General features: G+C 40.8%; 3 protein-coding genes across 4 annotated transcripts; 1 reads left to right on the forward strand and 2 right to left on the reverse strand.

The window, feature by feature from the left end:
• The first annotated feature begins 21,291 nt into the window (after positions 1 to 21,291).
• LOC128616590 (histidine-rich glycoprotein-like) lies at positions 21,292 to 26,751 on the forward strand. The gene is made up of 3 exons (XM_053639196.1): positions 21,292 to 21,410; positions 23,614 to 23,728; positions 25,693 to 26,751. Exons 1-3 carry the CDS (start codon positions 21,292 to 21,294, stop codon positions 26,749 to 26,751), a joined length of 1,293 nt encoding a protein of 430 aa, XP_053495171.1.
• LOC128617010 (serine-rich adhesin for platelets-like) lies at positions 24,216 to 25,906 on the reverse strand. Of its 2 annotated transcripts, none has more exons than XM_053639944.1 (2): positions 25,842 to 25,906; positions 24,216 to 25,755 (listed from the first exon to the last, which is right to left on the reverse strand). In XM_053639944.1, the coding sequence occupies exon 2, from the start codon at positions 25,172 to 25,174 to the stop codon at positions 24,353 to 24,355; it is 822 nt and encodes a 273-aa protein (XP_053495919.1). In that variant the 5' UTR covers positions 25,175 to 25,755; positions 25,842 to 25,906; the 3' UTR covers positions 24,216 to 24,352. The 2 variants fall into 2 exon arrangements, with proteins under 2 accessions (XP_053495919.1, XP_053495918.1); XM_053639943.1 differs by having other exon boundaries at positions 25,799 to 25,871.
• Positions 26,752 to 36,166: 9,415 nt separating the features above from the next.
• Positions 36,167 to 59,131, reverse strand: si:zfos-911d5.4 (uncharacterized). The gene is made up of 7 exons (XM_053639941.1): positions 59,064 to 59,131; positions 57,643 to 57,828; positions 56,826 to 56,926; positions 56,517 to 56,668; positions 54,044 to 54,272; positions 52,737 to 52,957; positions 36,167 to 37,569 (listed from the first exon to the last, which is right to left on the reverse strand). Exons 2-7 carry the CDS (start codon positions 57,807 to 57,809, stop codon positions 37,387 to 37,389), a joined length of 1,053 nt encoding a protein of 350 aa, XP_053495916.1. The 5' UTR covers positions 57,810 to 57,828; positions 59,064 to 59,131; the 3' UTR covers positions 36,167 to 37,386.
• Positions 59,132 to 72,089: the final 12,958 nt, after the last annotated feature.

Consider the following 72,089-nt stretch of genomic DNA (forward strand, 5'->3'; position numbering starts at 1 on the left):
GAGTCACAGTTCTAAGGACTGGGACTAATGAAGAGTCACAACACTAAAGACTGGGACTAATGAAGAGTCACAACACTAAAGACTGGGACTAATGAAGAGTCACAACACTAAAGACTGGGACTAATGAAGAGTCACAACACTAAAGAACTGGACTAATGAAGAGTCACAACACTAAAGACTGGGACTAATGAAGAGTCACAACACTAAAGACTGGGACTAATGAAGAGTCACAGTTCTAAGGACTGGGACTAATGAAGAGTCACAACACTAAAGACTGGGACTAATGAAGAGTCACAACACTAAAGACTGGGACTAATGAAGAGTCACAACACTAAAGACTATGATTAATGAAGCGTTACAACACTAAAGACTGGGACTAATGAAGAGTCACAACACTAAAGACTGGGACTAATGAAGAGTCACAACACTAAAGACTGGGACTAATGAAGAGTCACAACACTAAAGACTGGGACTAATGAAGAGTCACAACACTAAAGACTGGGACTAATGAAGAGTCACAACACTAAAGACTATGATTAATGAAGCGTTACAACACTAAAGACTGGGACTAATGAAGAGTCACAACACTAAAGACTGGGACTAATGAAGAGTCACAACACTAAAGACTGGGACTAATGAAGAGTCACAACACTAAAGACTGGGACTAAGGAAGAGTCACAGTTCTAAGGACTGGGACTAATGAAGAGTCACAACACTAAAGACTGGGACTAATGAAGAGTCACAACACTAAAGACCGGGACTAATGAAGAATTATCACAAAATATTGATGGTTATTTTATAAAATAATGTATTATATTTTTTATATTACTGATTATATATGTATATATATTTAAGTTTCTCTTCTCCCCATAGAAATCCATTGCACTAAGCACACACACTCCACATACACACGCTATCACCTGACAGGTAATTACAGGCTCAGGTAATAACTCCATTTAACCGTAATAGATCAGTGCAGAGGGAAGGAAGCAGCTGGAGGCCGACCCGTGGGTCAAACTCAATAAACACTTCAAAACACCCTTACTGAAGTGCGCACTTTCTGTTTGACACTTTCCCAAAACAGTTCTAAAGTGAAATGTTTACTGAGAACCGGATTTTCTGCACAGAGTTTTGCTCTTTAAATAATTTTCACTCACTCATTAAACTGCAGATTCCGATCGGTCAGGAGCTGTTGATTCATGTTCTATAACAGCAGCTCGTTCTACCACGTTATTGTTTCCATAGAAACAGCTCATTCACAGGGACGTGTATGCCGGACGTTTTCTGTAAGTAGAAACGTGTTTATGTAACATTTAATGGAAGGAGTCTCCAGTGTCGGTGCGTTGTACCGGTCAGAGGCGAAGCTGTAACTTTAAATTCACCCACATCTTCAGCACAGACGAGTTTACACGGTCTTCAATGCAGTTCGTCAGTAACAAAAGACGACAAGCTGAGAGGGAATAAAGAGAGGGCTGGTGAGGGAACGAGTGTTTATAGCTGCTGTAACTTAAGTGAGAACAGGAACCAACTCGTTACACAGTTTCACAAATGAAATGTAACTATAAATGGATAAAATATATGAGCTGTCATTCTTTAATAAACAACAAAAAAAGTCATTGTTGGCAAATTGCTGTGGTATAAAATGTATAAACTACTTTGACGAATAAATTGGCTGGTACTGGGGTGGTAAGTAACTATAACACACACACACACACACACACACACACTCATCAGGTCCATGAATCCCCTCAGGCAGGTTTTTAAGAGATTTAGGGAGCGACACAACACCTCTTCAAAAGAGCAGTGCTAACATTAGAGAGTCATTAGGTGGCTGCCTCGAGGCTCGGGGTCTAAACACACACACACACACACACACACACACCTTTCACACCTGCAATGAATACATCAGACACCTCACACCGACAGCCAGAACGATCCAGTGGGAAAAACCTGCGAGCCCCGCCCAGTCACCTGATCCACTCACCGCTCTCACTAACTTATCTACTTAGTTTTTTATTTACTATTTTACTTATCCAATAAAAGCACTCTGAGCACGATTCAGATGTAGGCCTCATCAGCTGCAGCACTATTAGGTGTTCTGCTCAATTATTAAAGAACCGCTGCCATGGCAACAAATTACAGTGATGTCATCACGACCACCTTTTCCCTGTTAAAGCAACACATTTCCCTCCTGTGATGTGCTTTCGTACTGTAGTGAGAAACCGGGTTTGGATTTGACAGACAAATAAATAAGTAAACAAATCTATAAATTAATACATCGAAGGCAAAAAGAAAAAAAAAAGAAATAAACAAAGCTGAAAATAAAAATGAAAACAAGAAAAGAAAGGGCAGAGTGTAGGAAAGAGACACGTTTATACATTTAAATGAAATGAACGGGACAAAATGCAAAGGGAGGAAAACAAAAAGTAGTAAATTACTAAATAAATAAATAAATAATATTTAGTATGTTCATAATCAATATCTAATATAGAAAGAAAGAAAAATAAATAAATAAATAAATAAATAAATAAATAAATAAATAAAGGGGAAAAGAAGTGTAGAAGTTAGAAAAGACGTCTCTCTCTCTCTCTCTCTCTCCTGCTCTGTGATCTCAGCTCAGATGTCTCAGGTTGTAAAAGTCTCTAATCTATCACCCACAGGTGAGAAAGTGCAAAGTGATGCTCAGGTGTGTGTGTGACCACCTGCAGAGACAGATACACATGTTAATCCCACCCTGACCTCACACACACACACACACACACACTCTCCCACTGACCAATTTGCCCAATTAGAAAAGCAACACTATCAAATTCAGAGCCAAAGGGGCAGAGGGCATGGATCAAACACGCACAGCATTGTGGGAAGGCAACAGGACCACTCAGTGATGGTATCTGTAAAACACGAGCGACGTGATTGGCTGGTTTGTGGGAAGCTCGGTGGCATCAGCGCTCAAGGGGAAGACAGAAATTAAGAAAGACGACATGATGAGCAAATTCTCCCGACATGGTATTCGTTGAGGTCAAAGTTCAGGAGAGATCAGGTGATGACAGGTCAGTGACCTGAGGGGGAAAAGCCACGGCTTAGTGACCTTGAGAGGCTCAGTGACTCTGGTTCACATGCGTCTTTAACAAATGTCCAATTAGGTCAAGAGAAGACACTCTTCTGTGTAGACACAGAGAAAGTCAATAAACTACTACTACTACCACTACTACTACAACTACTACTAATGCTACCACTACAACTACTACCATTACCAATACCACTACTACCACTACTACTACTAATAATGCTACTACTACTACTACTGCTACCACTACAACTACTACCATTACCAACACCACTACTACCACTACTACTACTAATAATGCTACTACTACTACTACTACTACTACTACTACTACTACTATTAATAATAATAATAATAATAATAATAATAATAATAATAATACCATTACAACTACTACCACTACTAATACTGCTACTACTACTACTACTACTACTACTACTACTAATAATAATACTACCACTACAACTACTACCACTACTAATACTGCTACTACTACTACTACTACTACTACTACTACTACCACTACTAATACTACTACTAATAATAATAATACTACCACTACAACTACTACCACTACTAATACTGCTACTACTACTACTACTACTACTACTACTACTAATAATAATAATACTACCACTACAACTACTACCACTACTAATACTGCTACTACTACTACTACTACTACTACTACTACTACCACTACTAATACTACTACTACTAATAATAATACTACCACTACAACTACTACCACTACTAATACTGCTACTACTACTACTACTACTACTACTACTACCACTACTAATACTACTACTAATAATAATAATACTACCACTACAACTACTACCACTACTAATACTGCTACTACTACTACTACTACTACTACTACTAATAATAATAATAATACCACAACTGCTACCATTACAACTACTACCACTACTACTAGTAATACTGCTACTACTACTACTACTACTACTAATAATAATACTAGCACTACAACTACTACCATTACTACTACTACCACTACTACTATTACTACTAATAATAAAAGTATAAAATGTTCACTCTGTTAACTCTGCATGTTAAAGTCTTTTACTTTAATACACTTTATTTCTTTCTTTATAATGGCATCACTAGTTATTTATAGAAAGGCAATTTTTCAAATACTGCAATAAAGTAAATGATTAAGTAGTAAAGGAAAGAAAAAATGGAGACAGGAAATGAAAAATATGAAAGAAAAATAAAAGCTGGAAAAATAAAGGAAGAGAAAAAAATAAAGAAAACAAAGAAACTGGAAAAGAATAAAAAAAAAACCCCAAAACAAATAAGCAGTTTACACAGGATGATCAAGAGAAACAAATTAAAAGAAGGAAAAGGAGAATAAAAAGGACAGAGGAAGAAAATAAATGAATAAAAAACAAAAGAACAAAGGAAAAAAATAATGAATGATTAATGGATTAATAAATAGAGAAATGGGAGAAATAATTGAATTAAAAAAGAGAAGGAGAGAAAGGAAGGGATAAAGAAAAAACAGATTAAATAAAATATATATATATGAAAATATGGCAAAAAATAATAAATAATTGAATAACAAAATAATATTTGTATATATTTCATGAGGAAGAAAGCAGGAAAGAAGCAAAAGCAGGAGATGAATAAATATACTAGAGAACGAAGAAGGAAAGAACAGGTGTAGACTAGATGGTTTGGATCTATGCAAGGAGACCAGCTTCTGGTTAATTCTCTGATCATAAACGCAGAGAAAGTTCAGGAAGCTCTTCAGGAAAGAAAACATGGTGTGACTCCCGAACTGATCTGTTTCTGATCGCCTGTCCGTGCGAGAAGTGTAGCACAGTAACCGCTGACATTCATCTTCGATTCATGCGAGAAAACATTTAACATCTCAGATTGTCCATGATTGCTTTTAAATAGGCCCAAAACCCACAGGACTGCGTTTGTGTCCTGCGGAGTCCACCTGATGCTCCGGTTCCTCTGGGAAACACTTGTGAGGAACACCTGAGAAGCACCGGCGGCCTTTTCTGCACCGCTTGAGATGGCTAATTCAGATTGAAAACTCTATAACTGCGCATTGTTCTGACGATTCAGGCCGAGTTCGTGAATGGCAGCTGGTTTCTATGTGCTGTCATTCGATGTCACGGCACATACCGAGGGGTGGGCGGGGGCGCGCTGGCGGGCGGGGATGAGGGGGGTTTGGTAAAACATTCGTTTGTTAGCCTCCTTTAAACTGTACTCAGATTGCAACCCTTTATAGGACAAGCCGCTTTTTGTGCCCGAGTCCACGGCTGCAAAACTGCCCCGGTGTTAATTCAATGGGTTCATGACCACAGGGCAAGGGTTGTCACTCGTTCCTTCCTGCAATTAGCTGTCATGGTTAGCTTAGCAGAACTAATGCTACTCGTCTCTGAGGCTCAGGTTGCGCAGTTTGGTGACTGCGGGCTAGAAAGTGCTGAGGCTTCGTATCAATTACGCACTACATTATGAGCCTGTTATTGGTAAATCCCCTCCAAGCACACATACACATCACACACACACACACACACACACGTGTTACTACAGCACTACTACATCACACACCTGTTACTACAGCGCTACTACATCCCACACGTGTTAGTACAGTGCTACCACATTACAAACACACGTGTTACTACAGCATTACTATGATAAAGGGTACTGTAGTATGAATGTATAATAAAGGCCTGGAATGCAAAAACTGAGATTGTAGAGTTTCTGAAATGTAGATTCTGCATTTCTGTTGTTCAGATTTGCACCTCTTCACTTCTCCCAGTCTGATACTGCAAAGCAGAAATCTGAATAGTTTTTCAGGTCAGAACACCAATGATATCATGGACCATTTCAGAAGAAAAGGTAGAAAATGGTGGTCCTGCTTTTGTCGGATCGGAAGAAAGCAAAGATGATCTCATGGGTCTAAAGTGACAGCGCAGGACCGAATACCTTCCAGCAATACTTTCATGACTTTCAGAACGTAGTGCGATCTGAGGTATGACCCTGCTCGGAACACGAGGTTCAGCAGTGGCAGCTTCACCTGAATCACTGTTCGGTCTCTGTTGATGAAGACATGATGTAGATAAAATTTCCACCCTGTTTATATTCCCAGGAAAGTCTGGGCCATAGGGGGCGCTAATTCAAAATATACTACAGTGCTGTGGAATTCTGGACTCTGATTGGTCAGAAGGTGTTGATTAGTTTTTATTTTTTTTATAACAGCAGCTCTGACAGTAGTGCAGCTGTAAATCACAGGTTTATACCAATGTTGTTAATATACAGTTGTGCCAAAAGTTTGCACACCCCTTGCAGAATCTGCTAAATCTGAATACTGTTACCAAAATGAGACGGATCATAAAAATCCCATGTTGTTCTTTATTAGTTCTCTCCCGAATAAACTATATCAATAACAGATGTTTACATATAGTCCACAAGACAAGATAATAGCTGAATTTATAAAAACTACCTCATTCAAAAGTTTACACACCCTTGATTCTTAATACCGTGTGTCGTTACCTGGATGATCCGCGACATGATGTGTTTATGTTCTGTGAGAGTTCTTCACGAGTCCCTCGTTCGTCCTGAGCAGTTAAACTGCCCACGGTTCTTCAGAAAAATCCTCCAGATCCTGCACATTCTTTACTTTTCCAGCATCTTCTACATATTTGAGCTCTTTCTAACAGCGGCTATATGATGTTCAGATCCGTCTTTTCACACCGAGGACGACTGAGGGACTCGTACACGACTATTACACAAGCTGCAAACGCTCACTGATGCTCAAGAGGACAAGATACATTAAGATCCAGGGGGGTGTAAACTTTTAAACAGGATGATCGGTGTATATTCTTATTATTTTGTTTAAAGGTCTTTTTTTTTTCATTTAGTACCGCCCTTCAGACGCTAAATAAGATAGTTGCATGTCTCCCAGAACACAAAATGCTAACAATTTACACCAATCATCCTGGTCAAAAGTTTACACCCCCACCCTCCCCTCCCTTGGCTCTTAATATATCGTGTTACCTTCTTGAGCATCAGTGAATGTTTGCACCTTATGTAATAATTGTGTACGAGCCCATCATTTTTATGATCCGTCTTATTTTGTTAACAGTATTAAGATTTAGTGGATTCTGCAATGGGTATGCAAACTTTTGAGCACAACAGTATATATGATGTTAATCATATTACAAAACATGTGAAATCATTTATCTGTGAGAAAACATTTATTATGAGTCTCCAGTGTCAGCACTGCGTAACAGTCAGAGGTAAATCTTTACGTTTTCCGACATCTTCAGGACAGAGTTTTTATTTTATTTTGTTTTATTAACTTTAAGAGAGAGAGAAAAATGGGGGCTAGAGATTGAACGGCTATAACATGAAAGCTAACTTGTTTTACGTACGTTCTACAGCATTAAATGTAAGTATAAATGGATAAAAACGACCACATCGTTCTGTTATTAATAAATAAACTTCCTAACTTTGATTATTTTCCTCTAACAGCGTGACACATCCCTATAAATCCATGACCCTCCGTAGAGGAGGTCGTCCACCAAAATTAAATCAGCGAGTAAAGAAAGGATTAGTCAGAAAAGCAACAAATGCTCCATACGAATCTACCACCACCATGCTTCACAGTGGGGAAGATTGTCTCAGGGCAATGAGCAGGGTTATATTTTCCTCTAAACTTAGCGCTTTGTGCCTTTTGGTCTCATCCGACCGGAGAACCTTTCTCTACTGAGTCTCCTACATGGCTTTTAGCAAACCCCAAACAGTGCATCAATAGAGCTCTTCTATACAGCCCAGATCTGTGGAGTGTGCAGGCTACAGTAGATCTCTTCAGGTCCTTCAGAGTTACCCTTGGTTGCTTCTCTGAACAATATTTAAAATTTTTTAACAATGGATTGAATGTCGCTATGCTAGACGTTCAGAATTTGGGATATTTGTGGTCACAAAATCGTCACTGATACTTTCCCAGAACTTTTTCAAGGACATGTTTTGATAGCTCCTTGTTTTTCATCACGCACATAAAACTCTAGCTTCTTCCAGGAACAGGTGAGTCTATACTGACCTGATATTTACGCCAACGCCAACCGGGTAGTCCACTTACACACGGATGATGTGAGAAGAGATCAACTTCATTCCGTTTGTGTTTTCATCAGAATGAAGTTGATCTCTTCTCACATCATATCTCTCACGGCCAGCACCTACGTTCGCGTCACTCCAGTGAAGAACTTCGAGAAACAAAATCCCGGCGGTAACCTATACAGGGTATTACGTGCGTTTAAGAATGAAACAATCGATCTTTTATCACTTATTCTAACACAGAAAATCATCCACAACACGCTAGAGAATGAGTCAGTGATCTGAGCGTAGATGCGTTTTGAATTTCTGTGTTTCTGGAGTCCATCATGATTACACACCGTTCATTCATTCTGAATGTGAAACACTCTGAAGTCTGGCACATAACAGCGAGCGAGGGGCCATAACTCATTACCCAGCTCTCTCTGTGTTATTATTGAGCCTTTTGGCCTTGGGCTGATCCATTTATCGGGCCGGGTGTATGTGTGTGTGTGTGTGTGTGTGTGTGTGAAACAGCCTCCAGTGTGTGTTTTCTGACCGGCAGAGCCGGAAGCGCTGCCTGCTTTTTATTTATCGATCTTCATACGTTGCAATCGTCTGACGTGTGTCACATTTTGAAACATTATGCGTGGTTAATGAAGCTGCTGTAAAGATGGATGCTGCCTGCTCTCGGGTTTTTTTTTTTTTTTTGGTAAATGGTCTGCTTTGAAAAAGACCTGTCCTTACAGCACAGATCCTATTATGATGTATCGTCAAGTTTAACCGGAGTTGTTTGGAGTTCTTAGTCACATATCTAGACAATTAATGCTTCACCTTCTGCCACACCTGACTCATAATCTTCATAATTAATTGATGAAATAATACTAATATTTATTCATGATGCACATTCCCACGTCCCCATCAGATACAGATGGGAGCACGCTGTATATGCATCACATATATACTCTATTTAAAAACATATTCAGGGACCCAAAGGCCACACCCCCTTCACTGGGACTGACAGGTATAGAGTTCTCCAGCTAAAATTATGGGAACACTGTTGCTAACGGTAAACTATGCACGCTGAGCACAAACTAGCTAATGACTAAAGGTTAACGATTTATCTATCATGCTCATATCTATCAAGTCTATATTATACGAACAAAAATTGCCCAGAACATCAACACTTCCCTCAGACGTGTTGCTGAAATACTAAGAAAAGCCTCTATATGACTTTTAATGTTGTGAATACCATGAAAGCAGTCTGTTCATGTGGAAGCGTTGTGTTAACACGGCTAACAGTTAATCAAGCTAGCACCTAATGTTTTAAATACTGTATGTCTTTATAAAGATATTATAAAATTACAGTGATGGTGGAAATGAGTGGGAAAAAACAATCCAAAATATCAACGTTTACCTCAGACGTGTTGGTAAATGACTAAGAAAAGCCTCAGTATAACTCAAATTACACTGTAATTACACTTAGCATCAATTGCTAACTTAAATTAAACTCTTTCAGTGGTGTTTTTTTAATAAAATTTTTTATTTTTACGAGTTTTTCAAACACCACAAGAGAAGACCATTCCTGTGGAAACTTCATGTTAATACAGGAAACACGTAATTGCATTTGACTATGCAGCTAGCTCGAGGATAAACCTATTAAGCTAATAAGCTAGCTAGCATCTAAAGTTTTTAAATGTCTTAAAAAACTTACATACATCTAAAGCACAGTGACTGTGGACATGAGAACAAAGCAACTCAGAATAATCAACATTTACCTCAGAGGTGTTTGTAAATGACTAAATTGGCGAGTACATAAAATTATACCATAATTACATTTAGAACTCAAATTACAACTCTTTCACTGCTGTTCGTGCGAACCACCGTATTTCACTGTACTGCTAAGTCTAGACTGAAACGAATAGCTAACCTAGCTAGCACATAAGACAGTATACAACTACAGTGACCGTGGAAATGAGAAAAAACAGACCAGGATATCAACATTTACCTCAGATGTGTTGATAAATTACTAAGAAAAGCCTCCATACAACTAAAATTACCCTGCAATAACACTTAGCATTGAATGCTAACGGGGATTACTCGGATAACTCTGTCAGTGCTGACGGAAATGTTTTAGTTACTCTAAAAGTGAAACGTTTATGAAGAAGCTTCATGTAAACACAATTAGCACAATGATATTTGACTGTGCGCTAAAATAAAGCTAATAATTTACCTCAGGTGTGTTGATAAATTACTAAGAAAAGCTTCTATACAGCTAAAATTACACTGTAATTACAGTTAGCATGGAATGCTTGGTTGGGTTTGGCCATGTTGAACTGATATGTAGTTCCTTGAGGTAATTTATTTCACACTGACTGTGTTCTCTGTTCAAATGAAGACTACGTAGAGCGGGATAATAGGACTCCATCACTAAGTCTCTCTGTGACTGTACTTGACCTGTTTACCAGGCTGAGCGATCGCTTCGTGACCCGCTGCCTCAATTAACGGCTCACTCTGTGTGAGCCACAATGAGAAGGAGGTGATCGCAAAAATGAAACGGCAAATAAAGAGCAGTGAAAAATGGCCGAGCGTGAAGAGCGCGTCTCGCTGTGAGGCGCTGGGGGGGAGGAGGAGGGTTGGGGGGGAAGGAGGGGGGTGCTGAATAGAGCTGTGAAAGAGGCTTTCAACAACGGCCACGAAATGAGCTTCATAAACGAGGCCTCTTCTGATCCATAATGCACTGCACTCGAGAGAGGGAGTGAGAGAGAGAGAGAGAGAGAGAGAGAGAGAGAGAGAGAGAGAGGTTAAATGAGGAAAATGGAAAGAGGGAGGAAAAGAGTGAGAGACAGAGAGGCAGATAATGAGAGAGATAAAAAGAGAGATAAATGGAAACAGATTAAGAGGAAGACAGACCGAGAGAAAAATTAAGTAAGAGAAGGAGATAACGTGAGAGAGACAGGTGGAGACAGATAAAGAGACAGACAGATGAAGAGTAAGAAAAACAGTGAGGCACAGAGAGAGAGAGAGAGAGAGAGAGAGAGAGAGAGAGAGAGAGAGAGGTTGAATGGGAAATTGAAAAGAGGGAGGGGAAAAAAGAGTGACCATGAGAGAGAAGGAGAGAGAGAGACACACAGATAAAGTGGAAGACAGACAGATAGACAAAAAAAAGTAAGACACTGAGACATACAGACAAAGATAGAGATAAAGCAAGTGAGATGGATAGAGACAGATAAAGTGCAACAGATAAATAGAAAGATGAAAAGAAAGACAGCAAGACAGAGAGAGGAGGTTGAGAGAGAGCTAGAAAAGAGGGGATGAATGGGGAAAATGGAAAGAGGGAGAAAAGGAAAGTGGCAGTCAGAGAGAGAGAGAGAGATAAGGAGGAAGACAAATAGTGGGACAACTAATGTAAGACGGCAAGACATACCAAGAGAGAACGATAAAGAGAGGAGGTGGAGAGACAGATAAAGACAGTTAAAGTGTGAGATAGAGGGACAGATGGAAAGAGTGACAGACAGAGATTGGCAGACAGAAAATAGAAGAAAATAGAGGACAGACAGATAGACAGATAGCTATCTAGACAGACAGACAGGTACATAGACAGTTAGAGAGACAGACAGATAAACAAAGGTAGAAAGACAGAAATTCTGACAGACAGAAACAGAAATCGATACGTGTGTGAGAGAGGGATAGACACAAGAGAAAGAAGGAGTGAAAGAAAGAGGGGTGGAAAGAGGTAGAAAGATAGAACAGAAATGAAACGGAATGGGATGGGAGAGGATTAAACAGTGATGAAAGAAAGAAATGAAAGAGGGGGGGAGGCAGTGAGGTAAAGAAAAAGCACAGAGAGAAGGATAGATAGACAGAGTGACAGAGGGAGATATAGAGAAACAGATAAAGTAAGACTGATATAGAGAGAGACAGTAAAGTGAGACAAATAAGGATGGAAACAGAGAGAGACAGGCAGAGACAGATAAAGTGAGAGAGACTGATCAAGAGAGAGAAAGACAGACAGATGGAGACAGATGCAGGGAGCTAGACAAAGAGTGAGACAGAGAGAAAGACAGATAAAGTAAAGGCAGGCAGCAGATATAGCAGCAGATGGAGAGAGAGAGAAAGAGAGAGAGAGACTGATAAATAGAGGGAAAAAGTGAGAGAGATAAAGAAAGACAGATAAAGCAAAAAGCAGGCAGCAGATATAGCAGCAGATGGAGAGAAAGAGAGAGACAGACAGATAAATAGAGAGAGACAGACAGATACAGTATATAGACAGATAAAGACAGAGCGACAGATAAACAGAGATAAAATGAGATAGAGATAAAGACAGATAAAGACAGATAAAGTAAAAGGCAAACAGCAGATATTGCAGCAGATGGAGAGAGAGACAAAGAGAGAGAGAGGAAGAGAGAGAGACAGATACAGTATATAGACAGATAAAGAGAGAGCGACAGATAAACAGAGAGAAAATGAGATCGCGACAAAGAGAGGTAGAGAAAGACAGATAAAGAGAGAGACAGAAAAACAGAGATAAAGTAAAATAAATAGGCAGAGAAAGTGAACCAGAGAGAGACAGGTAGTGAGACAGAGAGCGTGAGACAGTGAGAGAGTGAGACAGAGAGAGAGTGAGACAGGCTGGTGGGGAGGAACACAATAGCGGTGAACACTAGGCCTCATTCAGTGCAGTAATTGGCAGAGTGGCTTCATTTCACACACTGATTTGCTGCCTCTTGTCCTGCGAAGGCTTTAACAAGTTTGATGCGTGTAATAGAGGATGGAAGGGCATCTATTCTTCCCCTGAGCGCCCGCTCTCTTCCCCTCATTCTCTCCTCTTCTCCCTCTTCTCTCCTTTTTAATGCTGCATTAACCGGATTCTCTACTCTTCTTTGTAAACACGCAAAAAAAGCGCCCAGCTCCTTTAATCATTTGTCTGCTGGATGAACAAGTTCGTGCTTTTTTCCTCTCGCACAATGGGAGAAAAGGTGGAGGTGAGACAAAATTTAGTCACATCTGTATCTAAAAGCCCCTCTGAATGCTTTTGTCGGCTTTAATGAAATGGCAGCGGTGTGCGATGGACGATGGGGTGGTGGTGGTGGTGGTGTAGGGCGAGGGGGGGTGGGGGGGGGGAGAGAAAGGCTCGTCATCTTTCATCAACCCGGCGCTAGATGGATCAGAAGGAGGGCGTAAAAAGCCTCCGCCAAAATCACTGCATTTCCCAACAATAGCGCGTCCGTGCAGGGAAAATACATGAAAAGATGTTTTTGAAAAGGAAGGCACATTGTAATCATGCATTACTTAGCCCATAACCTTTTAATAAATCCATTTAGGAGTGAGAGAGCTGTGCACTTAGCAATGGTGTCGATTTATTTGGAGCCGTTTGGTGGAAACCTGTCAGGACTTAGCGTTGATTAGCCCAAGTGAGGTTTTTTACTTTTAATAAATCTAGTCGGGGTTTTTAGGATGGTGTAACCTACTTACTGCACTAACTTAATACTCAGATAGGGTTTGGGTTTGGGTTTTAAAGGAATTAAATTTATACCGTTATAGCCTTTATACAAATATAGACAACCTGACAACCTGCTATTCTCTGAGGAGATGTTTATTTAATATTTACGGAAGGAGTGTCCAATGTCAGTGCTTTGTAACAGTCAGAGGTAAAGGGTCTGCACTTATATAGTGCTTTTTAAACCTTAGCGGTTCTACAAAGCACTTTACACTGGTTCTCATTCACCCATTCTCACACACACACACTCACACACCAATGGTAGCAGAGCTGCCATGCAAGGCGCTAGCTTGCCATCAGGAGCAACTCGGGGTTCAGTGTCTTGCCAAAGTACACTTCGGCATGTGGAGTCATGTGGAGTCATGTGGAGTCATCGAGCCACCAACCCTACGATTAGTGGACAACCCGCTCTACCACCTGAGCCACAACCGCCCAGGTAAAGCTGTAACTACATTTTCTGACATCTTCAGGACAGAGGAGTTTACGTTTTAGGGTTTCTGCAGTTTTCAGAGTCTGTTGAGAGAACAACTGTTTATAGCTGACAACGCTTTAATGTTAATACAAGATTAAAAATATGCTAGCTACAATATTACAGGAGGGTTTTTTTTGGTTGAAATAAAACTAGCCACAGATGCCCACGTTCTTCCCAGAGGAACCCATAGACCATCGAGCCAGTTGTATTTGACCGACTGTCGAGATCTCTGAAAGGTCATGACACTGAGCAGAACGAGTGTGGATAAAATCGCAGAAGGTCATCTGCACAGGTTACCTGCGAACTCTGAAGTGATCCGTTTTGTCCACTCTTTCCCTCGTTCACATCTGGCACCTGAGGAAGACTCCAGACCAGATTCAGATTCAAACCTTCTGTGGTTCAAGTGCCAGGTCTTCGCTGGGCAGGTCAAGGTAGTGACCTTTGACCTTTAATTCAAGAGTGACCATTTGCACCGTGCCAGACCGGGTTCAGGCTTCCGAGGTCATAAAACGGGTCATGAAGGGGTCACTGATTTGGGATGGGACCGAAAGATAGGAGAACCTTTCTCACCTGGATGTGTCTCCAATGACTGAGTCATTGAAGTAGCACTATCTTGATTTTATTTTGTTATTCATCAAGCACAAAATTCAGAAAATGTTCAGTTCCATGGTTAAAGAGGAGCATTAAAATACAGAGATGTACTGGCTAAATATCAGGAACTCAGGAGATCTTTTTGAAGCAGAGATGATTTAGAGAAGCAGGTTTTTCTGTTGACCATCATTTTAGAAAATGCATCCACAAATACAAACCATGAAGAGATCTCTTTCCAATAATGGTAGCGGACTAAGAGTTTTGGAGTGGACTGTGTTCACTGATGCAAACCGGTGCACGTGTAACAACATGCCTCAAAGAAAGAAAGCAGAAAATGAGCCTTTGTAGCTTTGAAGTTCCATCGACACGCACTGAGAGTCACGTTTGGGACAAAACCGTGTGCAGGGGTCAGATAGGGTCACGGAGGGACGCTGATTGAACCTATTTTAGCTCAATATCCTGTCTGAGTTCCTCCATGAACAGAGGCAGCCTTGATCCAAACTCCGGAATCAGATTGATCCTTGGTCTGAATGTGGATCAGATTTCAGCTTCGCTTGTTGCTCCTGCGTTTGCTTCTGATCTCAGGTGACATTTCGTCCCCTTACCAACGTCCTGCGCTGGACCCTACAGAGTCGCCTTTGTCCCTGAAATCACTCAGCCCTTAAAATTTGGGTTAATAGAAATATGGCTTATTTAAGAAGCAGACATTCCCCGAGCAGGACAGAGCTGCTGATGGACAGCCTGGATTCCTCTCAGCTAGGCATATGCTGATAACAAATTCATTTCACAAATACTATTGTGACAAACCATTTATCAAGGGTTATGATATTATTACAAAATAATAATATGTTTACTTAGAACAGTTTGGATGTACTCCTTAGTCAGGGGCAAGTTTCCCAGCAAACAGAATGAAATAATTCCCTTCGTTGGGAAGAATATGGGTGGCGTTGCCTTCAAATACGGTCAAATTTGGTCAAAACAAGAACCTTTAGAAGACAGATGCCCTCAAGCATCTTTCTAAATGACACACATAAGTAGACCCTAAGGATGGACAAGAGTACTTGAGCACTCACTATAGACAAGAACGATCAATTATGACATCCCGACAAACAAGTGAATGAACATTTATCTTTCAAATTTATTCTTTACATTTTATTGCCAGATTCATTGCAAGATCAACCAGCCACCACTTCCTCCAGGAATTCGGGGAATTCACACATTTTCTCTGAGAAATATTTGAGCGGTTGTAATCACCAAAATGCACACCCCAATCTTTGATGGTCAAGTTCCTCAGATCACAGTTTATCCTTGGTGTTTATGTATAAAAGTCCAATTTTAATTGGACACACAGGGATTGGAATATGAGTCACTGACTGACATTTATCACTTAAACTCTGGGGTCCCCGAATTCCTGACCTGTCGTCCTCTGAGAAATGTCCCGCTCTTACAGAGTCGCCTTTGTCCCCCAGCACATTCAGTCCTCACAATTTAGTCTGACAGAAGCAGACGCTCTCACAGCTCAAGAAACCTGCTGATGGACAGTCTGGATTCCTCTCGACATTCATCGGCTCCTTCATAACACAGTCTTTATCCACAAGGATTACGGAGAGCAAGGGGGTACGATTCAATTCTTCTTGATTCTTTCCTCGCTGCATTGTGGCAATGTGAGCAACTCTTGTTGAGTCACGGGAGTGAATCTTTCATGTTTGAGGTATAGCAGGGTAATAAAGCTGCAGGTCTTCAACACTGGTGAGAAACCTGGAAGGTTGATGGGCAGCTTGTAGGTCTTTTCCTAATGAGACATGGTTTCAAGTCAGCAGAACATAAGGATGGATCTTAGGCACTTGTTAATGTAGATCTACTGCTTCTGGGTGAGAAGGTTGGTGACCTTTGCTGTTTCTCTCTGTGTTGGACGTATAGTGATTAGGTGGTAGGTATGGACTATCTGCAAGTGCCTAAGGTCCATCCGCAACATCTGCTGGCCTCAAATCACCACAAACACCAATCTTAAGGAGAAGATCTACAAACTGTCCATCAACCAGCAAACTGGCAAAGTGACGGAAACATTCTGTCAGGGCTGCTATGAGGCTCATCCTAAAATCCACTAATATCAGCGAGGCGTAGGAATTCACCAAACTCACGGAGGTGGTACAAATACAGCAGTGGTGACGGTGAAACATGAACAAAACATGCTAACGGACAGAAACAAATCTCCTTATTACCTCAAGTTCACTTTGAAGAATGTGTTTATGCAAGAATGTGTTTTCTACACGAGCAAATCTACGCACTGATTGATGACGTGAGCAGAGCGTCGTAATGTTCTTTAAACACAGGTCTATCGGAAGAGGATCTTCATCGTATAACCTGAAATGGAGAACCCACGTTAACACACAGTCAGTTAGAGGGGGCAGCTGAGACTTTTATGGATATTATTGGCTGTTGTTGTTCTGGTGGATCAATGATGTGAGGTAACGCAGGTGACGCAGATTCATTTATTGTAATATGCAGTGTTCAGTTAGTTAATAGTATAGTCGCACACTTCTATACACAAACAAATCCTGTGCGAAAACTGAACCTCTTCTGGGAAAAATAGGTGGAGGAAAGTGTGAGATTAAATTGGATCCGTCCACCTGTTTCAACTTCTCACAAGCACTTCACAAGCGTGTTAAAACTGAACATCCCATAACTGTGCACAATGTTTTAATGCAAATTCATTCCGGACTATTTTCCACAACAATTATCGATTTATTTATTTGTTTATTTTATTGTCATGCACATACACTTCTCAACCGCATGCTGTCATTTTGTTGTAATTCAGTGAAAAGTCACACACACACACAAGCATATAAACTTCAGTCATATATTAGCAAACCATAGAAAATACGGCAGAAATGGCACCCAAAGTTTAATACAGTAATATCTGTTTAAATATAACACAACCGTTTTCAAAAGGTTTAACCATTGAGAATTGAAAGCTTTGTCGACTGATCTAATAAAAATGGACTGCATTGGATCATCAGATACACGCAGTTCTTATGTCTGTAAACTTTTATTAAAGTCATTGCTAAATCTAAAAAAAAAAAAAAAGAAAAAAAAGAAGAGAGAATTCAAAGCCAGGTATTTTTTTTTTATGTCCAATGTTTTACCTGAAAATATAATAATTTTATTGCATAGTAACACCATATTGTGGGGGGAAAAACATTTATATGTAAATACAAACACATAAGTGTTTGCACCCAGGCCCAAAAGTCTGAGACCACTTTACATTGAATGAGGTATTAAAAACAAATACACATACTAATTATATTTTACAAATTAGATTTAGATTTTTTCCATCAGCCATTGATCCAGTATCCAGTGTTCCAGCTGTATTATTATTAATATATTTTTAGTTCGGCACCAAAAAAAAAAAACAGCGGTACTTCGGGGGCGTGGCGAGCAGTCCTATTTGCTGCTGATTGGTTGCGTATAATACATAACACAATGTGGTACAAACTAGGGCTGTCAAAATGAAATTTTTACTATATTACTATTCTATTCTAGTGTTCTACTATTTTACTATAACACTATTCTAATTTAGGTAATATTTATGCATTCACAGGTGAAAGTTCAGATTCGAATTTTTAAGATCCCATATTTTACTATTACTCACCTACCACAACTATATAGAAATACAGTTTAGCTAAATGACCTCGTCACATGACTTAGGAACAGTGGAAATGTTCATTTTGGCAACCGAAATGTTTCCACGTCTGTAACACGGCTGCTACTAAATCATTCGAACGCCCTAAATGTACGACGAGTAACTTCAAATAATAAACGTGACGCCATCATAACACCTGAACACCTGAAAAATCCTGTATGGAAACAGTTTAGATTTGATCGTATAAATGGCGTTTTCACCTCCCATGTTTTACGCAATACAAACGTAAATGTTTGTTCATTTTTTACCGAACAGCACTGTTCTCAAATCTGATTGGTCAAAAGTTCTTGATGATCAGAAGGTTGATATGGTACGAATGCTCAGCTTTCTGTAAGGAGATGTTTATGTGACACGTCTGGAAGGAGTCTCCAGTGTCAGCGCTTTTGTGACGGTCAGAAGTAATATTTTCAGACAATATGAACCAATGAGCCAAACAATTTTAATCTGAACTCTTTGTGTCCAAGCTCCAGTGTGTTCTTACGAACTGAAAACAACAGCGACGTAAATATTTAAATGAGATATAAAGTATAACGAAGGTTGATGTTAATTTTTTGACGCCTGATGGAAGATCAGAGGAGTCAGGCTTCTAGATCCTTCTTTGCAGTGCACACAGTTTCCAATTTAAACAAGAGTTGTAGAGCAATATATACACTATTTTCAAATTCATTACATTATAATATATATGTATCATTTACGCCGTGCTCTAATAAGGTACACAAGGTGAGACTGTACAAAACCATTTACTCTTCCATAAAGATTTCCACCACAGCTCACATTCGCATTACTGCTCCGAAAAGTCAAATAAATAACCTTTATTCAGGTATTTTGAACTCGCTATACATAAAAAAGGAGAACCTGAGCCCTTATCGTATGCAGTCACACCTCGGTAAAGAAACCGTTAGGTTTCCGTCACCCCATGGCTATGCGATGCTTTTCACTGATAACACGATGTCAAACCTCAGAGCTCACACGGACACGAAATGTCCTCCAGGGTAAATTCATAAACAGCCATTTGTGAAACTTGAGTGCAACATAATGCAGTTTGAGCTGCAAGAGCTGCCATTCACAAAGATCTGAATCTCCGTGTTAGCTTAAGGCACTCGCGCCACATCTATAACAACTCCATTAGAGCCAATACCAGAGACGCTAAATGGGACTGTTAGCTGTTAGCGCTGGCGGTAAGAAAGAAGGACAATGCACTGAGTGAAAAAAAACCCTGTGAATGGGTCAACGAATAAGGCCAATTATTTCTCTGTAATGATAAATCCTGAATAATAAACTAGCTAGCATAACATAGCTGTTAGCACTGACAGGAAAATATAATGGATTAAGCGGTGGAAAAATCTCAGAGGCATGAAATGAGCCTGCTAGCTGTTAGCAGTAAGGGCACAATTCACAAGAATATAACGACCAATTATTTAAAAGATAAACGTAAACAATACTCCTTGCTAAACTAGCATAACACACAAGTTAGCCATTAGCACTGACATCAATTTCATCTCTTTCTCGATTCATCTGCTGGTGAAACCTAGTATAATATCGCTCGGATGCTAAACAGTGTGGAGAAAGTAAAATGGAGCCAGCTGTATACATTGTAAAAAAAAAAACTTTCCCAACTGTAAACTTGTCAGGGTTAAAAGAGTTCCAGAGAAATCTGAGTGAAACTCCACCGAGCCGAAACGAATCCAATTCAACTTTAGAGAGAGAAAAAAACAACTTCTAGACCGTTCTACAGCCCAACACAACTCTTCGTGCGGCATCAATCAGTCCCGGTTCCACACCTGCATCAAATTAGCATTAGCGCTCACTCCTTAAAAGAGTTCAGCGACACGATGGCTAATTAATTTGCCGCTTCAAAGCATGGGCTGACACTAGACTCGTCATCCAAAACAAGAGAAAATGAGCCGCGATAATTAGCATAAACGTCGCCATTTCCATAAAACGCCAGCGATTTCCCATTGTGCTTGGGTGAAGGAGTGCAGTCGTGTCACGAGTCGAGTTTAGCGCAGTTTACGTAGCTTGTGCTCCAGCCGCTGCTCTTGGAGGGCTTTAACAATGCGCGAGGTCGCAAATGGATTCGGTGTTGAAAAACGTGTCAAGATGAGCGGCCGCTGTTTTGTCGAGTGAGCAATTACAGCCGGCGTAAATCGCGTAGCTGTTAAACAAGCCGACACGCAGATACGCGGATGATCCAAACCCAATCCCACACAAAAATTTGTGATGTAGATGTATTTCGGACACGCTGTACATGCTGTACGGTAAAATAAATATACATATACATAAATAAATAAATAAATAAATGTGCCTTTAGGAGTAAAAGTTCTTTAGAGCGATGCTATAGAAGAACCATCGCCAACATCACAGTAACTAAAAAATGTACGTGAACATAAAAGGTTTATATTACAGATTTAACGTCCAGATCATTTCACCCTTAAAGCATGAAGTTTCCATCAGGCACAAATTCAAATCCAGAATGATCCTGGTGTCCTGTCACGGAGAACTACTGAGCACGGTTCTCATAATGGAAGATGAGGGTGCCAATACTTTAATACAAGGATTGTTCTTATGAAGGTGGCGTCAAAAACAAATGTTGGACTGAAGGGTTCTGAACGGAGACAAAATGGATGCTCTGTGATGTTGCTCTGAAGGCAATTTTTATGTTTATGGGTCTTAAGAGAGTGTTAAGTCGCTAACATTTACCTGGAGATACCTCTCTCTCTCTCTCTCTCTCTCACTCTATCTATCTCACTCTCTCTCTCTCCCTCACTCTCTCTCTCTCTCTCTCTCTCTCTCTCTCTCTCTCACTCTCTCTCTCTCTCTCTCACTCTATCTATCTCGCTCTCTTTCTCTCTTTCTCTCTCTCTCTCTAGATGCTAAGCGTGATGGTGTGGATGCTGTTAGACGGGATCTTGGCGTCTTTGTCGTCGCCGCTGATGCGAAACACGACGTGTGTGCTGGATGGGATGGTGGACGTCCCGCTGAGAGGTTTTCCCAGCCAGCTGTGAGCTCCACGCTTGTACATCCTCACCGTCACCTACAACGACCAGAAATAATCATGTTCAGCACGCTAACATCAACACGCTAACATCAGCACGCTAACATCAGTATGCTAACATCAGTATGCTAACATCAGGATGCTAATGTCAGCACGCTCACATCAGCATGCTAACTTCATAACAGCTTATTAACATTCAACTCAAATCCCTAGTACCTGTGAGAGAATATGATTCAGATTCTAATTCAGATCCAAATTCTGATTCTAATTCCGATTTTGATTCAGATTTAAACTCGATTTTTAGTTCTGATTTTGACTCGTTTAATTTTAGAATCTGATTTAAAATCTACTTCAAACTCAGATTCTAATTCTGCTTCAGATTAAAATGCTGTTTCTGACTTTGATTCTGAGTCTAATTCACATTTAAATTCTGATTCGTATTCATATATATTTATATCTGATTCTAATTCTTATTAAATTTCACATTCAAATTTGAATTAGATTCAAATTCTAACACAAATTCTCATTCTGATTCAGATTAAAATCCTGTTTCTGAGTCAGATTTTGATTCTGATTTTGATTCTTACTTCAATTTAGATTATGATTTAAAATCCAATACAAATTCCCATTCTAATTCTGCTTCAGAATAAAATCCTGTTTCTGAATCTGAGTGTAATTCAGATTTGCATTCTGATTCATATTCTAATTCAAATTCTATTTTATATTTGAATTCAGATTCACGTTCTGATTCCAATTAAGATTCTATTCTGAGTCTAATCCTTATTTCACATTACTATTAGATTCAAATTCTAATACAAATTCTGATTCCAATTAAAATCCTGTTTCTGATTCATATTTGGATTCCAATTCAGATTCAGATTTTGATTCAGATTTCGATTCTTATTTCAATTTAGATTCTGATTTAAAATCCAATACAAATTCCCGTTCTAATTCTGCTTCAGATTAAAATCCTGATTCTGAATCAGATTCTGATTCTAATTCTGAATTAGATTCTAATTTATTCCGATTCATATCCGAAATCGGGTTCCAATTCAGATTATATTCCGAGTCTAATTCAGATTTAAATGCTGATTCTTATTCTAATTATGTTTCAAATCTTGAGGGAGTCTGATTCCATTTCGGATATAGATTCAAATTCTAAATCAGACTTCAATTCAGATTTTGATTCAGATTTAAAATATGCCTCTGGTTCAGATTCAAATCCTCACTCATGCTGTAATTCACATTCTGGTTTTGAATCTGATTCATTTATGCTTCTAATTCAGATTCTGACTCTGATTTACCAACATTAGTCATTTAGTCACACTTATTTCATCTTGATGCCATTAACACATGTCCTTCACATGACCTTCAGCTGTCGTGTCACGGATTTCTCCCAGCATCTTCAGATGAAAACATCAGGATTACGTCGTAGAATTTAATGCTTCAGAGTCGTTCTTATTCACTTTGACAGATATCGTATGTAATAAGTGATAAGCATTAGATTCACAGATAAAGAACAGGTTTTAGTGACCTCTAGAGGTCACACAGGTCACGACCCTGACTGAGACCTTGTCATATCTGTCTAGCCCTCTCCGGACATCCGTGACCTTCCTGTTTGACCTTTGCAGGCCAAGCTGTTGCTCACAGCCTGACCAGGAGAATCGATTCAGACTCGATTCAGTTAGACGCCACCTGGACACAAGCATCATCAGAATGACATACCAGAACTGGAACGTCCACGAGACAAAGTCTTTCCCTCACCTCTCTTTTCCCTCTCTCTCTCTTGAAGAATAAGATCGTCATGTTACGGAGAAACCTCAAAGAATTGTGAACTCCGCTGTCCTGAAGATTCACCTCTGACACTGGAGACTCCTTCCATAAACGATAAATAAACTTCCCCTTACAGAAAACTCTACCACATCGATGCTTACGTGGAGCGTCCGCCGTACGAGTCCCTGTTAATGAGCCGTTACTATAGAAACGATGACGTATCGTAAACCTGCCATCTGAACCGGACTCGTTAATCAACACCTTCAGATTCGAGAGCTCAACAATAACGCTTGAGTCTGATTACACACTCAGGAAGGATGTTATATGAATCACTTTGAAGTCTGCGATTAAATGAAATACGACGTGAATAAGCTGTGATGTGCGTCAGTGTGTGTGTGTGTGTGTGTGTGTGTTAACATCCCGATGTGTGACTCAGTGATTCAGTGTATCAGCAGGACACACACTTCAGCTTCAAACAGAAAAGCAGTGCATCTTTGAACCAAGCCAAGATTGGACTCGGATTTCTCTCGCTCTCCATCCAGCTTAACGAAGTGTGTACTCAGCATAACACACACACACACACACACACACACAAACACACACACACACACACACACACACACACACACACACACACACACACGGTTATCCGGCTGGACAATGGCCGCCTTAATGAAATTTGCGTGGCCGGATAATTGAACTCTGTTCCATTTCAAAGGAAAAATCTGCAGCACTTCTGCTGTTTGACGCGCCTTATACACGAGATTAAAGTGTACAACTGTGTCCACCTCCACAACACACACACACACACACACACACACACACACACACACACTGGGTGAGATGTTTTTTTGTTATAAACATGGACAATTTTTTTCAATTATGGTTTGTGTGAGAGCGGCGTGTGCCGGCGTTGGTGTTTGGCTAATGGCCGCAGGTCGAGGTTCAGCGAGTGGAGCTTATTGCAGACGCGCGCCGAGGCTTTTATGAGCGACACATCAAAAGGTAGATAAACTACCGAAAAGAGGAAAGATGGAATTGAAATTTTCATCTCCAGTTCTGTAAAAATGTGTTTTAGTCTCTTTTTTGTAACAAAAAATGTTATTTAAACAGCAAAAAAGCATGTGTGTGTGTGTGTGTGTGTGTGTGTGTGTGTGTGTGTGGTACAGGAGATACTACTGCATAATATGATGTGGCTTAAAGTTTTTGCTGAACATTTTTCCAATATAAAAAATACTTGTTGTCTCAGTGAAGGAGGCGTGGCATCTGTGTGTCAGTCTTAGTGAAGGGGGCGTGGCCTGTCTGTATCTGTCAGTCTCAGCGAAGGAGGCGTGGCATCTGTGTGTCAGTCTTAGTGAAGGGGGCGTGGCCTGCCGGTATCTGTCAGTCTCAGCGAAGGAGGCGTGGTCTTGGTAAATGTGGGTCTCAGTGAAGGAGGCATGGCATCTGTGTCTGTCAGTCTCAGCGAAGGAGGCGTGGCCTCTGTGTCTGTCAGTCTCAGTGAAGGAGGTGTGGCCTTTGTACCTGTCAGTCTCAGCGAAAGAGGCGTAGCCATGGCACCTGTCAGTTTCAGTGAAGGATATGTGGCCTTGGTACCTGTCAGTTTCAGGAGGCGTGGCCTCTGTGTCTGTCAGTCTCAGAGAAGGAGGCATGGCCTCAGTACCTGTCAGTTTAAGTGAAGGAGGTGTGGCCTCTGTGTCTGTCAGTTTCAGTGAAGGAGGTGTGGCCTTTGTGTCTGTCAGTTTCAGTGAAGGAGGTGTGGCCTTGGTACCTGTCAGTCTCAGTGAAGGAGGTGTGGTCTTTGTGTCTGTCAGTCTCAGTGAAGGAGGCGTGGCCTCTGTGTCTGTCAGTCTCAGAGAATGAGGCGTGGCCTCTGTGTCTGTAGTCTCAGTGAAGGAGGCGTGATCTCTGTGTCTGTCAGTCTCAGTGAAGGAGGCGTGATCTCTGTGTCTGTCAGTCTCAGTGAAGGAGGCGTGATCTCTGTGGCTCTGTTCCATCAATACAGTTTAAATTGCTAACTGAAACACAGACAGAAGAAAGACACACTGTCTGTTTTTAATCTAAATCTGTAGCCTGGAATATTTATTACTAAGTAGTGAAGACAGCATGAGTGTTAAAAAGGGTTTATTACAGATTATGTACTCATGTAAACACCTCCCACAATGCCTGCACTCTACACTACAATACACCTTTAATATTCCTCGATGGCAGAACACACAGTTGTGGTTTAGAGCTGGATTCTTCTGGATCTCACTTTACACTGACACCTGACACACTGGAATGAAACATAGCTTCATTAATTCTGGCATGCTGAAACAAAAGCACCTTGAGCATAGCTTTTAGAAGGCAGACGTCTGTCTGTGTGCAGGGGGGGATGTGGGACTGACACGACAGCTATTTGTCTACAATCAACCTCAAACCTCTGTAAATCATCTGCACAGAGCCGCCGGTGTGATGAAACACGACAGCTCCGAGCTCAGACAGTCAGAGATTTATTGGTTCTTCTTTCCAGCAGTTTAGCACAGAGAGGACAACCTCATATTCACCATCACACCAGAACAACCAACATCAGGACAACCTCGTATTCACCATCACACCGAAACCTCCAACATCAGGACAACCTCATATTCACCATCACACCGAAACCTCCAACATCAGGACAACCTCGTATTCACCATCACACCAGAACAACCAACATCAGGACAACCTCATATTCACCATCACACCAGAACAACCAACATCAGGACAACCTCATATTCACCATCACACCGAAACCTCCAACATCAGGACAACCTCATATTCACCATCACACCAGAACAACCAACATCAGGACAACCTCATATTCACCATCACACCGAAACCTCCAACATCAGGACAACCTCATATTCACCATCACACCAGAACAACCAACATCAGGACAACCTCATATTCACCATCACACCAAAACAACCAACATCAGGACAACCTCATATTCACCATCACACCAGAACAACCAACATCAGGACAACCTCATATTCACCATCACACCGAAACCTCCAACATCAGGACAACCTCATATTCACCATCACACCAGAACAACCAACATCAGGACAACCTCATATTCACCATCACACCGAAACCTCCAACATCAGGACAACCTCATATTCACCATCACACCAGAACAACCAACATCAGGACAACCTCATATTCACCATCACACCAGAACAACCAACATCAGGACAACCTCATATTCACCATCACACCAGAACAGCCAACATCAGGACAACCTCATATTCACCATCACACCAGAACAGCCAACATCAGGACAACCTCATATTCACCATCACACCGAAACCTCCAACATCAGGACAACCTCATATTCACCATCACACCGAAACCTCCAACATCAGGACAACCTCATATTCACCATCACACCGAAACCTCCAACATCAGGACAACCTCATATTCACCATCACACCAGAACCTCCAACATCAGGACAACATCATATTGATATATGATGATACAGTCAGCTTTAATCAGACAGAGACAGAGAGACAGACAGACAGAGATAGAGAGACAGACAGACAGAGATAGAGAGACAGACAGACAGAGACAGAGAGACAGACAGACAGAGATAGAGAGACAGACAGACAGAGATAGAGAGACAGACAGATAGAGAAACAGACAGACAGACAGTTAAAGCCTCTCATGTGACCTTTTTGATGTTAAGTGTATTATTAAAGAGATTTCTACGTGTTTCCTGTCTGGTCCTAGGTGTGTGTCCTCAGCAGGCAGGTGTGAGCTCTGACTGAATCACACACACACACACACACACACACACACACACACTGCTCTGAGATCAGATAATCACATCACCTCGGGCCACTTCCTCCTGAACTCAAATTAACACCTGCAACTGCAATCAGGACACACCCTGAGGTGTAGTGCACACTTCATCCCTAATCCCTACACACACACACACACACACACACTCTCTCATACACACATACACACACACACACTCATACACACACACACACATACACACACATACTCTCACTCTCACACACACTCTCACACACACACTCACACACACTCTCATACTGTACACACTCTCACACACACTCTCTCTCACACACACACACTCACACACACTCTCATACTGTACACACCCTCTCTCTCTCTCTCACACACACACACACACACTCTCATACACTCTCACACAGTACACACTCTCATACACTCTCTCTCTCTCTCTCTCTCTCTCTCACACACACACACACACACTCTCATACACTCTCACACAGTACACACTCTCATACACTCTCTCTCTCTCTCTCTCTCTCTCTCTCTCTCACACACACACACACACACTCTCACACACACTCCTCAACTTACACACACCTCCTCGCTCTGTGGTGTGTTCTCTGGAAGTAATATTATAAACTGTACTAAACTGTATAGAGAGAGATAGAGACAGACAGACAGATAGAGATACAGACAGACAGATAGAGAGACAGAGAAACAGACAGACAGATAGAGAGACAGACAGACAGATAGAGATACAGAGAGACAGATAGAGAGACAGAGAAACAGACAGACAGATAGAGACAGACAGACAGATAGAGAGACAGACAGACAGATAGAGAGACAGACAGACAGATAGAGAGACAGACAGACAGATAGAAAGACAGACAGACAGATAGAGAGACAGACAGACAGATATAGTGATATTTATAGTGCTATAGATGTTTTATTTTGGATACACTCTGAGGGTCCTCCCTGAGACGGTTCTAGGAATTGCCTCGATCATCTGAAGCGCAACAAGCGGATTGAGCTTTGAGTTTGAGTTAAGTCAGTTAAGTTGGACATGCGCTAGTACGTCACGATCCAGTAGACACGCCCACTTTTATAAACAATTACACAAATGTTTCAGTTGTTTTGTGACCGCTCTTGCTGTTGAAAACGCAGGACTTCCTGATGAAACGTCTCGCCGAGGTCGTCTTTAACTCAGAGTTTATACAGCGGGGGAAATAAGTACTGAACGCGTCAACGTTTTTTTCAGTAAATATATTTCCAATTGGGTTATTCACATGAACTTTTCACCAGACATCAGTATTCACTCAAGAAATCCGGAAATGTAAAGAATTCACAACACTAAAGTCCATAAATAAAGTTATGTGAAATAAAGAGGAATGACACGGGAGAAAAGTACTGAACACGCTAACTGAAGTTTAATTCATATTTTATACTTCGTGGAGAAGCCTTTGTTTGTAATGAAGCTTCAAGACACTTCCTGTACGAAGAAATTCATGTTCCGCAGTGTTCGGGTGTGACTTTGGTCCGTTCTTCTAAACATATTGTCTTTAATTCTTGTTCAGTTGGATGCGAGTCAGGTGATTGACTCGGCCATTCTTTTTTCTCTGAAACCAAGTGAGAGTAAATATATTTACTGAAAATAATGTTGACGCGTCCAATAGTCATCCCCCCGCTGTATTACACACGACAGATCTCTTGCTGTGTTTTTTTTGTATTTTGTACTGAATGAAATAGCCATGATGCAAAAGAAAGAAAGAAAGAAAGAAAGAAAGACTCGCTATCTAGAGACACTATATTCATTCTACTTTTCCCTAAAACGAGTTCAAACTCAGCCGAATTCTCAGCGTCACTGCTTTCTAGACAAGATTTCTACTTATTTTCCCTTTTCCTGATCAACATTTGATTATTTTTACTATTTACTTCATTTCAGTTTTCAATTTATGAACAGTATTACTTTCAATATGATTTTATTCGAATGCATTAATATGAATATTTCTCACTAGTGGCAATGTCTAGGCAACAGTTAAAGGCGTGATGCGCTGCGAATAAGATCGAATCGAACGGGACAGTTTCGATACGGTTTGATTCGCGCGAGTATGACACGGATAAGTACACGCTCTTTTATTGGACGTGAACGAGTGAAAAAGTATCTCGTTGGAGAAATACTTCGAGAAAGTATCTGATAACTGCTGAAATAAGTTCATGAAATAGTTTTCGGATGTAGACGCAAAGTTTCGCAACCTTCCCCGTATAATGTCGGATATTTTACAAAACCAGACACCCCAGACATGGAACGTCTTCGGTGTCAACCTTCATTCCAAGAGGTTTTTCTTTTCTTCTCTTCTCTTCTCTTCTCTTTTTTTCCACAGACGTGTCTATAAATTTTCAAAGGGATGCTCCTGTCGCTTTTTATGAACGCGTGTAATCCGAACACAGACAGCCGAGCTTCCTGCCAAGTCCTAAATCAGTGCATAATGATCAATTACACTCGATAGGGTGAGTAAGTCTTCACGAAGTACGCCAGGCATTTGAGCGAGAACTGTGTTTGAACCTTTATGTGAGCTATGACAAGTGTTTCGATGCCAACACGGTGCAACGTGAGACGCTCTAATAACGTCTGCGCCGTGGCTGCGGTGTCGTGCGCTGAGAGAACATGTGTAGCGGCGGGGTATCAGGCAGGACTCGGGGGTTTAGGAGTCCTGCTTGTTGGAAAGACAAAACAACAGGGGGATTTCCAGAACGCTCTCTAAACACCGCCGCACGTCGGTTAGCCGCAGGATCGCGGGGATTCTTCCAGCGACATGTAAGCGCCATGCCGAGTCGTCTGTAAACGAAACTCTGGCGTGGAGTCAGCTGGGCGACGCTGTGTGGTCTGATCGACATGGCTGCCAGGGATTTCTCAGTCAGCCAGACAGATACGACTAAAATATCAGCCAAAACCTCAATCTGTGCCAGTTTACCTGCAGAAGCATGACTCGAAGTGTCTCGAGTGTCATCTACGCAGTGCGGCTGAAGCGAAGACGGGATCGGCGGGATTCTCTGTCCGCATTTTTGTGCCTAAAACACTTGCAGAAGTTCAGAGATAATGTGATGTGTAAGGAATATACACTATAAGGAATTAATGCTGTTTACGAATACTAATCGACGGCAGCGTGACGCGACGAAGCGGTTTGGTTTGACCACAAACTCACCGACGATTGCGCCTTCGTATCCATGTATAGTTATGTTCAATATCGTGGAATGCCCACAAATCGACCCGGTTCCTGTTCTCACCGTCACGTTGCCGAGAAACCGCGAAGTGTTTCGAAAAGCTGCACGTTACAGCTTTACCTCTGACTGTTCCTGTATAAAGCGCTGACACTGGAGACTCCTTCCGGACACGTTACGTAAACGTCTCCTTACAGAAAACGTCCCGATGTTTTAAAAATCGGTTTATTATCAGTGGAGTCCCAGTGAACGAGCGGTTACTATAGAAACCATAGCGCATTAATATAAACCTGTGATCTGTAGGTGCACTACTGTCGGAGCTGCTGTTTTTCGGTCCGTACCGGGGTTTTTTTTGTGATCGTTGCGGCCAAAAACGGCGACTGTTTTCGAAATTTGCGTTGCGGAGTTTTTTGTGCTTATGTTTTGCGGAAAACGACTCGAATCGGCGAAATCGCAATCGCACTAAATTGTCCTGCGCGCTCTTTTGCAGCGGTGTTTGTCGGCATACGAGACCTTATAGCTGTACTCGTGTTCGACGCACGGGGATCGAAGACGGCTTCGACTGAACGCGCGTCATAATGACGTCACGTGACGCGTCTCGGCCCGAATCTGCGGGAAATCTGCGGTATTTTTTTAAAAAACTGCGAGCGCCTCGGAATATTGCGGAGTTTGCGATCACAAAATCGTGAAATTCTGAACGGACCGATTGTAGACACCTTCTGACCAATCACAGTGCAGAATTCAGCAGCATTAAGAGTGATAAAAAACGCAGATGGTTAAGAATAAATGATGATATGGTAGGAATACAGTGAATGTCATCTTGTTGCTGCAGAATATTTAACAGCACTGGGCCTGTGCACTATACTGACTAGTTATTTTTAAATTTTGCTGAAAAACTGTATTTATTTATTAATAAATAAATAAATAAATAAATAAATCAAAGGAAACAACAGTTTTGCACATTTGTATCGCCGACATGTCCACCGTTTAAGGACACCTCCATATAATACTAATGACAGCCAACAAGGACAAAAGGGCCTAGTAGCGGCACTTGGAGAACGCCAGTAGCTCGCAGTGTTGTGTGTCACATGATACAAGGACAGCTACGTCCTGTCTTTCCTGGAACTCCACAAAGTCTGTCTAAGCCTCTCTGTAGTAGTTACAAGTAGTTAGTAAGTGTCTTTTTTTCCGACCGCTCCCTCGAGTGTTTCCATTAAACGGTGACATCTTCTCTCGACGGCCGTCTGGGCAAAAGCTGTATCGTCTTCTCTCCGTTTCTCCTTGGGGAGACAGCGCTATTTGTTTCTCTCGCGCGTATTTTCGGGCCCAGAGCCCGAGGCTGTCAGACGGGAGACCGCACAAAGGGACGACAGCTCAGTTAACTGGCTCTGGCTCTCTAAATCGAAGGAGAGAGAAAGCAAAAAAAAAAAAAAAAAAAAAGAAATGACCTCACCTTTCGCTTTTCATCAGGCTTTCCTCTAGTCGTAAATCTCTCCACAGGTTTCCCATCGCTCTCACCTCCAACTCACCTGGCCTAAAGTGACGCACCTCAAAAAACACGCCGCTTTTGTTCCACGTTCATTCAGATCCGGGCCGATAAGGAAGACTATACGCTTTCTGCCTGTGTGTCTGACTCGCTTGTCATTCGCCTGAAGCGAGACGAGGCGCGTATGACTGCGCGGGTCACAGGCGGGCGTGTTAGCCGTGTCCTAACACACTCGTACAAGAAATAATGAAGCGCTTATTCTTAAACCTTGAGGAATACCACTCGTCTGTAATGCTACAATTACAGGACTTACAGATACTACATGCAAATATGGCATGATGGTATTTCTTAGGGTCGTCACTGTGTAGGAATTATTCGTATTCATTATTCAGAATGACCGGCTAACGTGTTCAACAGATACAAATACGACGCTCATCCTGTCTCTGATTGCCTCCAGATGTTTTATGTTGGTTTGCAATTAGATTGCCTGTTTATTGCCTTTTGCTGCGTCCCAATTCGACTACTATCCATCCTAAATAGTACCTGAGATCAGAATTAGTCTCTCCCAAATCAGTGTACGTCAAAACGAGTATCCCAAAAACACCCAGATGCTCTCTGATTCCCAGTCAGGTGCAGCGGTGGCTCAGTGGTTAAGGTGTTGGACTACTGCTCAGAAGGTCATAAGTTCACATCCCAGCACTGCCAAGCTTCCGCTGTTGGGCCGTTAATCCTCAAACGCTCAGTTGTACAAATGAGATAAAAGTCGGTCGCTCTGGATAAAGGCGTCTGCCAGATGCCATAAACGTTTGTGTGGACATGTTTTAAGCTAATATTTCCCACAGCTCCTTGCGTGATGGACGGAGGAGGAGTTCTGCGATGGTCTGCTTCGCCGAATTCGACCCGCGAACACGTCAGACGAGCATAACGTTGGTGACGCGCCTTCGCCATTTAAGCGTAAGAACTTAAATGTTAGGCACTAATCGAAGTGTTTTATTGTCACGTAAGATTAACGGTTGGATGTTGTGTAAAAAGATGATCAAGTTAATTGTACATTTAAGTATGCAGTATAAACGATATAAGGAATAATGAAGGAAGAAAAGCCGAACCTTAGTGTGCGGAGGTTGGTGACGGTGGCGGTGTGCGTAACTAGGCAACAAGGCTCCCTTCCGTTGCGTTATGTTTTACTGTGTCCCAGTCCTGTCTTGGTACATGTCACGACGACACGCACTTCGTGGTTGGTGACGTTGACTTTGTTTACTTTCTACACGTGTGTTTTGTTACGTTTCTGTCCCGTCTTCCCCTTCCACGTTAAATCCCTCGCCTGTTTTTGTTTTACCACTGCTTACGTTATAAAAGTATTTCCACCCCTCATGTGTCTTTTGTTCTATGCGAAGTATTGTGAGTGTTTCTGCGTCTTCTCGCCAGACCCGTACTAAACCTTTTGGCCCTCGATTTTTTTTTGTTTTTCGTGGATTTGACCGCGTTCTCGTTCTCGCGTTCTCTGCACTTGCACCCGTCTACTAAAAACCGTTACATGACAGTACACGCTCAAAAATAAGAGTACCTACTCTCAGTGCACAGTATACAGTAAGTAAGCGAATTGGGACGCAGGATTTCACGTTACCGAGCGGTTTACGTTTAATTCCTCTCGTTTGCATCGATGTTTTATCACGTTTTTTTGACGTTGCCTGCCTGTGTTTCAACCACAACCCGTGACCATGACGTGTTCTGGATCCACTTTAACGATCAACACACCAAACACCAAAAAAACCCCCAACACTTTTACACTTTAAATCCAAATCCAGTTACAAACATTTAGAGCAGATATCAAACAGATACAGTTACAGATAGCGTCATTGCGCCATGCCGCGAACATATAACGTATACTGTTAAGTAGAATTCCTCGCAACTAATAATCTCTGGCATACAAACGACCCTCCAATCACTGAATTCCATCCTATAACCCCCTCCCCCTCCTCTCCCCTCCTTCCCCCTCCTCTCCCCTCCCCTCCCAATCACAGCGAGAAAGGTGAACACTTCACGCGATCACGATGGCATGTGATCACCTGTAGGTCTGGCAACGCATCCACCTCGCTCCTTCGTTCGGGTTACATATCCTGGCACTCGTTCGCAGGTATGAAGGGCGTGTTACCTAAAGCTACAGGTGCCGTGTTTCAGGTGAACTCGCTGTAAACTCACACCGTCTGACTCTTTTGTTCTGTCATGTCTCAAACAAGATGCAGACAGAGAGACAGAGAGAGACAGAGAGAGAGAGGGAGAGACAGAGAGAGAGAGAGAGAGAGAGAGAACCCTCTCCTCGCTCTCCTGAGATGAAGCCTGTTGCAGCAAATCTGACGCATTGACACGGACGTCCCAAAAATCGTACAATCTTTTAAACTCGTTTCGGTTCAACTCAAGAAATCGACACGTTTCCTAGAACAACCGACGTTTCACAACGCTCCCGTAAGCTGAGCCGTTCCTCAGAGATGGGTTTTTTTCTTTTTCAATTGAAAACATTAGAGCGACTGAAGTAATTATTACCATCCGTTCATGCTGTGCTTCCTATATTCGGGTCCGTTTTAAGTGCAGTCACCACGAGAGGTTAAAATATGAAGCGCGTTTCTTGGGATGAACGGCTGCAGGCTTTTTTTTTTTTCTTTTCTTTTCTTTTTTTTTTTCGGCCTAAACTCGAGAGCGCAATTTATGGCTGATTTAATTTGGCTCTTCGCAAACATTCCTAATGACATTAGTCCCGATGCATACACTGACTGCCTCCGTCTTATTCCATTAACCCCCCAAATCGGGTTTAAAGACCATATTGATGCCGAGCATTATTAAGGGTGATTATCAAAACAACAGACAATGGGCCAAAGTGTCCGCTAACCAGTTTACGTGTAATTTCGCAGAGCCACAACAGATGGCCGAGGCAGTAAATTACAGCCTGCTGCTGCTGCTGTGGAGAACTGTACTTCAGCCGTAATGTGGAAACGCAGCAGGCCGTAGATAAGGAGGGTCGTGGCAAAATGGCTTCCTCGCAATCGGGGCAGCAGAACGACGGCGAGGGGAACGGGTGTGACGTCGGACGTCTCGTCACGTAAATGTGGGGAAAAACAAACAAAAAAAGAAACATAAAGAAAAGGGCAAAGTGTACTTTTGGGGCCCTGGGATGAGTGACAGCTTGTAAAACATCAATATTACTAGTTATTATACCTGCTTGATTCTGATTGGTCAGAATGTGTCAGGTTTATATTCTAATACGTTATCGTTTCTATAGCAACAACTCGTTCGTAGGAACCCGTACGATGGATTTAAAAACCTGTACGATCGTCGGATATGAGGTTTTCTGTAAGGAGACGTTTCTTCAACATTCATGGAAGGAAGGAGTCTCCAGTTTCAGCGCTTTACTTTTGTGTAACGAAGCTGTCGAAAGGCGTTTCCGCTTTTTTGTTTGAATTCTATTTTATTATTTTTATTATTATTTCCGTCTAAAGAGATCGAACAAAACACGAGGGAATGACAGGAATGGGGAACTTTTTCTTTTTGAGGACGTTCCACAAACTCTAAAATGAAATGCGACCGCAAACGGATAAAAAGTACGACGTGTCGTCCTTTAACGAATGGAAGGTTGTAACCTTTGCTGCGGTGTAAAAGGAATTAAAGGCGTCAGGACGTGCTGCCATAGGAAGATCGTGGAGTTCATGCTGCGTCGCTCCACCCCCGTCGTCGTGTAGTTTCCTGACGTAGTTTAGTTTAACCCTCCACTGCTATCACTGCTACTTTATCGTGATACACGTCTGATCTGATGTATCGTCACACTCCTGGTCTGAGCTTTGTATTGTTGTTGTTGTTTTTTTTTTACGAGACTGCAGTGTTAACGCTCGCTGCAAATGAAACCACAGAGACTTGACAAAAGCCCTCGATTCGCTTCAACCCTCCTGTTTCCAGACGTATGACTTGCAAATTTCGGCGTCATTACGCGCACCGGGCCAATCGGCAGGTCCGACTCGCTGACAGATATGCAAATCGGTCCACTCCATCCACTTCACTCCTTTGATTCGGGGCCAATTAAAGCAAATGCTGCTCGGCGTGTATAATGAAGTGGCTGTGCTGCGGCGACTTGCCCGACTGGATAAATGAACGCTTATTGATCTTTCTTTAGTGTCTATTGATAGCATCCTGCACTGAAAGACTCCAAAACAAATGGGCGTTTAAGAGACGAGGCCCCCCGCCCCCATTACCCCCCCACCCCACCCCACCCCACTCCGCCCCGGCCGTGCGGCTACGCTAATAACACATGATATTAACAACAAAAGCGGAGAAGTCTCCATGAGAAAGGTTTGTAATTAGCAATCACGGCACTTAGAGCTTTTTAAAGTTGACGCAGCTGATGATGATGGTGATGATGGTGATGATGATACGAAACAAAAGAAAACTCGGAGCGTACGAGAAGCAGCGTCCTGATTGATTAATAATAGCCGTCTTGTGGGGAAAGGGAATAACAGGAGAAATCACCATGAGAGATGTAAATAAAATGCAGAAAGGGGGAAATAGCTGCACTTGAGACACTTAACAGGAGATAAACATTTAAACAAAGACGAGGCCGAGGCGTCTCCCCGAGCGAAACAGGTGCCGTGTGCCTCTCCGGTCGGAGCTGCGGCTCCAGCCTGTGGCCATGTTGTTTTTAAAAGCGCTCCTCACACCCTGTAAATCAAACTAAACGCATAATGGACATGGTAAGTAGTTCATTTTAAAATCAATGGCACTAATTCAGTTTGCGGCAGAGATACCGGATGAGCAGATGGAGTTCAGACTCGTCTTTTACACTTCACGTACATGCTCCTGACTCTCAGGGTTAATAAGCATTCAACCGCCCAGGTGAAATTATCATTATCATTATTATCATTATTATTATTATTATTATTACTTTTTTTTATTGATAGCTTGTTAGAAATACATAAAAGCCCTTCTCTTTTCTGTTTTATACTCTGACTTTTTTTTTTTTTTGCAATTTGTGAACTAATCCTTAACGTCAAGGGTAAATAATCATTATTATTATTATTATTATTATTATTATTATTATTATTATCATTATTACTGTTGTTATAACTTATCATTTTATTTTTTATGGATCACTTGTTAGATTTATTTTTTAAAAAGCCTTTTCTTTTCTGGTTTATATTCTAATATTTACTTTCTTTAAGAAAATATAATAAAAATAATATAAAATAAAAGTTGTCTTTTGATGTTTGATTTTTTTAATTACTCTAAAGGGTAAATAATCGTTCTATTATTATAATGATTATAACTATTACTATTATTATTATTATTATTATTATTATTATTATTATTATTATTGTTGTTGTTGTTGTTGTTTTACTTTTTTCTAATCTTTTCCTTTCCACATTATGTACTGATTGATTTTTTTTTTTTCATCTTTTGAATTTCTTTTATTTCTACTTGTGTGATCCTTCTTCTTCTTCTTCTTCTTCTTCTTCTTCTTCATACTAACATTTGTTCCTTTTCGGCATTATATTCAGATTCCCCCCCAATTTTGTTCTTTTGTTTCCGCCTGTGCACTAATCATTCTGTGATCATTCTCGCCACAGACCCTCCCCACATTATACTCTGATGTTTATCAGAATCCTAGCGATCGTTGACGAATGCAGCACTTATTTGTGTTAGAACAAAATGTTTTTTTTTTATTAAACCTAACATGTTTAAATCAACACTGTGTAAGATAGAGGACGCCGAGGACGCCGATGACCTCGACGCACCACCTGAGCTTCGTCTGCGCGGGTCTCTGAGCGCGGCTCTTCTTCTCGCTGTGTGGTATGGAAGAGTGCGTGGAAAAGCCGGCGTGGTCCACTGAGTAGCCTCCCTGAGTAGTGCGCACTTCCGTCCTGTAATCATGTACACTCAGATCTAATAGCTTTAAATCATCATGAAGCATGATGTTTTACTTTCCACTAAAAAATATACACACATACGTATATATATATATATATATATATATATATATATATATATTGTTGATATACTGTAATAGTTGAATGGGTTTGTTTGATGGGTGTCAAAACTTTTAACCCTATAAAGCCCCAAGACCTGCAAATGTAAATACATGCACTTCCTATTAGTCTTCTCTGAACTTCCTGTTACACCACAGCGCTGCTGAATTCTCAATTCTGATTGGTCAGAAGGTGTTGGTTAAGACTCGTTAACACTAGCACACAGCAGAAGGAGTAAATCGCTCCGTGTCGTGCAGTTCGAGTGAAATAATCAACGCCCGGGCGGTGCGATGAAGCCGGGGTACTGTTACCACCCCGAAGTTGATTATTTCCCTATAACAGCACGCCCCCCATGTGTTTTATTCCTTTTACACCACAGCAGTTTACCAATCTGAAAAAAAGATACTTGTGTTTTTTTTTATCCGTTTATAGTTACATTTCTTGTTCTGGAACGTCCGTGAAACATGTTCTCACTTAGCTCTCGCAGATATAAACGGTCGCTCCGTCACCAGCCTCTCTTTATTTTTTTCGCTCTCTTTGACGTTAATAAGAGAAAAAGGTCAATTTACAGCTTTACCTCTGACTGGCACTGGAGACTCCTTACGTACACGTTACAGAAACGTTTCCTTACACGTATCAAGACGTACACGCTTTTTTCAAATTTGTTTACTGTACAAGTCCGTGTGAACGAGCTGTTACTATAGAAACGACATCAGGCGTTGAAATAAACCTGCGCTACTGTCAGAGCTGCTGTTACAGGATATTCATCGACACCTTCTGACCAATCAGAATCCAGAACTCAACAGCGCCGTGGAAGAATTAGCTGTAAATGAAATGCCTAAAAGATCCCGGAATATCTCAGCGTATTAATGGTAGTTTAGTGTAAAGAAATCATACGGGACGTTATTACAACAACTTCTTTTTTTATTCATTTACAGTAACGTTCCTTTCCTTTGATTCTGTTGAGACGAGCCTGATTTGGAAGTCTAACGGAACCGGGTGAAATGAAAGCAGTTCCTGGTCACGGACTCGTTGAATGCGTTTAGCTTCTTTTCCTTGCTAACGAGCTCGTCGCGGGTTTGTTCGGAGAGCTCGTGTCGTGTGCAGGAAGGTGAGCGTGTCGGACCGTCGCCACGGATACGTTTCAGGATAAATTTCCTAATTGAACCGGTCGGGGATACTCGAACGCTAATTTGACCGCCGCTCGCGTTCCTTCCGTCATCGCCTAGCGCCGAGTGACGCGCGAGAGAGACGAGCGTGCTCACGCCGAACGAGGCGGCACAAAAGCCGGAGGAGAGATCGGCGCTAATGAATAGCATCACAGAAAAGAGCAGAGAAGATTCGTGCTGGATCACAGTTTAACTGCAGAAGCAGTGCTCACAGACTCACGTGTGTGTGTGTGTGTGTGTGTGTGTGTGTGTGTGTGTGTTCTGTTTGAGAAGATCTTAAATCTTCACACCAGGAACCATAAAGAACCTTTTAAAGACATGCTGCCTACCCAGGGAACCTCCTAAGTGGACGATATTTTAAGAAGCGTATCAATTATGGATTTTTACTCCATGGCGCTGTTGAGTTCTGGATTCTGATTGGTCAGAAGGTGTCGATGAATTTCCTGTAACAGCAGCTCTGACAGTAGCGCAGGTTTATATTAACGCCTGATATCGTTTCTATAGTAACAGCTCGTTCTGTAACTTTATGTTTGTGGTTTCTCTGTAACATGACAAGCTGTGGTTTTTATTTTATTTTATTAAATCGAGAGAGAGAGAGAGAGGGAGAGAGAGAGGGAGAGAGGGAGAGAGAGAAAAAGAGAGAGAGAGAGACGTTAAATGTAACTATAAACAGATTAAAAATTATGAGGTTATTTTTTCAATAACTAAAAAAACCTATAATCGTTCGGTCGGATGTTCACTCTGTAAATAACTTGGGACAGAGAGCTGTCAATCAAGCACGCTCATTAGAATATTAGGCCCTGCCCACATTCGACAGCTACGTTATTTAGTTATTACAGCTTTTATTTCATTTCTGTCGTCTATTTTTTCCCCAATTTAATTTTACACCAACTCCTGTTCTAAGCACACACACACACACACACACACACACACACACACACACACACACATATACTGGAAAGCCAATAGACGGTCGTTAAGCAGCAGCGAGAAAACCAGTTTAAGCCGCTTTCCGGCAAACGCTCGCATCTTCCGCCCTGTTGACATGCGCTTTGAGAAATCACATGATTTCCCCGTCATGGCAAGCTGTCAATTAAGCTGCAATCTTTGTAACAACATAAAGCAGTGGCTCTCTCTCTCACACACACACACACACACGCACACACACGCACACACACACACACACACACACGAACAGCAGAAGCAACTGCAGCAGCTCTGGACTGAGACTGAACTGTGTGTTTTATGAATTGTATGTTTGTGCTGCGTGCCTCATCATCAGAAGCAGAACAGAACCACAATACTGCTCTTACACACACACACACACACACACACACACACACACACACACACACAGAGCAGATGAATGGAGCCTTCAGAGAGCAGCCATTAACAATTTCTGCTGTGTGTTATCTCTGACAAGACACACACACACACACACACACACACACGTTTATGATCTTAAGCTCCCATTAAAGTGCTTGTGCAAAGAAAATGAGGAAAAAACAGAAGCAATGGTGTTTTTGTGTGTGTGTGTGTGTGTGTGTGTGTGTATTTTCCCAATGAACAATATTTTGACCAACTCTTATATAAATCTTATATTAAAAGTCTTTATGGTAAGTAAGGAATAAAATAATCGATGACAGGGTGGTGTGATGAAGCGGAGTTACTCATGTTGATTCTTTTCCTGTAACAGCACGCCCTGAAGGGTTTTACTCCTCTGATACCACACCAAGACTCCAAGACAACAAGACACCGAGACACCAAGACTCCAAGACAACAAGACACCAATAATCCAAGACAACAAGACACCAAGACTCCAAGAATCCAAGACTCCAAGACTCCAAGACTCCAAGACTCCAAGACAACAAGACACCGAGACACCAAGACTCCAAGACAACAAGACACCAATAATCCAAGACAACAAGACACCAAGAATCCAAGACACCAAGACACCAAGACTCCAAGACAACAAGACACCGAGACACCAAGACTCCAAGACAACAAGACACCAATAATCCAAGACAACAAGACACCAAGAATCCAAGACACCAAGACTCCAAGACAACAAGACACCGAGACACCAAGACAACAAGACACCAAGAATCCGAGACACCAAGACTCCAAGACAACAAGACTACAAGACAACAAGACACCAAGAATCCAAGACACCAAGACTCCAAGACAACAAGACACCAAGAATCCAAGACACCAAGACTCCAAGACACCAAGACACCAAGAATCCAAGACACCAAGAATCCAAGACTCCAAGACACCAAGACACCAAGACACCAAGAATCCAAGACACCAAGAATCCAAGACTCCAAGACAACAAGACTCCAAGACACCAAGAATCCAAGACACCAAGAATCCAAGACTCCAAGACAACAAGACTCCAAGACACCAAGAATCCAAGACACCAAGAATCCAAGACAACAAGACACCAAGAATCTAAGACATGAAGAATCCAAGACTCCAAGACAACAAGACTCCAAGACTCCAAGACACCAAGAATCCAAGACACCAAGACACCAAGACTACAAGACAACAAGACTCCAAGACTCCAAGACACCAAGACATTAAGACCTAACCTCTGACTGTTAGCATAATTACACTCCTCTGTCCTGAAGATGTCAGAAAACATCCGGCTTTACCTCTGCCTGTTACGACGCGCTGACACTGGAGACTCCTTACAGAAAACGTCACCGTATCAACCATTACACACCTTTTGTAATACATCTACAGTATGTGAGGCCTTGTTTTTACATTGGCTAAAATCCAGCGCAGCTCAGACGACAACAACAACACCACACGCGCACACACACACACACACACACGTTACATCGGGCTTTCCCTCCACCTGTTTGTTTTTACACACGCTTCACATTTGCACATTAAAAACTTCTCTCTTGTGTGAGCTGGAAAAGTCGTCTACGTTCGTTCCTGCAGAACGAACTGCAATGAATAAAACATTTATTATGGCGGGGTGACCAATAAGGATGAAGCTTAAATCCAGATTAAATCAAGGTTTATCTAATAATTCTGTTACATCAAACTTTAAACCTTGCTTACATTTAAACCATCCATTTAATCCTGGGTTTAATTTCACAATAAACCCGGATTAACTATAATCTTGTTGCTCCATCACTTTAAACTCAGATTTAAATTTCCGTCAGGGATTAAATGTAAACTTGCTACTGAGGAGGTTTAAACTGTCAAAATGGCAGCACTTATTTGGTGGCTTGGAGAAAGTGAAAGAGGGACAGTCTCAACCCTCTCGAGTTTTAGGATGGTGCTGAACAGGAACCGACTCAGCCGTACCACCCCATGCTCCAGCTTTTAATAGCCTTGCGCTTTTACGCTACTGATTGTTTCCAAATGGTGGATGGGGACCTCGTTGGAGTACATAGATCAACCACGAGCAGAACTGCTGGAAGAGCACCAGGGGCGATTGACGCTAAAATGGGCGTGTCAGAGCCGGGGTGAAATATCACACACGAGTCACCGTGAGTTTCTTTCGACGGTGGAAAGCGACCCAAACAACACCGAGGGCGCCAATACTTTATTCGTAACGAAAACAGAACGTCACGTCGAAACAGAAATAGCACTTACCGATTTAAGAATCACATATGCACTGTATCGTGTGCTAGGTAGGGTGTATAATGCTATTAAGTTACACCCTATGTAGTGAGCACATGTAGTGAATAGAACTGAACGTCATTACTGTGGGTAAGATGACCACACAGGTGGCGTATTTAATACCGGAACAAAACGTTTTACTGTCCCGTGTGTGTGTGTGTGTGTGTGTGTGTGTGTGTGTGTGTGTGTGTGTTTGAGAGGACAGAGGACAGAGACGCCGCGTCTGTCGGATGGCGCTGTGCATCTCGCCGTCTCTGAAGCTCAAGTGCTTAATGCATTATGGATCGTCTCTGGCGGGCGGCGGAGCGAGGCGGGATCGATATTCCGCAGTGTTCCTTTTCCCTTGTAGCGGATCCTTTTTCCTTTTCAGAGCTCGGATAACAAAAAGAGCCTCTAATAAAACCATCAATTTATTACACGCACGCAGGATTTACTTACACGTCCGCAGGGGACGTACGCATTAGCATACACTATATCTGCTACTGTGACTGGCAGCATCACACACACACACACACACACACACACACACACAGACACTTTGCCACCTCAACAACATTAAAGAGAAAGACAAATAGGGGGGGAAAAAAAAGAAGAAAAACCTTACAATATCCTGGTTGCATAAGTATACACACCCCTTAACTAACACTTAGTTTTTGCTTGTAATTCGGCACTCAGTGTTTTTCTGGAAGAGTCTCTCGACTTCGCACATCTTCGTTTAGTCGTTTTATCCCGCTCTTCCTTGCAAGAATGCTCCAGATCTATCAATCACAGAGTGAGCGGATCTCCTGTACGCAGCCGTATTCAAGTCATTCCACACGTTCTGGACACGGATCTGTGCTCAGACCGGGCCGCTCCAAAACGCTCATGATCTTCTTCTGGAGCCGCTCCTTTGTTGACTTGGATTTGGGCTTCGGGTTTATCATTGTGGAAGGTCGAATTTTTCTTCATCTTCAGCTGTATTTGGAGCTACGATGATGATGATGATGACGATTCCCTCTGTCTTGACTACAACCCCAGTCCCAGCTGAACTGAAGCAGCTCCATAGCGTGATGCTGCCACCACCGTGCTTCACCGTGGGTATAGTGTCCTTTGGGTGATAAGCCGTCCAAACATATCTTTTAGAATTACGGAAAAAAAGTTCTACCTTGGTCTCATCAGCTCATAACACATTATATATACCACGTGGTTTGGGGTGATCTAGGCGACTTCCCCATAGGCCAGACATGTGAAGAATACGAGATACTGTTGTCACATGCAGGGAGTGACCAATACTCGCCAGATATTCACTTTTCTGAAGGGACGTTCTGTCCTTGGTGATGTCACTGTAGTGCTCCATTATCTCCACTTGCTGATGATGGCCTTCACAGTGGTCCATGGTACATCTAGTATTTTTGAAATTCCTCTGTAACCGTCTCCTGACTCATACCTTTCCACAGTGGAATCCTCTACATGACCTGTAAACTCTTTGGCTTCAGCAGTCGGATAAAACCAAGAAGAGAATCATACAGAAACAGATCTTTAATCGAGGTTAATCAGAACGTGTGAATTCTGAGCACAGTCACATGACCCATTATAAAAGGGCGTGTATACTTATGCAACCAGGTTATTGTACGATTTTTCAGACAGACAGACAGAAAAACAGCAGACACTCTCCATCTGCTGCCAGTTTTGTATGTGTCTGTTCTTTTAACGTTCTATAAATTATTATGATGATGATTATTATTATTGTTAGGCTTATTAAAATTATTATTATGCTTATTCTTCTTCTTATTATTATTATTATTATTGTTATTACTATTGTTATTATTAAGCTTATTACGATTATTATCATTATTATTGTCATTGTTATGATTATTATGCATATTACTATCATTATTATTATTATTATTATTAGTAGTAGTAGTAGTAGTAACAGTAGTAGTATTTTGTTGTTATTATTATTGTTATTATTATTATTATTATTGTTATTATTATTATTGTTATATAAACAGCAGGTTTGGTGTTCCTGTAAGTGAAAGGCCGTATTAATGGTGTAATGCTGATCCACAACACAGCATCAATTTACAAATATTTCTTTAAAATAGCAGATGATATTTTAACACAGCATCTCCCCCCGGAGAGCAGAGGGGACCCTGGGGAGGGTCGGGGGGGCCTGCGGGGCGAAGGGGTGAAGTGGGGGGGCAGAGCAGATGTCATACAGATGGATTTGTAATGGAGGATTTTGGAGCACTGAGCTGATGGACAGGATGGTCTGATGGTCTCAGTGGAGTAAAATCTGTTCTGTTTCATGTTAAACTCTGATCAATCATGTGAACATGTGTGTGTGTGTGTGTGTGTGTGTGTGATCTGCTGCGAAGAAGCGCTACATGATGACATCATCAAAAAGCGCCAAACGAACACATGCACAGTCATCAGTCTGTTTCTGTCCTTTATAAGTCCAGGTCATGCAGAGGTTACAAGTGGACATGAGGAGTACGGCCTGTCATTACATACTGACATACTCTCTGTCTGTCTCTCTGTCTGTCTGTCTCTCTGTCTGTCTGTCTATCATTTTATCTGTCCTTCTAGCTCTGTTTGTCATTTTTTGTTATTGTAGATCTGTTTGTGTGGCTGTCTTTATGTCTTTCTGTCATCTTTTATGTCCATTTTTGTTAGTGTCTGTCACTTACTCTGTCTCTGTCCATCCATCGTCTTGTCTTTCGACTGAGGTTCTGCTGTTTTGTCTGTCTGTCCAAACGGTCTGTATCTGTCCGTATCATTATTATTAGTATGATTACTCTTATTATTCTTATGGATAAACAAATCTGAAACCATATCTATCCATCTATCTATCTATCTATTTATCTGTCTATCTGTCTATCTATCTATCTGTCTATCTATCTAACTGGAGTGTAAAAGCTTCAGTAAACCTCAACTTGGCTCCAGATTGGCCTGTAAGGCGAGAATCTCCCAAAACTCTGTGACCTCTGACCTCTCACAGTCTTTAGCCTTGACTTCACTCTGTCAACATGGCAGTAAGTATTGTTCTGTTTGACAGAGAGCAAATTAAACACCACCCTGAGCCCTCGTCTCTCCCTCCCTCCCTCCCTCCCTCCCTCTCTCTCTCTCTCTCTCTCTCCCTCCCTCTCTCTCTCCCTCTCCCCATCTATCTCTGCTAATTCAATATTCTCAAAAGGTTTTTTTTTACTCTTACACTGAAAATCTGGTATCGTAACTTTAAAACAAACCCTTTCCCCTAATATCATCTCTATTTTATCCCTTCACCAGATATTTATTTATTTGCTTGTTTTGTACTCGTTTGCTGCAATCGGTTGCTGATCCTCGCCACTTTGCATGCGCAGTGTGCGTCTGGAGTATTTTACTTCATTAGCCAAATCAATTAATTGCCTTCCCGTTACGCAAACTACCCAGAAAGCCCGGAGCAGCCGTCTATTGAGGCAGCGAGGAGGCTCGAAAGGCTGCTTTTAGGCCCGGCATTTACATGCAATTATCTTCTTATACAATTAACTGGATTGGGCTAATGAGCATCTTGCAGGCAGCGAGCGGATTGCGGCCCTGAATGGCAGAGCTGAGTGAGTAATTGCCGGTTCGGCATGGCGATGTTAATGGGAGCGATCTGAAAGGAGGAAAAAAAAAAAAAAAAAAGAAAGTCTGCATCGGAGAAGAGAGGCACTTAGCCGAGCGGGAGAAACAAATATTCAACAGTCAACAACACACAAATCGCTCAGGAGGGGAACGGCGGCCATGTTGTGGTGTCGTGCACAATGAAAACATCAATTAATAAATAAATAAACAGAAAAAACGTAAACAGACTTTTAACGTGGTAATAACAAAACAGCAAAAAATAAATAAATAAATAAATAAAAATGTCATGCCTGAATTAAAATGCTAAGATAATATTTCAGTATACAGTAACCGCATTTTAAGTATTTCTTTAACAATTCTGCATGACACATTGTTAATCTGTATGACAATATGCAAATGAGCTCTCCTGTGGATATTCCGACCAATCACAGACGTTCTAGATGAGTTCTAGATCCTGTGTAGCACAAGGAAACCCATCAATAAACACCTAGACTATTATTAACCCAGAGTTTTTCCCAAATGTAAACTGAATCAAATTAAATACGGTTCTTAGTTTCATCACTTAATTATCACATACGCTTACACGCCATCACGTGACACAGCCCAGTCACGTGAAGCAGCGATTCTAGTGCATTTCAGACACGCACATTATCCGCCCAAACTCGTCCATACGACCGTGAGGACGAGAGCTGGAACGTTTCTGAAACGCGTGCCGCCGACTCGCCTCGAGACAGCTTCGAAAACTCCGAGCAAGCTGCAGTACAGCGCAGCACAAAGCTCACACAATACATTACTCACTTACAGACTATACAGACATGCTGACGGCCATGGAGTCGTGAGTGGGCGGGGCAAAGCAGGGCGTGGTGAGGGTGAGGGTGGAGTCATAGCGAGGTCAGTGTGGTCTGCCTACAGTGAGCTTACGTTTAAAAATAACGCTCTTAACACGTGAACAAAACCCTTTTAAAGTTTTAGGTTCTGTATTTTACTGCACTAATGTGCTGTGATAGAAGTGTTAAGGAAAATGGCATGTTGATCCACCACACAAGACTGAGATAACAGTTTCAATCAGCCATATTTCATATAAATACACTCAGTTTGTCATGACAGCGCTGCCTTTTGAATTTATAAGGGCTATATTTAGGACGTCACGACGCTTCAGGGCAGCATCACGTCCGTAACGTTTTACATCTAGTAACAAGAAGTTAAATTCTATCAACAACCATGAGAACACCATGGGGAGTTACACATGTTATCGTTCTTACAGTATTTGGATAAATGTGTGTGCGTGTGTGTGTGTGAGAGAGAGAGAGAGAGATGAACAGGCGTGAGAATATGTTGTTCACTCAGCTGATTGTTAACGGACACACCTCTCGTGATGACGTGTTTTTCGCACGTGCACCCTCGCTTTTTTTCGGACATCTGTTCAACACAGATCGAATAGCTGCTTCTTTTTTCCTCCTCTTAATAGGTAGAATCCAAAGGACAGGCATTATTAGACGTGGTTCAAACATAACTACTGAAATTGTTAATACTTGTCAGGGGCGTTAGCTGGACTGTTAATCATCCGTGGCTAAGCCCAGATTCTTCGCCGTGAAAAAAAAACATTTAAAAAATGTACAGACTGTTTCCATGCATTTTTCTTTCTTTCTTGGATGTGAGGGCTAATTGCTTAAAAAATTAGAAAATTAGACAAAAAAGTTGGATTTTATGATTAAATTACTGTTTGCAGGACTACCAGACCGATAGAATATAAAACTTTCTGGCTATCTTACACGAGACTAGGCTAGTTTAGTGTCGCTAGCTATGCTATCACTGTATGGGTTTAGCTGCTACAGAGCCATGCAGAGATCGTTAGCTGTACATACGCTCATATCGTGTTCATGTAAACTGGAACTCGTATAGACATTTACACGCCTTGTCTTCCTGCTCAGCGTGAGAGGATGTTAGCGTTTCAGTTTCAACCCCGTTACTAGTGTAAAAAAAGAAATGTTAATGGGTATGCATGTTGTCTCCCAAACACTCGCGTCCCTTTTTTTGTCATGTCCGTAACGCAGGTATATTTCCCTCGTCTAAAATAGAAAACGTGTATAGACTGATATTGCTCTAATGTTTGGATGGGGTTAGGCAAATATAAAAAGATGGTTCAATACACTGATAATTTATTCTCTGAGAATTTATATTTCAAGTGTTGACTGTAAATGTCACGTCAAACCTGGAATTGCTCCTGATGGAACGTATTTATTTATTGTGGATTTAAGCTGGAGATGTTTATCTCTTTCATGTATACTGTATGTAGATTAGCCTGTGTTTTGATTCAGCTCATTGATTAATATTCATTCATTACTTTGATTCATTTTGATTCACTGCTTTGACTTAATTAGATTCATTGTTTTGACTCACTTTGATTCAGTGCATGTGTCCTTTAAATCAGTACATTAATTTGTTTGTTATTGTCTTGATTCATTTTGATTCAGTACATTTACTACTTTGATTCACTATATTGAATAATTTTTTTGATTAATTTTGATTAATTGCTTTGACTCTTTTTGATTCATCACATTTACTATTTTGATTCATTGCACTGAATAATTTTAATTCATTGCACTGATTCATTTTGATTTGTTGCTGTCTCGTTTTAAGTCCGTGCACTGACTAATTTTGATTCATTTACTACTCATTTAAATCACTGTTTGAATTTATTTTAAGTCATTGCACTGATTCATATCGATTCATTGCTTATATGTATTTTACTTCATTGCATGGACTCATTTTGATTCATTGTTTCGACTTGCTTTAATTCAGTGCATGAATTAATTTTGATTCATTGACTGCCCTGACTCACTTTGACTCATTGTACTGATTCAGTTTGATTCGATGCTTTGACTCATTTTGTCTCATTGTATTAAAACCATTGCATTCATTTATTTTGATTCACTTTTGACTAACGTTGTATCAATGCATCGATTCACTTTCAGTTTAAATGAATTTATTTTGACTCACTGCTTTGACATGTATTAATTGTTTGATTTGACTCATTTTGATTCAGTGTATTTCTGTATCTTAAATCATTCAATTCATTTTGGATCACTGCATTGATTCACTTTGATTTTAATTCATTTTGATTCATGATAAATTCAGCGAATCGATTCATTTTCATTCCTTGCACTGATTCATTTAGATTCATTGCTCTGACTCATGTTGCTGTAGTGATGTAACTGATTTTGATGATGTTTTTATGAATATATTAGAATAATTAAGAGCAGTGAGGCTCAGCGACACAGCGCCTGGTCCTCAGCACGTTGTTCTGGGGTGGTGCAGGTGTGAACACAATGCGAGGCTTTTAACAGTTCCTCCTTTCATCACCTCCTCGCTCTTCACACTGAAATTGCGATACAAATACGGCGTTCTGTAAACCAAGCCGTGTGCTTTTGTCCTGCACTCGCCACTCACTGCCTCATAAACACTCCTTTACCTCGCCCAAAAAAGTGGACTGGTGTCATTTACTGACAGTGATTACAAAAGAGGTGATAATATAATAACTCTGTGTGTGTGTGTGTGTGTGTGTGTGTGTGTGTGTGTGTGTGTTTTGAGAGCCTTCAACATGTCCGTCTCGATGCGTTTCACAAACTCGGGTCATTTTAATTAAAATGTTTAGTCATTTAATGCTAAAATGGTGACCAGAGATTATAAAACATAATTAACATTAGGATTCACACACACACACACACACACACACACACACAATGTCAGTGATACTATAACTTGACAGCAGTGCCATCTGTTGGTGAATGAGATAAAAAAAAAAAATCGACGCTGAGTAACAAATGAACACTTTAAACACTGTGTACGCTCTCAATCCTATTTATTTATTTATTTGTGTGTTTATTTATTTAGATTTACAAAATAAAAGTCCACGGTGTATACTAAATATATTCCATATGTCTGAAGATCACTTGTCTCACTATGTACTACATCTCTCTCTCTCTCTGTGTCCGTCTCCCTCTCTCTCTTTATCTCCCTCTCTCCTTTGTCTCACTGTCTCTATCTCTCTTCATCTGTCTCTCTCTCATTGTCTCACTTTATCTCAAATTCTTTATCTGTCTCTCTCTCTCACCATTTCTATCTCTCTTTTTAGAGGTCTCACTTTATCTTTCTCTTCCCTGCCGTACTGTATCTGTCTCTCTCTCACTGTCTCACTTTATCTCTCTCTGTCTTTATCTGTCTCTCTCTCTCACTGTCTCTTTCTCTCTTTGTCGCTGTCTCTCTCGCACTGTCTCACTTTATCTCTCATTCTTTATCTGAGTCTCTCTCTCTTTCTTTAGTCTGTCTCTCTCCCTCTCTCTCTCTCTCTCTCTCTCCCTCTCTTTCTCTCTCTCTCTCCAGGTGTTCAGTGTGTAATGTGTGTAGTTGTGGCTCGTTTTTCAGCAGCAGGCCCGCGGTGTTGTTATTGATTTCTGTAAACAGGACTGTAATGAATGGTCTGTGTATTTCTGCTGCACACCACCTCTCGGTTATTTACTCACTCACTGCCTCCGTGTGTGTGTGTGTGTGTGTGTGAGAGAGAGAGAGAGAGACTCTGTTAATGTCGGTATGATGGAAGCACTAACATTATGACACTGTATCCATATTCGTGCCTGGCCGAAAGGGAAAATGATCTTTTAAACAAAATTTGAGCTTTATTAAAAAAAACAAACAACAACAACAACAACACCCCCCCCCCAAAAAAAAAAAACCAGAGGCAAAGGTTCTGCGTTCAGTTACAGTGAGGGAAAAAAGTATTTGATCCCCTGCTGATTTTGTATGTTTACCCACTGACAAAGAAATGATCAGTCTATAACTTTAATGGTAGATTTATTTGAACAGTGAGAGACAGAATAACAACAAAAAAATCCAGAAAAACGCACATCAAAAATGTTATAAATTGATTTGCATTTTAATGAGGGAAATAAGTATTTGACCCCTCTGCAAAACATGACTTAGTACTTGGTTTAAAAACCCTTGTTGGCAATCACAGAGGTCAGACGTTTCTTGTAGTTGGCCACCAGGTTTGCACACATCTCAGGAGGGATTTTGTCCCACTCCTCTTTGCAGATCTTCTCCAAATCATTAAGGTTTCGAGGCTGACGTTTGGCAACTCGAACCTTCAGCTCTCTCCACAGATTTTCTATGGGATTAAGGTCTGGAGACTGCCTAGGCCACTCCAGGACCTTAATGTGCTTCTTCTTGAGCCACTCCTTTGTTGCCTTGGCCATGTGTTTTGGGTCATTGTCATGCTGGAATATCCATCCATGACCCATTTTCAATGCCCTGTCTGAGGGAAGGAGGTTTTCACCCAAGATTTGACGGTACATGGCCCCGTCCATCGTCCCTTTGATGCGGTGAAGTTGTCCTGTCCCCTTAGCAGAAAAAAAACCCCAAAGCATAATGTTTCCACCTCCATGTTTGACGGTGGGGATGGTGTTCCAGGGGTCATAGGCAGCATTCCTCCTCCTCCAAACACGGCGAGTTGAGTTGATGCCAAAGAGCTCCATTTTGGTCTCATCTGACCTCAACGCTTTCACCCAGTTGTCCTCAGAATCATTCAGATGTTCATTGGCAAACTTCAGACGGGCATGTATATGTGTTTTCTTGAGCAGCGGACCTTGCGCGCGCTGCAGGATTTCAGTCCTTCACGGCGTAGTGTGTTACCAATTGTTTTCTTGGTGACTATGGTCCCAGCTGCCTTGAGATCATTGACAAGATCGTCCCGTATAGTTCTGGGCTGATTCCTCACTGTTCTCATGATCAATGCAACTCCACGAGGTGAGATCTTGCATGGAACCCCAGGCCGAGGGAGATTGACAGTTCTTTTGTGCTTCTTCCATTTGCGAATAATCGCACCAACTGTTGTCCCCTTCTCACCAAGCTGCTTTGCAATGGTCTTGTAGCCCATTCCAGACTTGTGTAGGTCTACAGTCTTGTCCCTGACATCCTTGGAGAGCTCTTTGGTCTTGGCCATGGTGGAGAGTTTGGAATATGACTGATTGATTGCTTCTGTGGACAGGTGTCTTTTATACAGGTAACAAACTGATATTAGGAGCACTCCCTTTAAGAGTGTGCTCCTAATCTCAGCTCGTTACCTGTATAAAAGACACCTGGGAGCCAGAAATCTTTCTGATTGAGAGGGGGTCAAATACTTTTTTCCCTCATTAAAATGCAAATTAATTTATAAAATTTTTGACATGCGTTTTTCTGGATTTTTTTGTTGTTATTCTGTCTCTCACTGTTCAAATACAACTACCATTAAAATTATAGACTGATCATTTCTTTGTCAGTGGGCAAACGTACAAAATCAGCAGGGGATCAAATACTTTTTTCCCTCACTGTAAGTCACTGAAGTCCTATCACTATATTCATTTATATTGTGTGTGTGTTTGCAAAAGATTGCAAATTAGAAGAAGAAAAAACATAAAAGCAGTTAATGAATTAATTTAATGTACAAACAAATAAACAAATAATCTAAAACACAGACCAGAAATCCATAAATAAACAAATCAATATGAATAGTTAAATGAGATAGATAGATAGATAGATAGAAATGTAAAAAATAAATAAATATTTACTTAATGTCTCTGAATACATACAATTTATTTTTTCTGTTAGTGTGTGTGTGCGCGCGTGTACTCTAACCTGTGGTGTGTGTCCCAGCAGAGCCCACAGTGTGTCAGTACTTAGGCTCCGCCCCCTACTGAACTCCAGCACGTCTGTTTCCTGTCTGTCGATGGCGAGGTGCTGGCAACCCTGAAAATCGCCCTTCAGCTCAGCGCCGCTGCTCAGCCGCACCACGTCCCACGTCCCCAGCCGTCCCAGCACGTCTCTCGCCACCCCCAACTGCCTGAATGACAAGTGACCTGACCAATCAGAATCAGAGAAACGTCAAAACAGATTTGGGGGGCGTGTCTCAAATACCAAATACCATAGAAGATATTGTGATAATTGCAGAGAAAATGCACAAAAACAGTCTGTGCTAGTTCAACTCATTTAGTAGCTAGCTTATAGGCTTCTAGCTAACGAATGTCCTTTATTTCATCACCATATATCACCAAGTATACGAACGAAAAAGCATCCCAATATCAAACACTAACAGATAACACTTTCCATAGCTAAATAAAGTGCTTATAAATGAAGCACATCAAGTGTTCTTCTACGTTTAAATACACTGTGTGTTCACGGCGCTAGCGGTCAGTGCTAGGTTTAAAGATGGTGTTGTTTTAGTTATACAGTGTCTTGTCTTAGCAAATTATCGACACATCTGAGGTACATGTCGATGTTCTAGTTGGTTCTGTGCTATTTACAATGTTACTGTCTTTACACTATCTGTATGAAAGACTGCACGTGTTAGTAACAAATAATTAGTCATCTTGCACTCAATACCCAGCTACAATACAATAGCAGTCAATGCTAAGTGTAATTCCAGTGTCATTTTAGCTAAATTAAGAGATTTTCTTAGAAATTCTGAGGTAAATGTTGATGTTCCGGATGGTTCTGTGACGTTTCCACTGTCGCTCTGTCTTTACACCGTCTGTATAAAAGACTACACATGCTACATGCTAGCTATAAAAATCAATCAATAACCTCAATAATTAACCTGTTTATACACAGTCCATACTTCTATATCGCCTATCAACAGTGTAGCATCAGGTTTTTTCTACGTTCAAGCTCAGTTGTTAGCGGTTAATGCTAAGAACAGTATAATTTCTGACTCTTCTTAATATTCTACCAACACATCTGAGGTAAATGTTGATGTTCCGGATGATTCTGTGACGTTTCCACCGTCGCTCTGTCTTTACATTGTCTGTATAAAAGACTTTCATGAAGCTAAATCATTAGCCTTAGTCATTAGCTACTTTCCACTCGGTGTACATGTTTTCCAGTTGCCTAGTAACTGTGCTCTCATGACACAATGTAGATTTATATAAGACATACGACTCTCTGACCTGAGATCCACGAGGGCGTGATGGCGTCTGCGATCCAGGTGACATAGCCCTCCCTGAGCGAGCGCAGAAATTTCTCCATGTCACCATGAGGGACCAGCTCCTTCCTCTTTTTCAGCTCTTCATCCAGGTGACAGTGCGGTGAGAGGAAGAGGATTCTGGGTAAAAACAGCGTGGGTTTGATGTTCACGCCGCACCGCCGCATGTGGCTGCACAGGTCCCTGGTCTTCATCTGGGAAAACACACAACTTTGGAGTTTCTTTCTTTCATCATTTATCATCATAAGGAGACAAACAAAAATTAAATAAAAAGTTTTACCCCGATTCAAGCGTAGAGTTGCATGTCAATGTTAAGTGTAATTACAGTCTTTTCTTACTGATTTACCAACACTTCTGAGGTAAATGTTGACATTCTAGATGGTTCTGTTTCATTTCTACTCTCACGGTTTCTTTACTTTATCTTAAAAACCACATGCTAGCTAGTAAACTCATAGCCTTAATAATTAACCATGTTCACTGTGTTAGCAGTCGGTGCTAAGTGTAATTACAACGTTGTAACAGTTTACAAAGTCTTTTCTTTGCAATTTCACCACAAATCTGAGGCACATGTTGATGTTCCGGATAGTTCTGCCTCATTTCCACTGTTACCGTGTCTTTACTATGCCTGTATAAAAGACTACACAAGCTACATGCTATCTAGTGAAATCATAGCCTTAATAATTAGCTGAATTGCCTAGCAACAGTGTTTTCATAATTCATAACTGGTATTCTGCGATGTTTACAAACAGTTGCGTGTTCACCGTGTTAGCAGTCAACGCTAAGTATAATTTACTAACACATCTGAGGTAAATGTCGACATTCCGGATGGTTCCGTCTCATTTCCACCGTCACTGCGTCTTTACGCGGTCTCAATAAAAGACTACACATGCTACATGCTAGCTTGCAAAGTCATAGCCTTAATAATTCGCTATCTTACTCCCAGCACCCATAGTTCTGATCCTCTGTCACATTCTGTCCTCATGATTCAAGCACAATGGGTGTTCACATGTTCACATGCGGTTAGCAGTCGATGCTAAGCATAATTACAGTGGCTAATACAGTTCAGTATTTTCTTAGTAATCTGAGGTAATTGTTAAAGAATTTCACACAGCTAAATCATTAGCCTCAGTCACTAGCTAGTGTACACTCAGTGGCCACACTATTTCCGTTGCCTAGTAACAGTGTTTTTACAACTTTGATGTGCGTTTTTAAAACGTCTATCACAACTGGATCAAAACTTTCTGACAGAATAGAACAAGTCCTGGAACAAATTAAATATAGTAGGATTTTTTCCCTTTTTTTGAGCAATAATAATAATAATAATAATAATAATATTAATAATAATAATAATAACATTTCTGACTACATGTAGCAAATGTGACATGTAGATGATTGGTTTAAGTGAACCACCACTGTCCATTTTCCAGGAAGCAGTTGAACCATAAACACGACCTGGTTTAACCTCAGCAGAAGTGTGTGTGAGAGGCCCTTATGGAAAATCATCATCATCATCATCATTATATCAGCCTCAGCAGCAGCACGATGCTCGTCAGCGACCCTGTTTCAATTTATTGCATTTTGCATTTGTTCTATAAGTGCTACTCTACATACGGCGGCAGGTGTTCATAAGTTTATAACTCTTTATGGATATTACAGTTTCCAAGTGCCATAGTTCAGTGCAGCGCTTCATGACTTCTTCAAAAGGAGCCCAACTGGCTGGGTGTCAGAGATAGAGCGTTCTCATAAACATAAACCGCACACGCTGCACTTTTACTTATTTACAAAACACTCGAGCGAGTGTGAGAGCGGGATAATCTGTTTATTGCCGTTTACTTTCGTTTACTTTAGAATGGCGACACAAACAGTGATCACTGACTCCTGAACGAATCCTGAATGACACGTTTGTACGGACCGACTCTTTAATGAATCAGTTAAACCGGCTCACAAGTACTCTAAACTTAATAATAAACTAATTATTAAACGCACTGGTAATTAACAAAGACTTGTCGTTGTTAATACGGTGAACTTTTCTGTAAGAAACCGTTTATTTAACATTTATGGAAGGAGTCTCCAGTCTCAGTTTTCTGACATCTTCAGGACAGAGGGGATGTCTTCAAGAGAGAATAAAAGAGAGGGCTGGTGAGTGTTTATAGCTGCTATAACGTAAGTGAGAACAGGAACTAACTCGTTTCACAAGAATGAATGCAACTATAAACATATAAAGATGTATGATGTGTTATTCTTTAAAAATTTAAATATGTACATTAACTGCTGGCAAACTGCTGTTAAGAGGAATAAAACACTTCAGGATGCGCTGCTGTAGAAAAATCATCAACATCACGGGTATAACAGTAACTCCTTGTAAGTTGTTGATTATTTCTCTATAAGAGCATGACTGAGTGTTTTATTCATTAGCTCTCACAGGAGTGATGTGTTACCGTGATGGACTGCAGGGGGTCGGGGATCTGCTGGATGGACGTGTTAGTGAAGTTCTGCTCCTCCTCTTTCACCTGGATGTGCCAAGTGTTGGGAGCGGGAGCAGAAACCACACCCCTCCATGGCTTTACGTCCATACAGTACACACCGGCACCTGTACACACGTCATGTGTTCACTAAAAGCCCAATTAAGAGCTTCGCGGTTTTCACATCATCTCCTCTATATGCGTGTATACAGTGCAGAAATTAATGAGCTTTTCAGGATCATAGTTCAATAAACAAGAGCTATAAACACATTTACAGAGGCACACCTGTGAGGATGATGAGGTTGATCTCCTGGCGTGATGTCTGAAACTGATTTGGGACACGCAGGTTACAGAAAACGTCTTCTTTCTTCAGCCCACTGAGCCTCCTGGAATTTACAGAAACATTTATTAGACAAATAATACCTCCTAATAAAGGAGGTGTGGTCTCTGTGTCACAGTCCTAATGAAGGAGGCGTGGCCTCTGTGTATTAGTCCTAATAAAATAGGCGTGGCCTCTGTGTCTCAGTACTAATGAAGGAGGCGTGGCATCTGTGTCTCTCAGTCCTAATAAAGGAGGCGTGGCCTCTGTGTCTCTCAGTCCAAATAAAAAAAGGCGTGGCCTCTGTGTCTCAGTCCTAATAAAGGAGGCGTGGCGTCTGTGTCTCAGTCCTAATAAAGGAGGTGTGGTATCTGTGTCTCAGTCCTAATAAAGGAGGTGTGGCCTCCATGGCTCAGTACTAATAAAGGAGGTGTGGCCTCTGTGTCTCAATGCTAATAAAGGAGGCGTGGTCTCCGTGGCTCAGTGCTAATAAAGGAGGTGTGGCCTCTGTGTCTCAGTGCTAATAAAGGAGGCATGGCCTCTGTGTCTCTCAGTCCTAATAAAGGAGTGTCAGTCAGTGACAATATGCTATTTCTGTGCGCATGGTGCAGCTGCTGTAATAAATCGAGGTGACTGGACTCCTCCTGAAGAGGACTCTTAAACCTGAAGCTGTTTCTGCATTAAACTTCATCAGTTCAACAGCTAAATGAAGAAGCGCCTTCCAGATTGTAACACACATTACTATACGACTTAAAGATGAAACACTTTTACAGATGTACTGACCGCACATGTTGCAGAAATTCTTGTAAGCCGGGAATCTTCTCCTCTTTGTTTTTTGCCAGATCCAGACCAGCAGTAGAGGACAGGCTGCTGCTCTGCACACAGCCGCTGGGTTCTCCGGGCCCCGAGGAGAGGTACATGTGGGCCAGTCGACTCCCGAGCTCAAACATTCTCACACGATTAACCCACCTGACACACGACACACAAAATGATATAAAACATATTACAAAAGCAGTGTTGCTGTAGGTATGTGAAAGCTTATTCCTGACACTATCCCACAATGCACCACAACAGGATACGGTCCTAAACATGAACCAGAAAGAAAAAGAGAATATCCAAAATTCACGGTGCTGTTTAAAGAAGAAGACGAGGCCTACACAAGGAACGCCATGTCATTTGGGACACAGCCACAGTACATTAATAATGAAACGTTCACTATTACTACACAGTGCACATGACTGCTCACTGTAGGGAACAGGAGAAGAGGGCGCCATTTTAACACATCACATAAACTAGAAATGAAAATTTAGTCCAAAGTTTTTTTACACAGATACACAATTATTATTAAAAAAATAATATTCACGACATTATTAGTTAATATTTGAAAATGATTTAATAGTATTAAATAATACCTATTATTAACCATATATTTAAAATATTATTTTTAAATATATTTTAATTAGTAACTGATATTAAATTATTTTATTAAATAATATTTACTAACCATTTAATTTTCTAATATTTATACGAGTTAAATCCAGGAATTTTTTTCTGAAATCTGAGATTTCATCTAACCTGGAGGAACAGAAAATATTTATACAAGTATGATCAAATATTTTCTATTATTCATTTCCAATACTTCCAGTATTAAATTATTTTATTAAATAATATTTAATACTCATTTTAATATGTTCAGAAAAGTTTAAAAAGTGACAGGAGTACAATAAACATGTACAGTATTATACAGAAAGCATGAGAATGGACTTGTTAAGTAAAGTAAACATTACACTTAGAACCGTGGCAGTGTGATATAATACTGGTTATTACATATTTAAATAATGTTTACTAATCTAGAAATAATAAACATTGAGCCTAAAGATGTGATGAGCGGGGGGAAATGGAATGAAATAAAGGCATAATGGAAAAATATATCAGCAAACAAACGTGAGGACGATGATATACGAAAGCCAAATAAACAAATAAACAAACAAACAAATACATAAATAAATAAATCCCTATTCGACTCAGAACTTCTTAAATCATAAATTCAACTCAAATCCTTTCACACTGCTCATTTTAAATGAGAATAAAATTCAAAAGTGATTGTACAATCACTTCACACACACACACACACACACACACACACACTAAAACAAAACCTCTCTCTCTCTCTCTCTCTCTCTCTCTCTCTCTAAACTCCTTACCAGAGAATAAAACGATGTAAAGGTCTCTCTGCTCTCTGTTTCAGGAGTATATAGTGTGTGAAAACTCTGCGCAGTGTGATTAATGAAACTGAATCCCTGAAGGTGATTTCACAACTCACTGCTCTTTCCTAGAAAACATGTAAACAACGAACCTCGTGGAGCGCCGTGACGTCACTCCTGTAGTGCGGCCGCGTTTCTGTGGGGTTGCCAGATTGAGCGCGACTACTCTTTATTCTTTTCACTTTTATTGCTATTATAGTATTTTACACCTACTTCAGGGTTTCCCGAAACAGAGCCTTACCCTAAACACTGGTCAACGGCCGTAGCTTTGTCTAAACACCGTTAACAGTGCGTAAGAAGCTGTGGCCTACCAAAAATACCATAAACAGAGGGTTATATAGCTGTGGCCTACCAAAAATACCATAAACAAAGGGTTATATAGCTGTGGCCTACCAAAAATACCATAAACAAAGGGTTATATAGCTGTGGCCTACCAAAAATACCCTATACAGAGGGTTATATAGCTATGGCCTAGCAAAAATACCATAAACAAAGGGTTATATAGCTGTGGCCTACCAAAAATACCCTATACAGAGGGTTATATAGCTGTGGCCTACCAAAAATACCATAAACAAAGGTTATATAGCTGTGGCCTACCAAAAATACCCTATACAGAGGGTTATATAGCTGTGGCCTACCAAAAATACCATAAACAAAGGGTTATATAGCTGTGGCCTACCAAAAATACCCTATACAGAGGGTTATATAGCTGTGGCCGATCAAAAATACCCTATACAGAGGGTTATATAGCTGTGGCCGATCAAAAATACCCTATACAGAGGGTTATATAGCTGTGGCCGATCAAAAATACCCTATACAGAGGGTTATATAGCTGTGGCCTACCAAAAATACCCTATACAAAGGGTTATATAGCCGTGGCCTACCAAAAATACCCTATACAGAGGGTTATATAGCTGTGGCCTAGCAAAAATACCCTAAGCAAAGGGTTATATAGCCGTGGCCTAGCAAAAATACCCTAAACAGAGGGTTATATAGGGTTAGAAGGCTATACTAAAATCCCCTTAGGTAGCTGTAGTTTAGCCTAAACACCTTAGACAAATGGTTAGACAAGTCTAGCTTAGCAAAAACACCCTAAACAGATGGGACAACTGTAGTTTAGCCTAAACACTATAGAAGGAGAGTTAGACAGATGTATGAGCTGTATAAACATGATCAGCAATGGGTTAGACCACTGTAGCTTAGCCAAAACACTCTAAGCAATGAGTTAGACAGCTATAGCTTAGATTAAATAACCTAAACAGAAGATCAGAACGCTAGAATGTAGCCTAAACACCCTAAACGACGGGCTAGACAGCTGTATCCTCTGTAAATAAGGGTAATAGAGGCATAGGCTCCGTTACCGTACCACAGTTATCCTGAGCATGGGCTTAGATGTATTTAGATGTATCTATGCTAAACACTCTAAACATGGCTGCGCACATGTCTATGATAAATATTTTAGGTTACAGAAGCCGACGCCTCTGTTAAGCCCATTCACAGTGTTTAGAGTTACAGCTGTCTTACCCTCTGTTTAGGGTGTTTACGCTAAGCTACAGCAGACTAAAACTTAGTTTAGGTTGTTTAGCCAAGGTCACATACATATAAGCCCATGTTTCAGGTAAGAACACTAGGTTAGAGGAGGAGTCCACATCCCCGTTTAGCCAAGATGAAACACTATAAACATTAAAAAATAAAAAATAAAAAGGGTTTTAGACATCTGTAGCATGTAGCATGGGTTAAATAAGTTTATTAGGATGCATGATCCTAAGGCAGGTGGCTAGAATGAACACCAATCCATCTTCAGTCAGGCGGCACGTAACAGAAAAGCCATATGAAACTCACTCCTGTGTCTAAAGCGTGTAGCCTGTGGACAAAACACCTCAGCTAAGGTACATAATCAATCCCACACGCTCTGTTGTAACAGATTAGCCTGACCGAGCTGATAGAGCCCCTCCTATTTACCTTAGCACTTCCTTAAAGACCCTGAATAGTAAATAATGAATGCATTACACTGGCTAATGCTAGATTAGCTCCTCAGACGATTGATATGGTGCTAGTTGCCTGCGGGGCATGTGAAATGTTAATGCTAGCGTGGTGAAGAAAGGACACTCATTTGTTTTCCGATGTGTCAGTGTTGTGGTGGAGGAGGTACGCTAGCTCCATTATCGCGAGCGAGACGTGGTGATTTAGAGAGCAGACCCGACAACTGATGAGGCCGCGTGAACGGGAGTGTTTATGATTCACGCTGAGAAATGTAACACTCTTAACTAGAGTTATGAGATGATCTTTAGGCGCAGTAAGTAAGTTAGCATAACCGTCATAATCCGCGTGCATTCACCGGGATCTTCTTAAACACGTTATTCGTTCCAGGAAGGTAAAAACTCCAATATATACACCTTTAAATCGCCGGCGGTTGGCGTTCACGAACGAGTCAGCTCTTTACGGTGAACGTCGAGAGCCGATTCCATGGAAACCTTTTTTTCAAAATCTGAACAGTTCTGTTCATGCGAATCACAACAGTAGCTCCGTTTCATCCCATCGCCCGCATCGTTGATTATTTTCCTACAACAGCACAACAGGGACATTGTATTTCTTACACATAAGCACAATCCGACTTCATACGGATGAAAACACTCCGTCTTGAAGAGAGCAGATATTTCTCAATCTCGCTTCTGTACGGAGTTACGGGTCTTCTGTGAGACCGGTTTTCAAGTCAGAAAATAAAAACCGATTCTCAAGGTTTTTATCCCGATCCCGATATTGTCTCGTTTGAGATTCAGCCTCGTCGTTAGGTCGCGGATTTCTCACGATCTTTTAGCTGAATCGTCGGAGTCTGAGTGGCAGCGATTTGACGGACGTGCGAGAGTACTGTACGTGTCTCGATGTGTCTTACTCTCATCGGTGCGTGTCTGGAGCCGTTCGTTTTAAAGATCAAAGAGGGAAAAAAATGAAACAGAACTTTATGATAAACGTCTCTTTGTTGCTTTTAACGGATTTTAAAGCTTTCCCAACTGGAACTCGAGGCCTGGGATTTCATTTCTGTTCCAGAAAGACAGACGTTAAGCACTAAAAGGACCTAGTTCCAGAGTTCGAGACCAGTTATGAGCTCTGCGTGTATCTCAGATCTTCTCCACACAATGCTTTCACCCAAACAAACAGCTCTCTGCGTTATTGCTATTTGCACTGACTGCACATGTTCAATATAAAACAGAAATTAATGTTTCATCAGATTTTGGTTCAGATCTGGTGCACACACACACACACACACACACGTCTGCATGACACAGGCATAAAAAAGAGGATATTAGTTCAGAGATTAGGAATATTTAATTCTGGCATAAATACACAGAAATGTCCGATAAAGATCAGAATTAGAGGCGAACACTGAAAGGACTTCATATCGACAGCTGATAGCCAAATCAGCTCATATGAGCTCAATAAAGCGATCGCTTCCCTCGGCACTGACCCACACTTCAGCGAGAGATGGAGCCGATAGCGCAGGCCCAACCTCAATAAACCCACAACAAAAGGAGTCAAAGAAGGAGAAATTAAAGTGAAGCAGGACGCAATATCGGCCGAATTCGAACATAAAGCCCGTCGTACAGGATTTAATATCGTCTCCAATCAGAGAACAAAGCACGAGCGCATCGTCACCTTATTATTCCTCTACCGCTGCAACTTTTCCCTTTATTCACTCCTTTATTTCACATGCACCGCATTCAGTCCTGATAGCGCGGAAAGCTTACATTATATATTGTAATATAATCTGGTGCAAACGCTATCGCCGATAATGAAGACGCTCTTAATTACAGTCCATTTAGAGCCATTGTTTTAGGTTTAAACCATTTCGACGCGTCGACGCACCAATTAGGCCGAGCGCTTCACTGTTCTCAATTAGCGTCTGATCGTAAAACCAGCTTCACCTTTTGATCCGTCTTTCAAAGCTTTAATTACCACGTTTATCTCCTAAAAATAGAGCTTACAGTATGACGAGAAAATATCAGCATTTCTCTACCATAAATGTCCCATCGTACACGTTATGACCAAAAGTTTGTGCACCCCTGACCATCACTTGAATATGTACTTGTTGAAGAGCTTATTCCAGATTTATTCAACATGTGTTTGCTGTTATAATAACCTCCCCCAGTCTTCTGGGAAGGCTTTCCACTAGATTTCAGGGCGTGGCTGTGGGGATTTGTGTTCATTCAAGACACACAAGAGCATTAGCGAGGTTGAGGTCAGGTGCTGATGTTGGGATGGCGAGGAGGCTCCAGTTCCAGTTCATCCCAAAGGTGTTCAATGGGGTTGAGGTCAGAGCTCTGTGTAGGACACTCACGTTCTTCTACCTTCTTCCAACCTTACCTTATTCCACGTCTTCACGGAGCTCGCTTTGTCCACCGGAACAGGTTTGAGCCTCTTAGTTCCAGTGAGGAGAAATTGTAATGCGACTGCGTAATGCTACAAAGACATTCTATGCAATTGTCTGCTTCCAAATTTGTGGCAACAGTTTGGAGAAGAAGCGCATATGGGTGAGATGGTCACGGGTGCACATACTTTTGGCCATGTAGCGTATGTTTATCACCTGTAAAGACATCTGATATGTGTGAAAGTGCATTTCAAAATGTTATTCCCTGAAATCACACGGCTCAAGTAAACACCATTATCGCCATCATGTCAATAATATATGTGAATAAATCAATAATATGTAAAAATTCATGTGTAAAAATCACGTCATGTGTAGAAACAAAAACACACACACACACACACACACACGCGTGATAGGTCGTATTCAGAGTCTACAACTTCAGTCTAAACATTCGGTCAGTATTTACCTGGGGAAAGTTCCTCGTGTTCAGAGTCGGGTTCCGCACCTGCGTAAGTGTGAGTGTTCGGATTATTAAAATAACCTGTGTGTAGTTCACACCCACGAGTCTTCCAGATTTTTCCGGATTGTTTTATGAAGTGACAAAAGCAAGTTAAACAATTAAGTTACGTAACAACATGCTTTAATGAAATAACATGGTATTACGTGATTATGTTCAAATTTATATTCTGGATTGATATATTTTCGGTAAAGCTGCATAGTGACAATTTCCATCATTAAAAGCGCTATACTAATGAAATCGAATTGAATTAAGTCGAAATAACAACACGGTACATAGAAATCATGAGATCTGAAGTTCAATAATAGTATATTCGGTTGAAATAACAAAACAGGTTAAATAATGATATACTTCGATATAAATTAGATTATAAATTATAAATTAGACAAACTGTGGTGAAATAGTATGATGTTACATTAAATAATGACATACTGCATTGAAATAATGAGATCTTAAGTAAAAATTAACAACATGCTACATAGAAATAGTGAGATTTTAAGTTAAATAATATTACACTCGGTTAAAACAATGACATGAGTTAAACTGTTTGAAATACTGAGATATTACGTAAAATTACGAGCTACGACACTGAAATCTAAAGGAGATATCGCGTTAAATAGCTACTTTCTACATTCAAAAGACGAGATATTAAGTCGGAATAACAACATATTTGGTAGAAATAGTTAAGTTAAGTAACGACGTAGTATATAGAAATAACGAGATGTTACGTACAATAATCAGAAATGAAGTTAAATAACGGCGTACTACGTTGAAATGGAGAGATATTAGAGAACATAATGAAAATTCTACGCTGAAAAATCTAAATCATTTAAGTAAAAATAAGAAGATATTACGTTATATAATGAATTCCTTGCAGGTTAAAGCTACTTTTCCAGATCAGTGATTCAGAGAAGTTAAATTTGGTGAGATCTGCGAGGTGAAAACAGCGTAAGGCTGTAATCTAAACGCTGACTGACTGACGCCCCTTTTCTAATTCAATTACACTTCCTCGGGATTTTCCCCATATGTTCCGAGTTCATTAATCCTGCAGTAAATAGGCTGTGTTTAAGGGCGAGGATTATCAGCGTGAATTATTCAATCAGGACGTAATGAGGGAGCTGAAGAGGGTCACAGCTGCCGTGTGCTCCATTACGGTCGCTCGCATTACAGCCTGAATCCGTTTAGCACAAGATCTCTGTCTATTTACACCGCCTCTCTGTTTTCTCTCATTCACAGGCTCATGCTCACGTGTCAGTACAAGACGAGTCAGATCTCGTGTTTTAAATTCCGTGTTAGTGACTTTTAGCGCTTCAGATTTTAATCTTAAGGTCGCCTGCAGTCACGTCATTAAAAAAAAAAAAACATCAGTTACATGTTGAAACAGACAAATGAATCTGAGTTATTGATATTTTTACGTGACCAGGTTGTACATTCTCGTTCCGCTGAATGTAAATCCTTCAGAGCTAGAATATTTCGTTGAGGAATTGGTATTTATTCATTAAAGTGGGGGGAATACCTCACATAAAAACTCTTTAAGGCTTGTTGGAAACTACTACTTCCTGTCACAGTGTCCATTTTGATATAATTTATTGTAAAAGTAAATTAAAGGTGAATAGCGGTATTGCTTCGTATAGCTTCATGATGCTAGTCGTCAGCTAACTAGCGGCGCACAGCTCGTTTATAAACACGTTATATAAACATCAGAGTGCTGCTTTTGTGGTGGCTAATTAACCTAAAACATGAACACGGAGACATGCTATTGTCCTCCTCGTTTAAAAAATCCCATGACGTGCTGATGTTTTAGGAGGTAAGGTGGATAGCTCATTTCTTTTATTCAGATGTGCAACATTAAGAAAACAGTGAGGCAAACGTGTCATGTGAAATAAAGTACTTATTTACTTATTTATTTTTCTAGAGCCACACCCAGTCTTTTCTATTGGCTCAGAAGACTGAGGCTTGTGAATTCTCAGGTTAAAGTTCACCTAGATAAAGTCGGCTTCCTGAAGCAAATCCACGGCTTTAACAGTTCGTGTCCTTTCCCCTTCGGTGAACTGGCCTTTCCACTGGAAACTCCCAACTTAAATAAGTCAATATGTAAATTAACAGGCAAGTGTATGAATGATGTATGCATGTGTGTGTGTGTGTGTGTGTGTGTGTGTGTGTGTGTTTATGGAAAAGATTTTATGTGAGACAGACTTCTGTTTCTTGCGAGCTACATTAGCATTTAATCTCCAGTGTAAAACTGAAAAAGTAAACATCATACAATAAACATGTCTTTCTGTCTTGTTGTTCATTTGTCTGTCTGTCTTGCTGATGTTTTGTCTGTCTGTCTTGTTGATGTTTTGTCTGTCTGTCTTGCTGATGTTTTGTCTGTCTGTCTTGTTGATGTTTTGTCTGTCTGTCTTGCTGATGTTTTGTCTGTCTGTCTTGCTGATGTTTTGTCTGTCTGTCTTGCTGATGTTTTGTCTGTCTGTCTTTCATGCAGTCATTCTGTCTTTGTCGTTCTGTCTGCCTGTCTGTCATTGAAATTTTTTGAATTTCTGCCTGTAATTCTGTCTGTCTTTTTATCTTAGTTTTTTTGGTCTGTCTTTCTTTCATTTTATCGCTCTGTCTGTCATTCGGTCTTCCCTGCCTTTATTCTCTCCTTCTGTCATTTTATCTGTTTGTCATTCTTTTTTTTCTACATCCATCTGGAATTTTGTCTCTGTCTCTCTTTCTATCATTTTGTCTATCTGCCATTTTGTCAGTTACTGCAGCTGTCTGTCATTCCGTTTATTTTTCATGTACCAGTCTGTTTGTTGTTCTGGCATTTTATCTCTCTGTTGCTTCGTCTGTCTGTCTGTCCGTCTGTCTTTCTATCATTTTGTTTGTCCGTCTTTTCATCATTTGGTCTGTCGATTTTTCTGTGTGTCGTTCTGTCATTTGGTCTGTCTGTTTGTGGCCTTTTTTCTGTCTGTCTGCCTGTTTGTTGTTATATCATTATGTCTCTCTGTCTGTCTGTCTGCCTGTCTATCATTTTGTTATCTCTTTGATGTCATGAATAGAACCAGAAGGAAGCAATGTTGAGCCTGAAAGCTTTTCTGTAATTATAATGGCCTTTAGTTTCACATGTTATTAACACACACACATTGAGAGACCTGCAATTGCCTGTGAGTCATATTGGGAATAAAAATGAGTATGTTTTTTAAAAAAGACCCTCTTTTTAAAGAGCCTAAATGTGGACACGGCTCCTCTCCACGGTTCATGTACAATACCGAGTGTCACCTCAAAGTGCTCGCCAGCTTTGCTAAAGTTTAATTGTTCAATTATCATTTGCTGGCGCGCGGGAACCCTGCAGCACTGAAGCCTCAATTTCGAGGCCCCTTTTTTCAGGCCTGTATTAGTGATAATGGCGGGCAATTATACAGAGGGTCCTCTCGCTAAAGCTGTTCCTCAGCACCTCGCCGGCTCCGCCGTGTATTTACGGGGATAAATTAGCGGCGTTTGTTGTGGGGGAGACCAGACAGGAACAGACACAAATCATCTGCCGAGGTCGTCCCTGTACAACGGGGGTCAGTGTGTGTATGAAAGCACGGAATCACAAAGTGTGACCACATTCATTATCTAATTCACAAATAAGCTAAGCCTTTGGGTTTAAAAGCGCCACATGTGGAACACGAACGTGCTAAAAGGCCGAGTGTGTGCGTGTAATCATTACTGACCGTGAAGTTTGATCATTTCTCTATTTGAAGATGGCGTTATTTTACACTACGGAACACGTTATCTCGGGAAACCAATAAAGGCAAACGTATGTGATATTTCAGGAATAAAACACTTAGCAAAAAAAAAAATAGCGAAACACATTTTATTCCTCTTCTATCCACTGCAATCTGTCAGCGATTACAATGTTCATAACATGACGTAATTTTTAACCGTTTATAGTTACATTTCATGTTGTGGAAAGTTAGTTCCTGTTCTCACTTACGTTATAGCAGCTAGAAACTTAACGTTACAGCTTAACCCCTGACTGTTACAAAACGCTGACGCTGGAGACTCCTTCCGTGAATGATCAATAAACGTCTCCTTACAGAAAACGTCACCGTATCAACGATTACACATGTTTTTACATCTGTTCATGTGGAGAGCATTCAAGATCATTTACTTGTTTAAATGTTCTTTTTTACAGGATGTACCGTTATATATTTTCTCCTTTCTGTCATTCATTCACATTCTTGATGTTATTTCACAGATTTTACACACACACACACACACACACACACACACACACACACACACACTTCCTTGCTTCTATATAATTTAATATTTATTATTATTATTTATCAGGTTCCTGTCTGTGTGGAGTTGCATGTGTATATATATATATGTTCTCCCCGTGTGCGTGTGGGTTTCCTCTGGGTTCTCCGGTTTCCTCCGGTCTCAAAAAAACCTGCCGGTAGGTGGATTTAGCGACTCTAGGTGTGAATGAGCGTGTGAACGTCCTGGTCTTTGTGCAGGATGTATTCCCTTTTTTGAAGATGGAGGAAATAATGAATGAACGTCACGTAGCGTGGAAAACAATCCGCACTCCGTCCTTGTTCCATGTCATACATCGCTAATGCACTCTAAACAAACCATTCAGATGCTAATTTACACCACACACACACACACACACACACACACACACATACACACACACAGACACATAACACGCCGCACAAATAGATACCAGCGTGCGCAGATTCCTCCCTGCACTTGTTTACATGCTCCGGCATCAATTACAGAATTCCTCGCGTCGGTTAGCCACATTGTAAGAGAATCCGCGAGGCTAATTGGTGTGATTTCTTTTGTGTCTTGTCTCCTGTGTCTGTTTTTCACACCGTGGAATGAACATCTAGCCGCTGGGACGATCATCCTGCCAGGCTGATGAAGGCATTTCATACAAAACTGCATGCGTAATTACTCTCGTATTCACAGACTGAAACTGACAGATAACTATGCCTTTGATTTATTATTTATTTATTTATTTATTTATTTTTTGACACTGGCTGCATCCAAAGATATCATTTTTTTAAAAAAAGAACAAAGTGTCCTGCTTTGAATTCTGTGTGTGTGAAACTAAAACCCCATGCGTAGACGGTTTATAGCAGATGCAGGTTAAACGCAGCAGGGGTAATATAAACGCAAAGCAAAGAAAAAAAAATGGCCTCAAATTTTTGGCGGTAAAAAAAAAGATATCATTAGGAATTCTTAATTAAAAAATTAAATAAATAAATAAATACAGTTGGAAATGCACTTTCACGCAGCTTTTTTGCACTTTCAAACACATACGTCTGAGGAAACAAAACACCGCTGCGTTAAAGCTGCTACGTAGTTAGTTTATCAGTTGACAAGCTAGCAGTTAAGCTAACTACATTTAACCTAGATTGCTAACATTTACATTTAACATTTATACGTTTAGCGGAAGCTTTTATCCAAATGAGGAAATACGAGCAAAGCGATATATGAAGCGGAGAACCATACAAGTAGTGCTACTGTACAAGCTAATTAGCATACAAGCTAATCAAGCTAATTAGCATATTTTGTCCGCTAGCTAACTTCAAAAGCATTAGACTCACGATTACACGTGTAAAAATAGTCCGTTTTAGTTCCTTAAAAAATTTCAATATCCATCCTTGAAAAGACGAACGAAAGGCTTTCTTTCACTCTAGAGCAAATCGAGATGTTTTGAACGTCCACTTTGTTCTCGCTGACCTGCTGAGATCCTGAGATTCACTTGATTATGATTATCTGATGCATATTTAGATGTAAATGTGGTGGTTTATAATTAAAAGAGCTTAAATATATATATATATATATATATATATATATATATATATATATATATATATATATATATATATATATATATATATATATATATTCCTCTCTTCATTACTAAAACATTCCGTCCCGTGTAGTGCACTGGCTTTTAGCATTACGCTGTACAAATCGTGACGCTGTAGTGAAAGTATTCTTGCGTATCAGATCTTCTGTAAACTCTTATTTAAATCCAACCGGGTGAAAAAGATCATTTTTTTTGGCACCTTCACAGTTTGAATCTGAAACTGGAGAAGGAGCTAAACCCTAAACTGCAGCTGCTGTTGCCATCTAGAGGTTAATCACAGTGCACACACACACACACACACACACATACACATTCACACACACACGCACACACACACACACATCATCCACTCCATTTTGATTAATCCCAGTCAGCATTAAATCGCTCATCCCTCTCTCTGACAGCGGTGTGTTTATTACAGAGCAGAGGTTTACAGTATCTCAGTGCTGTTATTTGTGCTGTGGTGCATTCTGGGATGTCATGATGAGGTCGTGTTCCATCAGCCCGTCTAGTGAAAACAGCACTCGAACAAGCTCCCTATTTCAGCACAGTGACCCGGGAAGTGAACACAATCTGGAATCTTATTCAGGGCGTTATGGAAAACAACACTGCATCCAGTTTTAATAATCTGATCTCAGAAAGACTCAGATGTTCCTTATAGAGCGTATTGTACAAAGGAATAGCTGATGCTTTGAGCATAATATCCATTAAAACACTAATATACTGCATTATAGGGCATTATTCGATAGTATCTTGATATAGATGATTTTTGATAGTTAATATAGTCTGTCCTGATGGTGGCCATCTTGGTTTTTCAGTTATTTGTTTATTTTTAGCCCTACAAGGCCGAGCTCATATCTACGTGAAAAATTTACCGTTTCACAACGCAGATCTTTTATTTCTGTTAAAGTGCAGTGCAAACAATGTGCAACTTTCACTTTACCTGAAATAACATCAAAACTAAGCAAAACAAAACTTTTTATGTTGTGTCTAGTGGATACCATTAAGCACCTACGCCCTTAATACGCCCTACTATGTAATGGAAACCTTTTGGTAATGGTTTGTAAGGGTATTTGTAGTGTAAACCATTAGAATTTCTGTGATGGTTTCTGTTTTGTGTGTGTGTGTGTGTGTGGTGGTGGTGGTGGTGGGGGAGGGGTGGGGGGGGGTGGGGGGGGTTCTGCAGGGAAGGAAATGCACTTTAAATTTGTACAGAGAAAACAGACTGAATGGATTATTCCATATATAATGGAAAAATATCCTGTTTATGTCATGAATTCTGGAATTGTAGACCCTTATTATAATTTTTAAATCCATAACATTATAACTAAGGCCTGAAGGAAATGAGGAGAAGGTGGGGGGAAAGAAACAGGAAGGGGTACAGTGAAGAAAAAAAAGAAAAGGCATTGATATTGAGATGTATCACACAGGTGCTGAAACAAAAACCAGACCAAAGCCGTAGGGAAAATAAAAGACCCTTCGGAATGTTCTTGTGCCCTTACGCCTCGTCCCCTACTTCTCACTCACTACATTTCGCTCCCTACGTCGCTCCCTCCAGGGTCTCCTGGGTGCTATAGATCACCATCTATCACCTAATTACTGCCACAGTATCGGTTTAATGATCACCAATCAGCTGCGTCTATTTCACGCCCGACTGAGGCACTCAAAGAGCAGCTGAGCTCCACACACACACACACACACACACACACACACACACACACACCCTCCTATTACACTAATGAAGTGAATCATATGTGTCCTGTCACTAATTTGACTCTTGGGAGAAAATGAGGTTAAAAGGTGACACGACACGTATAGTTTGAAGGAGTCTGAAATGTTCCCTACTCCCTAATCCCTACACACTACATAGTGCCAAAGTGCATTATGGATGCTCTGTAATTCTACAAATCATGGGCTACTTATTTTTTTTCTTAATGATGTAAGGGCATTGTCAGAAGTCGTTTGTAGGAGTGTCCTTGATTTTCTCCATTAGGCTTTCGGAAATGATTTTTACAACCCTGAACACTGAATAGTTCAGCATGTACTGAACAAGTCGTGGTTTAGAATACTACGAGCAAAAGGATGAAAACAAATGACTCTCATGTGGGGAAAAATGAGCAATAAAACCATTCAAGACCACTTCAGAAATATTTGTAAATTATAGTGAGATTAGAGTGCATTTTCCCATAACATAGAAACATAATGTAATGTAATATGTGT

This window comes from Ictalurus furcatus, chromosome 13 (genome assembly GCF_023375685.1).
Source record: "Ictalurus furcatus strain D&B chromosome 13, Billie_1.0, whole genome shotgun sequence".
NCBI classification, from domain to species: domain Eukaryota; kingdom Metazoa; phylum Chordata; class Actinopteri; order Siluriformes; family Ictaluridae; genus Ictalurus; species Ictalurus furcatus.

What these genes read in the sequence shown, in the direction of transcription:
- si:zfos-911d5.4 (XM_053639941.1), bottom strand. Translation starts at nt 57,809, where the DNA reads ATGTTTGAGCTCGGGAGTCGACTGGCCCACATGTACCTCTCCTCGGGG. An exon ending in CAACCTCATCATCCTCACAG is followed by an intron (nt 56,669 to 56,825) that starts GTGTGCCTCTGT and finishes ACGTGTGTACAG; the next exon opens with GTGCCGGTGTGTACTGTATG. An exon ending in CACGCCCTCGTGGATCTCAG is followed by an intron (nt 52,958 to 54,043) that starts GTCAGAGAGTCG and finishes CTGATTGGTCAG; the next exon opens with GTCACTTGTCATTCAGGCAG.
- LOC128616590 (XM_053639196.1), top strand. Translation starts at nt 21,292, where the DNA reads ATGGTGTGGATGCTGTTAGACGGGATCTTGGCGTCTTTGTCGTCGCCG. An exon ending in AGAGGTTTTCCCAGCCAGCT is followed by an intron (nt 21,411 to 23,613) that starts GTGAGCTCCACG and finishes TGTGTGACTCAG; the next exon opens with TGATTCAGTGTATCAGCAGG. An exon ending in TCTCCATCCAGCTTAACGAA is followed by an intron (nt 23,729 to 25,692) that starts GTGTGTACTCAG and finishes TCTTTCCAGCAG; the next exon opens with TTTAGCACAGAGAGGACAAC.
- LOC128617010 (XM_053639944.1), bottom strand. Translation starts at nt 25,174, where the DNA reads ATGGAACAGAGCCACAGAGATCACGCCTCCTTCACTGAGACTGACAGA.